Here is a 72,089-nt window from a genome sequence, read left to right as displayed (position 1 = left end):
TTCTGTAGTTGCCTGGGGAGCAGGAACTGTTGCAACGTAAGTTATTGATTATTTTTTCATTGCTTTGAGAACTATTCGGCTTTAAAGACACCACTGACTAACTAGAACAGAACAGTTGCCTTGCCCGGCCTGATCAAGCTGAAAGTAGTTCGACAAGGCCTGCCGGTTTGATCAGTTGGATCCTCGACTTCCCTGAGCCATAATATTGCTAAGTCTACTTCTGCAAATACGTGGCAATCACTGTATCTCGCAAGTTGAAACAACTGAATGTGAAATATCTCGATGAGCCATAACTGATTGAGGGTAACTAGTTTGTTATGATTCGCCTCTTTTTTTACTGTTCTCCGAAGAATGTTTCATTCGCTCGGGCTATTTTTGATGGACCGGATAAGAGGCCGGATGGAATTTTTAAAATCCCAATCATGCGTTCAGTGCCAACCGAATTACAATTGGGATTGGGATATACCTAGATATAGTATTAAGTAGATAATCTAAGTAGTGGGTGGGTTAAGGGTGAATTAAGATATGATTATTTATAACAAAACAGGAATGCCATGTTTTTGTTTTAAATTTTCGAGATGTACCATTGAACATGGAGAAGCTTGGAGAAGTGTGGTGGCCCTTAATTCTGGCCGCCACCACCTGTGCGAGGTCACTGGCAACCTCGATTTACACGGCGGTGGCCGAAATCGTGTCACCACCGTGCCACTCGACCACCTCTGTCTCTCTTCGAGAAGAGAGGCTGTGGCGGATCTGCATGTGCTTGAGTGGGGTCATTTGACCCCACTTAGTTTCAAAATGTTCAAAAAAGATACCACAACTTGCACATATTTTCATAATTCTATTCAATATTTCTAGAATTTTTTAAAATAAGTCCAATTAAAAATAAATTTTTGAACTCGTTCTTTTCTGAATCTCTCTTAAATGCCAAAAAAGAGAGAGTGAAGATTGGGGTCAAAAACAATAATTCAATTCTCTCTTGAAGCTTAATTTATTATTCTCTCTTTCTTCCATTTTTCTCGTCCACACTCTCTTATGCTAGAATCCATAGATTGAAAAACTTATAAACCATATCTTAAATCTTACCGACTACTTCGTAAATTATGTTTATCTTAAATCAAGTTTTATTGTCTTGCCTCTTAATTCGATTTTATCTTCTCCATCAAAGTTTTTACTTCTCTCTCATAAATATTAAAAAGCATCTCATCGTTTATAAAACAGAAACAATTGTATGGTATTCTCAAGTTCCTTCTCCATGGACCTAACATTATATGTGATTGAAGAGATTTTCTCAAACAAATGTGAAAGAGTACATTTCAGAGTCATCGAGAAATATATAAATGAATAATTGCTTAATCACCTTTCTAAAATGTAATTTTACTTCAATTATTCTTTGATTTGTTTAACTGCTACTTTAATTTTTATTATTTTTCATGCGATAATATGTTGAATACATATTATAATAGAAGATGCTTTTACACCCATTAACTTGAGGGTCCTAAATTCGCCCCTGAGAGAGGCAACTCGCACAGGGATTAGGCCTGGCAATTCATGTCGTGTCGTGTTTATACGTGTCGTGTCTAATCGGGTTCGTGTCATCAAAGTCATAACCCGTATACGACACGATTATTAAACGGGTCAGGTTTTGGAAACACGAACACGACCTGTTTATATCCGTGTCAACCTGGACACGACACGTTTAAACCTGTTTATCGAAACGTGTCATTAGAGGTACGTGTTCGTACACGACACGATTATAACCGGTTACCCGACACGTTAACACGATCCGTTTATTCGATTAGTCCGGTTACACGGACACGTTAACACGACCCGTTTATCCGATCAACTCGATTACACGGACACGTTAACACGACCCGTTTATTCGACACGTAAACACGACCCGTTTATTCGACACATTAACACGATTACGACCTGTTTATTCCGAACAGAAATTTCTAAAAAGTTAACCATGCTCATTTCATTCATAGAAATGAATCATAATCTAGGAAGTACAAATATCATGATATGTAAGTCTAGTCTTAAAATAGATCACAATAACTTATAATAGCATCATATCATTAATTCTTCCAAAGTAGGTAGCATTGTTCAGCTGCTCACGGTGAATGAAGTTACCCCAGCTGCTCATCCGGACGAGCTTGTGAAATCTCTGCATTCAGAGTTTGATGAAAGGATGCATCATCCACATAGGGCTGCTGGAATTCTTTCAGGTACGAAACTTGGAACGGTGAGGGAATCAAAGAGATTAAACAACCATTGATCGATGAATCTGGACCACGCACATTCCCGGGTTCACCAACCAGATCAACTACATACTCCCTGTGAAGAAAAACATTTATTAAAAAAACAAAAGAGAACAGCATAAAGTCTCTTCAGAGATAAACTTTTGGCCAACCACAACAAAAGCTACATTCTGTCACCAAACTATCCTGCTCAAGCTAATTGCCTCAACTACTTTAATTAAAAAAAATGTCTCTTTGAACGTATTACTGCTTGAAATTTCTGTGCTTGAGATAAACACGGCAGAACAAAAGGTATCATACTACAGTCTAATTATATATGCCAAGTCAGTAGACAACGAAACAAGAAGAAATGATAAATCTTAAAATGTTTACATCCCAACTAAGTACAAGAAGCCTAGAAATGATTTCCCATCCTCCGATCTCCAGAACTGATCATCTCAAAGCACGGAGCTAAAACAAGCGAAAGGAAGACAACCACTACAACTCTAGCAGAAGTCATCTTGCAAATGGAAAATAAAGCCAACAGAAACTCTTCCTTCTCGGGCATGACAAAGCCCCTCTCAACGAACTCCAAAAACAATTCTTACCCCTATTCAACGAATAGGGACTAAGGTTCCTATGATTGAGAATGGCTCTCTAAACTATGGATAAAGAAGCAATGACTAAAGACCCACACATTACGAAACCTGAAAAACTCTGAACCAATTTCTACAAGCGGGCCGAGCTATCCTAGGGCAACAGTGTTCTACTGCAAAGTGCTGCGGAACAGAGATGTCCGGGAGCAGCACAATTGATTTTGCTTCAAGGGAACGGGTCATATGGGAACTGAAGATCCTCAATGACCAGATAGTGAAGCGTTAATTAAACTTTTGTATACCAACGATGTAACCCATCCATCCCAACATACATTACCCAGATCAGTACAGCGAGAACCAACAGCAAACACAATTCGCTCCTCGGGTTACTCATATATATCAATTTGGAATTAATTACTTAGTACTAAATCAAATCATGTTTGCGAGTTTCTCCTATTATCATAGCCGGATTTCAAATGTGCAAATGTCCCAACTTTTTTCGACATTACGACAGCAGCGAGTCCGGCTAATGAGCAAAATCCATTCAGCTCAAACCCACGATATGAATCACAGAGAGGCATGGAATTGAATCCATCGGAATTGAGTCAAAGCAGCAAAATTTGCAGCAGTAACGAAAGCTCCAGAGATCCATATGGCTAGCAGAGTTCACAGATCAATGTAAACAGAGAAAGGTAAAATTGCTAAGAAAAATCACCTAAGCGGTGAGCACGACGGCGCCACCGGCCTCCTTGATTTTCTTCTCGGCGGTCTTGGACACGAGCTTGGCCTTCACCACAATCGGCTGCTGCTCTGGCAGAACGCCCTTCCCGAGGACCTTGAAGTACCCGAACTGAGTGAAACCAAGAAAAACAGAACGGCGAAGCGGATCGTGGACGCTTGGACGGTGGAGCGGTGGAGGATTCTTCAATTTCTTCTACTAACAATGGAGCCGTGGAAGGCCTGGAGGCGGAACCAAAGGAGGAAGGGCTTACGGGTTAGGAATTTAGGGTTATAACAGGAAGTCAGGAACGGGAAGGCAAGAATGAAAACACGGCAGGAGGAATTTCAAAATTAAGGTTAGTGGAAGGGTATATTGGTAAATTCATTTAGATAAACGGGTTAACGGGTTACACGATTAAGTAACACGATTAAACACGTCTAAATAAACAGGTTTAATCGTGTCTAATTGGATTATGCGGGTTCAACCCGTTAAGACACGTTTATTAACCGTGTCTAAACGGGTTCACCCGTTTAGACCGAATATCAAAAAACCTCAACCCGAACCCGTTTAACTTCGTGTCGTATCCATGTCGTGTTATCGTGTCGTGTCAAATATTGCCGGCCCTAACAGGGATCACGAGCGACCTCGGGGGTAGTGGGAAGCAACCACCGCCCCTTTCCCTCCAACTCTGTCGAACAATCATTTTTTTAACTAAAAAATTTTAAAAATAATAGTTTTGGATAAACAAAATTAAAAAATTATTAAGCTATTGGCATTTTTGTATTTCACTTTCATATCCCAATCCCAAACCATAAAATACACCAAACACTTCGATTAAGATATTGTAAATCCCACATATGTATGACCCTATCTCATCCCATCCCAATCCTTGTCCCAAACTCGACGATCAAACATAGCCTTGCTCATTGCTAAAAGGATTAGGCTGGTCAGACTAGGCTAGTGTCATGGGCGCAAAGTTTGGAGCCTGTGTGAGCGTCCAGGGATCCATGTATTGAGGCTTCCTCGACCTTGCCCTCCCTAGGGGTTGACAAGCTAACAGATAATCCAACGATAAGGAGCACAAAACTCGGAGTATATACTTGTAATATCGCAGCTCATATTGGCCCACGTACAATGAAGGCAACCAGTATACGTTTATAAAAACCCTATTGTTGCACTTGGGGAGGGAGGGACTAGAATGCTAGTTCGTGATGTTCTCCCCCACTCAATCTGCAAACGTCCTCGTTGTGGGGTTGTCCATGCAGCTATCCCAACTCTTCGACGTCGCCTTCAGCCTTCACCATACCCTTGTGGTGTCAGTCCCTCAGTAACTCAGTGTCAACCAAGCGAACTCCCCCACGAATAAGGACACGGTAACACATTAGGCTCCTTGACTATGCACTCCTTCGCTAGGTGTTGTTCGATGTGTCTTCCCAAGCCTGTCAACCAATTAGATCGGTCCAGTGAGACACCCTGCTAAACGAAGACCAAAGGCTCTCGACATCCAAGCTTGGAGTCTCAATGTTCTCCTTCCACAGGAACACACTCCCCCACTTGAGCCAAAGCGTCCCCATGCTTCCTGTTGTATTCCTCGTCAACCCTGTGTTGTCATGGATTCCTCTCACTAAGGCAAACTCTATTACCACTTGTCATGGGCACAAAGTTTGAAGCCCGTGCGAGCATCTAGGAATTCATGTCGAGGCTCCTTGGACCTAGCCCTCCTCAGGGTTAACAAGCTAACATGGATAATTCAACGATAAGCAGCACAACACCCAAAGTACGTACTTGTAATATAGCAGCTCATATTAGCCAACGTACGATGAAGGCAACCGCATGATCATAAGAACCTTATTGTTGCACTTGGGGGAGGACCTGAATGCCAGCCTGTGACACAAGTTTGAAAATAAATGAATTGTGTAGTTCAAAGATCAAATTTTTACAAGCAGTCAAGAAAAAAAAACTTTCACAAGTTGAAGACCAAAATTAAAACTTTCTCTAATAAAAAACTTTATTAAATGCATTGGATGAAGGCGAACTAAAAAAAATGAAAATGATTAAAATAGAAAAGTGTTTAGGGATATATAATGTAAACAATAAAAAAATAAAAAAGAACTATAATAGGAAAGTATTCAAAACTTATAACCGAAAAAAGAAAAAAAAAACGAGACTTCTGCTAATTGGCTTCCATACTCATTGGCTTATTAAAAACTGCAAAAAGTTTCTAGAATTGCGAGAATAAATAGGTAGCGTAAGTTTAACAATCTCACTACTACTTAAATTGTTGTTGTCTATATAAATAAAATAAGGTTGGAGCAAAAGCCCTTTATTCATACGATATGACCTTCCATCTTTAATTTACGACCCGATGGTCAATTATGTCTCCATTAAAAAAAGACACACTTGATCTGATTATATAATTATAAAGAGTTTGCCAATATCAAAGTCCGATAATGATTATATCAATGTATTAAACAAAAGAGACGGAAAAAAAAAAAGAAGAGCCAGCTTAGTAGCGTTAATTATTCAAGCAACAATTTTTTTGTTTTTTAAATTGAAAAGTTCAAGAGGCAATTTATATTGTACTACTTCCCTCCGAACATAATCAAAGTGCCCGTGTTATATGAAATAATTTTCAGTCACGTCGCAGCATCATGTGCTTGTCATACAAGTGGTTCACGTCGAGGAATGGGCGACCGCCGGAGGGAGAACCATAATTTATCATTGGCTCGGTTTTTAATAACAATTTTGAAATTTAAACTTAATTATTATATAATCAGTGAAATTTGACTTCTAAAAGGGGCCGTTTCATTCATTCAAACGTGGACAAAAGACAACAATGATAAAATGATGGCGTGTTGTCTGCGTGGAAATTAATGTATTTCAAATTCCATGTAGCGGATCAGTGGAAATATTTTACACATGCTAGGGTTTTGTTTTTGTTTTAGAGTTAATGACTCAATAAAACATAAACTTTATTCCCCTTTTTAGTTTTGTAACTTTATTTTTTTTGATAAAAATGCATGAACTTTGATTTTTTGTCACGTTAGACATCTTTATCATTGACAAATGTTGTCACATCACATCAGCAAAAATTTAAAAAATAAAAATAAAATAAATACTTTGATCAGAGAAAGGGTGGGGGCACCCGGTCGACCATCGCCTATCGCAAAGGGCATCGGAGATCTCAATGAATGGGGGGTGGCTGGAGTTGAGACCCCACTCGCTAGAATCGGGATAATTCTCAAATTTAGGGTTCTCCCGACTCCAGCGGGTGGGGCCTCGATCCAAGCCACCACCCCCCTATTGGAGCCAGTGGTGACCCCTATCGGAGGTAGTGGTCGGCGTTGGGCAGTGGGCAGCCGGGGGTTCCCACCCTTTTTCCGATTGTACGGACCCGAATGTTGACTCTCGTCGGGGCCCGCATTGCGCGCTTTTGGATCGCGCGGCTTGGTCGGAACGTCCACCTTCCCGCGGGGGCGCGCGTCGGACACGCGTGAGAGAAGGAGTCGCCACTTATCATTTTACGACCCGAAGGTCGAGGGCGGATAAGTTACTCTGGGTCTAGGGGTATGGAACACCTAGTTTGTTGTTAAGGCATTGATCTGTGCGGAACCGGAAAATCCGTGTTCGGGGGTTCATGTTACGTGCGGGCCTATATCCCGCACGCCCTTTCGGTACTCTGGTTTGCTAGGCTTGCATGTTTTATTATTTACCGCGTGAATTAAGCTGCACTCGGCTCGCACATTTTGACACCGGATATTCGATGAACCAAACGATGTCGGTTGAGAAGCCGGGAGAGAAGTAAATCTATATGTCGGGGAATTGGTTCACAATCTTGCGTTACAGTTCATCGAACCATGGAGGTTGAATCCCTGCGTGAACCAGAACCGCGATATCTTGGATTCACTTGTGTCTGGGCAAGCATTAGACCGATTCGATTAATTCGACTCTCGGACCGTTTGCTCACCGACTGGAATTCTTACAGAATAAATGCACCAAATAGAATCCTTACAATGCTCTCAAAAACAATAAATACAAATTGCAAAAGGGTCGAATTCCAGTCGTTTTGCGTTCGGTTATTATTCCACTCTAACTCACCGTGAGTTTAGGGAAAAGACCGAAGAACTGAAATTCAATGAACGCTCTCACAGAATAGGGCGTTGGACCCTGTGAGTGTTGATTAGGGTGTTGGACCCTGTGCTCGATGATTAGGGCGTTGAACCCTAATATTATTCGGCCTAGGGATCAGGCTCGACCCGCATGGCAAACAGGTGCGGAAAGATAACACGCAACATGTTAATAATAGACAAAGTGTTTGTTATTGTCGTGTTTACGTGAATTAACAGATTATTAACCCAGGGGTGTTTTTGCAAGCAAATGCCATATGCTAAACAATCAAACATGTGCCAACGTTTTAGCATTCGGCTTTGTTTTGAGAACTTGACAAAGAGAGTCAAATCTCAGGTGTGTGAATCGCTTTTACAGTTGTTCTGTATTGTGACACTGAATTACCACTGAATTAACCAAACTCGTGTTTTGACTCTAGATTTGGAATCTAGAATTCCTCCTAACCATTATCTAGTGTTTGGTTAGGTCGAGTGAAAGGTTAATCAGCATTTCACAGGTTTTCTGACAAGGATCAACTGTTCTAGTTACCCGAGTCTATGTTAGGATAGCAGAAACTCATCAGTTAGATAAGAAAAGGCTATGCAGATGAACCTGCACCTGAACAGGTAGCCCGTTCTTATCCCGTACTGTAGTGTTTCTATTATGCTAACCCTAAAGATGTCGCGGGGTTGTGAAAAGATGATTTTGCCCTTTATTTGAAAATGGTTTTCAGAAAAAAGGGGAAACATCACAGTGCGGGCCACCTCGGCCTGTAGCCGGTGTCGACCGATTCCCTGGATCATCCAGGGTTGTGCAAGAACCCTGAAAAAGCCAAAGAATCGGTTGATCTGTCCGGAAGTGATCCAGAAAGATCTTCCGTATCTTGACATGAGTTACCTGAAATCAAGTGAAAACTCAAGTTGAGACACAAAAGCCCTTTTTAGACGTCCATGCCACGTCGGACCGCGCGTTTCGGGTTTTGAAATTGATAAGTTTAAAAAGGGCACCAACATCCTTTGACGACTCGTCGACGCGAGTTATCAGTTAATGTCCAATTCGGGTAAACTTTATCAGTATGAAGTGAGTTTAATCGTGTGAGCGTTCCGATTAACCCGTTTGTGGAATTAATGCTTAAGGGTTGTGCCGAATGCATTAATTGTGAAAACGATTCGCGACTCGACGACCAAGACGATTCCATAAGGATCGAGAATAATTTGGTCCAATAACCGAAACTATCCTCATAACCAAATGGACCCGAATGAGTCATCGATACTCGAATCCATGCATGCTTTGTTTAAAAGAGTCTTTACATGATATTTTAATATGGGAATCGTAAAGACATTGAAGTAAAACTTCACATCATCCGATCAACAAATTAAACTTGAGATAAGGAATTCATTCTTGACTCAAGGAAGGCCAAGAAGCCCTCGGCTTCATCTTGTGAAGGGTGGCCGAAGGTTCTCATGGCTCTATCCGAGTCACGAACGATTTCCTAATCGTGGTTTAATTATTTCTCGCATGCTCAAACATCGACCGTGATAAATAGCACCCTTTTTTAACAAAAGCCGGCGTTATCACGATTTGTTTAGCTCATTCAAACATACAAACATTTACAAACGTGTTAATTAAGGAAAAGAATAACATAACACCGGCTTCATGCATGCAATAATGATAAACAAACTCGGAAATTAACTTGAATAGGCTAAGGAGACCGATCTTAACCCGAAAAGAGCAATTTAAATCTCAACCCTCTCCTTTAGAGAATTGGCCGAGACTTAATGTGCCATAATAGGGTCGGGATAGTCTTCTTTATGATGATCCAAGCCCCTTTCCGACATGGTAGCAAGTCCTAAGATAGTGTACGTGTATAATATAACATAAAATTGCATAAAAATTAAATCTTGTGAATGAAACATGCATGAAAACACCATAATACTCCATAGCCATGCAAAAATATAAAAAGTCCTAACTCCTCTAAGTCGAAAGTGTTTTACCTAGCCTCGGAATACGAGGAAAGAGTCGGGGAAGTGTTTGAGAGTCGGGTGACTCGGTGGAACCCTTAAAAGGGTATTCGGGTGCAAGGATGGACGTGCACGGGCACGGTCGAGCACGGTGACGGGAGCTAGTGGGCACGGACAGGCGCTGGTGGTGGGCGCGGGTGTGCGCGGTGACAGGCGCGGGCGTGCGCGGATGACAGGCACGGGCGTGCGCTGGTGACGGGCACGGGCGTGCGCTGGTGACGGGCGCTGGCGTGCGCGGGCGATGGGCGCCGGCGTGCGCTGGTGACGGGCGCCGGCGTGCGCTGGTGACGGGCGCGGGCGTGCGCGGATGACGGGCGCGGCGTGCGCGGGTGACGGGCGCGGGCGTGCGCTGGTGACGGGCGCGGGCGTGCGCGGATGACGGGCGCGGCGTGCGCCGGTGACGGGCGCGGGCGTGCGCGGATGACGGGCGCGGCGTGCGCCGGTGACGGGCCCGGGCGTGCGCGGATGACGGGCGCGGCGTGCGCTGGTGACGGGCGCGGGCGTGCGCTAGTGACAGGCGCGGGCGTGCGCGGGTGATGGGCGCGGCGTGCGCTGGTGACGGGCGCGGGCGTGCTGGATGACGAGCACGGGCGTGCGCGGGTGACGGGCACGGGTGTGCTGGTGAAGGGCGCGGGCGTGCGCTAGATGAGGAGCACGGGAGTGCGCGGGTGGCGGGCACGGGTGTGCTGGTGAAGGGCGCGGGTGGCGCTGGATGACGAGCACGGGCGTGCGCGGGTGACGGGCGCGGGTGTGCTGGTGAAGGGCGCGGGTGGCGCTGGATGACGAGCACGGGCGTGCGCGGGTGACGGGCGCGGGTGTGCTGGTGATGGGCGCGGGTGGCGCTGGATGACGAGCACGGGCGTGCGCGGGTGACGGGCGCGGGTGTGCTGGTGATGGGCGCGGGTGGCGCTGGATGACGAGCACGGGCGTGCGCGGGTGACGGGCGCGGGTGTGCTGGTGATGGGCGCGGGTGGCGCTGGAGACGCTCGGTGACGGACGTTGGTGACGCCCGAGGGTTGCGCTCGGTGACGCTCGGTGACGGGCGCTGGCTGCGCTCGGTGACGCTCGGTGACGGACGCTGGTCACCCGAGAGCTCCAACTAGTCCCGAGATGCGGGATGGGACCTTCAAGAGTCGGGTTGGACCGTTGATGGGTCGGTTTTGAGCTGTTTTCCGTTGAACAGACCCGAATGGCATCAAACAGACCCGGCTGAAATATTGGACAGACCCGACTGGCACAAGTCGGGTCGGACGTCGCCACGGAGGCTCCCGATGGAATTTTGAGGCAAGGTCAGTGGCTCCTGACTCCTAACGGACCCCCGGAGGTGACTGTGGTGGTCGTTTGGTCCCAGAGTTATCGGGTCGACCCGTACAGCCCTGCAAAGATCACGGAAAACAGAGTACGTCTGGAAATTCGGACCCGTCTGGCACCAGTCGGGTCGGACGTCGCCACGGAGGCTCCCGATGGAATTTTGAGGCAAGGTCAGTGGCTCCTGACTCCTAACTGACCCCCGGAGGTGACTGTGGTGGTCGTTTGGTCCCAGAGTTATCGGGTCGACCCGTACAGCCCTGCAAAGATCACGGAAAACAGAGTACGTCTGGAAATTCGGACCCGTCTGGCACCAGTCGGGTCGGACGTCGCCACGGAGGCTCCCGATGGAATATTTGAGCAAGGCCAACGGCTCCCGACTGCTAACTCACCTCTGGAGGTGGCTGTGGTGGTCGTTTTCCGAAAAGAGTCTCGGATCGACCCGATCTGCAAGAAAACCCCACAAACAGTCAGAAATTTCGACCCGACTGGGCAGTCGGGCTGTTTCTTCTTCCTGGGGTTAAACCGACGGGTGTTTCTTGGATTGCTTGACTTCTTGACACCCTAGGGTTGTGTGGGGAGGTGTTTGATGGGTTTTGGTAGCTCAAACCGACTTGGAAAGGCTTGAAACCCGGTTTGACATTTTTTACCCGAGAAGGACCAAATCTGTCCAGATTTTGTTCAAGGCTGGTTCTATGGCTTAGAGGCTTCAAACTTAAAATCTAAGTTCAGAAATGGATAGAGGGGCTCGAAAACATGTGGGATATGAAGTTTGGTAAAGTTTGGATTCAAGCCGGGATGGATTCCGACTTAAGACTTTGCCCGGTTTTGCTTGGTTTTGCTTGCTGGAAATGGCTGAAGCTTGCTGCGGTTTGCTATGGAGTTTGAGAGCTTTTGAAGAGTGAGAAATGCTAGAGAGAGAGTGTTTTTAAGGTCCCTTAAGTTAATGACATTTGGACAATATATAGAAAAGCTTAAATGCAAGATTAGTGAAGAAAAGTGCAATTAGGGCCATGGATTAGTGGAATCCGAATTTCTTAAGGAAATATCAAGCTCAATCCTCATCCATTGCATTAATGGAGAAGAGATAAGAGCATTGATGGCTTGGATGGGAAGTTGGAGTGTTGAATTGAAACACTTAGATATTTTGCAAAAGGAAGACAAATGCAAGTTGTCTTCTTGGCTTGAAGAAGAAGATGACAAGAGACATGGAGGGCAATGGGCATGGGTGAGGCGGCAATGAGTTGGCCGTGGGTCCCACGGGTCGCGAGGTAAGTTCGGGCCAAAGTTCGGGTCTCGATTGGTCGCGCATTCGAAGTTCGTGGTTCGAATTGAACGTCGAATTGTCGATATACGCGAGAAAACGGAGTTAATGAGCCCGAGATTGACATTTTTCATGGAGAAATGTCCCGGATGTGTGCGAGGCTCGGAATCCGGTTTTGCTCATTGCAAGTGACCAGGGCGAAGTTGTCCGCTTCTGACAGCATATCTTGTGTCCGCATCTCACGTTGGTCATTTTGGCGTAAGTTGTCAAACCACGTGAACAATCATCCCTGAAGCCGGTAATGCTAACGTGGGGCCGGAGACGTCCTAGGAGGCCGAGACTGGTTTTCTCAAGATGACTTCTGAGTTGTTTGGGCACTCCGGAGATTACTGTAATCTCTGTTTGTCAAGATTAGACCTCCAAGGACTTGAAGAGTGTATCTGAGACCTCTAAAGCACTGTTTGAGAGATCTAGATGAGTTGTGTGAATTATTCCGACGACTCCACATTGAGCCTTAAGAAGGCTAGCATTGTGTAACGTAAGCATTCGGCGTCAAATTTCCCCAAAGAGGACCTCCGGATATGGATTTCCACTGAAAATGGTCATTTCCGCTCTTCGCAGGTTACTCGGGAAACCGCGAAGGGTTTTGCTGTCTGTTTTGCCCAATTGTGAATGTCTGCTAGAGTTTTCTGGGCAATGCAGTATGAACTTCGTTTGCCGTAATTCCATCAGACCCTTCTCCGGCTATGCTCTTCTGAAGAGGGGTATGCTTGTTTTGCCGTTCGGAAGTCATTTGAAGTGTCTGTGTGACTTCCAAAAGACAATCTGAAGCGTTGTTCCTACTCTGTGTGCTGATGGGGCATGGCCGCGTCTGATATTTGGAATTAACTTTTCTCCAGGAAACCGGCATTTTTGGACTTCCACTGAAAAGTTGTCTGTATACAGAAAGTTGTTCTGTATAGAACAGATGATTTGCAAAATGCCTTTGGGGACACTTTTCATCTATTTGGCACTGGTGTGGATTTTTGGAGTCCAATATTCACTATCTTCCGATGACCGAGCGAACTATCGGAAAATAGTGCCGTCCGTGTAATACACTGAAAACGCCGGTTTTGGACATTGTTGAGTTCTTTGGTCGCTCTGTTCCCCTTTGGTGACCCCTAGAGTCCTTCTGTCATGTCCATGGGCCATTTGCTCAATTTTGCCAACTTGAGGATGAATAGTGATTTCTTGCTCTGCCGAGCCGTTTTCTGTATTCTGCTCAAGTCGTGGCTTGGGTCATTGCTAATATCATTGTTTGGAATGGTGAGCCAAAATGGGGTGCTGACAGCTTGCCCCTCTTTGACTGCTTGCTCGAGTAGAGGATGCAATCAAAGATTTCAAAAGCACCCCAGTTTGATAGCAATGATCAAAATGGAATTTCCTATATGGCCCTCTCCTTTTTGTTTTGGATATGTAGGATGTTGTACCTAATAAGAGGGAATATGGTGAGATGTGCACAATAACATGTAGAGTTCGGAACAAAGCTGAAACAGGCAATTAAAGTCGGGACTGACCCGACGGGGACTGACCCCAATGCAAGAAAAGTAATCGGGACTGACCCGAAGGGGACTGACCCCAATGCAGGAAAAGTAATCGGGACTGACCCGAAGGGGTTTGCAATATGCACGAAAAGTAATCGGGACTGACCCGAAGGGGACTGACCCCAATGCAGGAAAAGTAGTCGGGACTGACCCGAAGGGGACTGCAATATGCACGAAAAGTAATCGGGACTGACCCGAAGGGGACTGACCCCAATGCAGGAAAAGTAGTCGGGATTGACCCGAAGGGGACTGACCCCAATACAGGAAAAGTAATCGGGATTGACCCGAAGGGGACTGACCCCAATGCAAGAAAAGTAATCGGGACTGACCCGAATGCAGGAAAAGTAATCGGGATTGACCCGAAGGGGACTGACCCCAATGCATGGAAAGTAATCGGGACTGACCCGAAGGGGACTGACCCCAATGCAAGAAAGGTAGTCGGGACTGACCCGAAGGGGTTTGCAATATGCACGGGGCGCATACCGAATGAACTGCATGGTTCAAAGGCGCCTACCCGGTGGACTTGCGATGTGCACGAGCGCTTGCTCGGCTGGTTTGCAATATGCACGGGGCGCATACCGAATGAACTGCATAGTTCAAAGGCGCCTACCTGGTGGACTTGCGATGTGCACTGCAATCCTGAGAGGGTGCACGCTAATGAAAGTGCATTGCAGAAATAAATGTGCACTGCGGTCCTGAGAGGGTGCACGCTAATGAAAATGCATTGCGGAAATAAATGTGCACTGCGGTCCTGAGAGGGTGCACGCTAATGAAAGTGCATTGCGGAAATAAATGTGCACTGCGGTCCTGAGAGGGTGCACGCTAATGAAAGTGCATTGCGGAAATAAATGTGCACTGCGGTCCTAAGAGGGTGCACGCTAATGAAAGTGCATTGCGGAAATAAATGTGCACTGCGGTCCTGAGAGGGTGCACGCTAATGAAAGTGCATTGCAGAAATAAATGTGTGAGAAGTAAATGCAAACACTGGGGAGTGGTGTGAGGTGTGGAAGGAATCATTGTGTTCCTTCCCTCGTTGATTTCGTCCATGTTGCAATCGATGTGGTGGCAAAATGCTTCGTTATTTGCCAACTGATTGCGATGCAACTGAGTGCCTGGAGTGCTGCTCTGAAGATTCTCCTCTTGGGTTGAGATTGTCATCCGTCACATGAAGTAGAGATGAATCGATCTTGGGGAGATATCTTCCAAGGAGCGTTGATTTGTCGGAGGCAAGCGTTGATGCTGGGACGAAGTCATTTCACTGAAGCCTTACCTCTGTGGCAGTGATGTGTTTGATCTGCCGAAAGCCGGGCTCGCCGCTAGGCGGTTACCTATTGGGCTGCCGGAAACCGACTTTGCTGCTGAGGAATGATTGTGCTTTGTCGGAGGCCAGCTCTGCTGCTTGGGCGGTCATGCTTTGACCTGCAAGAAGTTCGCCAAAAGTCGGCGTCTTGTATTGCGAGACTCGAGCTCTAAGACAGAGCGCCTACGTATCCCGTGGAACTAGGAATCAGAGTCTGTCGTAGTTCATGCTGTTTGCAGTACCTGTGATCCTGACATTACTAGTAAATCATGTTAGAAATACTAACAAGTAATGGACACAGGTAAGCATGAAAATGTTGTTGCGACACGCAGATCTTCAGTTTTGGGTCACCTAAACAACCCATGAAGATTTTTGCTTTGACAGTATAAGTAGGTCCCGTTCTCGGAGGCCTAGATGCGAGGCCTCCAGGGGCTCCCGTTAGCTATGTATTGGGCATATCGAGACTTCCCCGACGATGCCCTAGCAATTCTATCGTTTGTTCGACGCGCCCGTCGGCTTTGAACCCTTCTCAATAGGGTACAGTAGGGCGCTGCATTTGCAGCCCGCTTGGGGATTTCTATTCAAATTTGGTCAGACTCGGTCTGACCATTTCCAAAGCGTTGTGACTAGACTCTTGGAGAGGAATGTCTGGGATTTTGGCTCTGTGATAGCCTGTTGAAGGGTGGCTGTGACCCATTCGGAGTTATGCAAAGACAAAGTGAAAAGAGAAAGCTTGGGAAGCATGTTGCCCGCAGGCTAAAAGGATACACGGGTTCACGCCTGCAATGAGATGTACCCCCATTTTTCTTCGTCCTTCTGTTGTGTAGGTTGTACTGAACTGCTTGGACGGCATATTCAGTTACCCACTGTGCTTGAGGAAGGTTCCCTCTTGGACGGTTGAGTGGTATTGGAGAGCCGATCGGGGATCGTGTTGGAATAGATAAACTGGCCACTTCCCTTGGGGATCTCTTGTCCACACGATGTGTGAGAGACTAGGGGTAATTTTATTTATCTCTCGTTTTGCTCTCCTTTTGCTACGATCACCCACCTCGGGGCCGCACCTCTCAACCTAAAGGGGAAGAGCTCTCCTTTTGCCACAACCGCCCCAAAGGGTTTTCGGTCGTGCCTCTCTTTTACCCTAGCTTTTGCCTAGGTCGCCCCAAAAAAGGGGTTTTCGACCTAGCGGGCTCGATTCTTTTATCTCTCGAGTTTGCAAGGGCGAAGGGTTCGAAGGATTCAACCTCCAAATGCATTGTTTTCTGTCTCCGTCGAGGAGTTGTGTCTGCTGCTCCCCTTTTGTCGGGGTTTATTGATTTCTCAGAATTGGCGGCGTCGGAGTTTTAAATCTCGGCGGTGCCTTGTTTTGTTCATTGGCAGGTTTTTCCTGCATCTTTTCTCTCTCTCTTCATTGGCGGGTTTTTCCCGCTTCTTTTCGCTCTGTTTTTTTTTTCTTGCAGCTGGGGTTTGTTTTGTGCCCCGTGTCTTTGTTTGAAACTCCTCGACTTTGTATCGCCGAGGCCACTTTGGTGTGCTTGGCCTCGCGGAGACTTGTTGTGTGTTGCTAGCCCTATTTTGTGAGGACCGGCTTTCTTGGAAGTTTGACTCCCGTGCACTCGAAAGTTGAACTTCGTGTCATTTTCCCTTGCACTCTCTTCAGGTGAATTCCCCTATTGTCTAGAAGGAAAATACAAATTTGCCCTAGGGAACCAGTGGTCGGAGTTGTCTTGATGCTTGTTGCGGAGGAGGCCTGGACTTAACGCAAATGACCAGGAGCGTTCCAACGTCACTTGCTGGAGTGACCCACGATGGCGACCTCGGGGCGAACTTCAACCAGGGAGGCCCAGTGTACGTCGCTTGCCGAGGTTGTGTTGGCGCGAACTTCAACCGGGGATGCCCCAGTGTACGTCGCTTGGAAAAGTTGTGCTAGTGCGAACTTCAACCGGGGATGCCCCAGTGTACGTCACTTGGAAATGCTTTTCGTGGGTGGATGATGTCCGAGGTGGTCTCGGTGCAAGCGTTGAACGCGAATGCCCCGGTCTTTTGTCATCGATGTGACTCGTGGTGGGCGGTTTCTGCAACTGTCGCCCCTGGCCGTCTCATGTCGTCAATGTCAACTGAAATCGTTGCGTTGATGGCATAAGGCTCGCTCAGTTGTTTTTGTCTTTAGCTTTGTAGGGGGTATCTCCGTGCCGAGCCCCTTCCCTGTCAAAGTATAAGGGAGAAGGCTCGAGAGGAGTTCTCAGAAAGGCGTGAGCCTGTGCATCATTCTTCGCCTGTGACCGACGTGTCCCTGTAAAAGATGACAAAGAAGATAGTGTGTTAGGCGATTGTGCGGTGGAGTATGCGGTAAGAAATATGGGGTGGACCCATGGGAAAATCCCTTTTGTCTCGCACACGACCCATGGGGTGTCGCGTGTGGATGACATTTGTTTCCGGGAATGTAGTCATCATCACTCTGGAGTGGTTAGACCATGACTGAAGTCACATAAGCATGTTTTCCCTAATTGCGAGTAGGCATGCGCAGCCGTCCTAGGGAAGGCTCGAGAAGCCGAGTCCCACGAGGACAGGTAAGTCGAACAGGTCCAACAGAACCGATAGGGCGTCTTCGAGACTGTCCTAATGCTCCATTGAAGGATTTGTTCATGTGGGAGCCTATTTGTGGGAATGCATTTGAATGAAAGCAACAGAGAGTTTAAAGAAAACTGCGCGTGTTGCCCCAGTGTTTAGTCGGTGATCACAACGGAGGTGGATGAGATCCATTCTTTGATCGGAGGTATGACCGTGCTGGTCTGCGATGGAGAGTTGGGTCATGCTCTGTTTGTGGAGCTGTCACTTTCTGTCTTTGTAGTGGAAAGATTAGACTTGCTCCTTGAAGTATCGCTTGGATGAATTTGTATCCAAGTCGATTTTGGATTTCAGATGAGCCTGAAAGCAGTAAATGCGAGGCGTCAAACCTGAAAGCAGTAAATGCGGGGCCGAAGCCCAAAAGCAGTAAATGCTGGGCCGAGGCCCGAAAGCAGTAAATGCAGAACTGAGGTCCGATGCAGTAAATGCATGCTCGATAGGAAAATGCAAGAGATGTAAGAGCAAAGGTCAATGCTGAGGAATAGCGCAAGGCGCTGCAATGCAGTGACGCCGATTTGCTTGCGGTATTGCTCTATGGAGCAGGGATGGGGACTTAGTGTTGAAATCCCAAGGAGCTGGATGGATGGGAGACGTTTGTTGTCTCAATTGTGGTCGCTTAGTATTCAGGCTGTCTTCTTGTTGAGAATTTCCTGCAATGGGAAAAGAAAACAATGAAGAAGCATGAACCGTTCAGCATTTCAATGCAAGTGTGTAGGGAAGCGAACTGGCCTGGTAGGTGTCGTGCGAGCACACCGAGAGACATGCATTGATACGTTGAGCAGGCATGTATGAGTTGGTGTGAACATGCTTGGACATGTGTGAGGCGCGCTCGATCGCTGGTAGATGCGCTGGGTCACGCGGAGGGACGTGCGTCCGATCACGCAGTGACACTCTCTGTTAGGAAGAAGTTAGTGTTGGTTAACTTCGCCTGGGAAGGTTGATCGGCCCTCGGGCCACAGTTCGTCTTGCTGTGGAGGAAGGGTGAAGGCCGCGAGTGGCCTGCCCGCGAAAATGGGCACGACTCGCCTATCGTGCGGGGTGGGTGGCCGGGCTGGACGGCCTCTGGTCATAGCACGTCTTGCCATGGAGAGGTGAAGACCGCAAGTGGTCTACCCGCGAAGGTCGACACAACTTGTCTATCGCGCGGAAATGCGTTGTAGCCGCAAGACAATAAATATATCAAATGTATGCAATGCGTGGGTTTTGAAAGCTAATGCTGTCGTTCGCATTGATTCAAAGAGTTTAAAATACAATGCAGTTTGGAAAATAAATCCTTAAGTCGATCTTCCATCTCGCTCGGGGCACAAGTGAACATTGCCACGGAAAACACCAATTCCAGGCGAAAGCTTAGTGGAGATATCTATCCTAAGATGGGTGGGGACCTCCATGGGTCCTCTTCTTGGACCTCTCCAAGGTAGCGTTCGCACGTGCCAACTCCTGATCACGTCTCTGTAACTCGGCGCGTGCTTGGGCGAGCTCCATTTGAAGCTGGCGCTGATCGATGAGTTGCTCATCTTTCTCAGCGACCTCCCAACGAAGGCGGTCCCTTTCAGACCTGAGGCTAGTGAGTTCCGCTTGGACGGCGATGCTCGAAGTTGAGGGTGCCCCATATGGTGTGCTATCCTCAAGTTGTGGAGAGTCGGTGGAATCTTCGTGTACGAACTCCGTCGGTAGAAACGGAGGATGTACTCTTCCGTAGCCCGAAAATCCCGTTCATCCTGAGTAGGGTGTTCGGGAAAGTAAGGTAGCTCTGTGACCGCAGTGCGCCATGCGGATAGGACCTGTTGGATATCACTTTGGCAATCTACGGACGTCTGATCCTCCCGCCAAGTGTGTTCGAACCTAGTCCGTGCCATGTCCTCGGGGACTGTCTGTAGGCTACCAAACTGCCTCATTACTCGCAACGGGAAGTAAGTGGTGGACCCCGCATGGCTCAAAAGTGGGATTCCGTTAAAATCATGGCATCTAAGGGCCATGGGTCCGGGTGGCATCCACGCGGCACGCCACTTAAAGCCCTTGGGTGATATTTCACGAAAAATTTTGATCCACTCGGAAACCTTGCGTTCTTCCACGTGCACTAAAGGTAGTAACCGGAAAATGATCGACTCCGAGTGGTTGAAAAACAGAACTGGGGGCACGAGGCCAAAGGGGCTTGCGTGGCTCTGTAGCCAAATTTGCAAAAGGATTGGGGACCCCCTCAACCTTCGATCAGCTGTTCGCGTAACGCGGTCGAGCGACCGAATGGTCTCAGCCACTAGGGCTACCTCGTACCCGCGACCTCCGACCACTTGGAGGATGACGCTAGCCAAAGCTGCGTTGATGCGATCGACTGCGCTAGGGAATAAAAGGGTTCCAAAAATAAGGAGCAAAACTGCATGACATAAGTTTGCTTGAAAAATGTCCCCTCGAACCTCGCGTGCTTGTGATTTGATAAAGCAGAGAAGTTTCGTGGTTACTATCTCAGTGCCTCCGGAGTATGCAAGTTCGGCATGCAGTTGAGATCTGTGCACCCTGAATAGGCGCGAGACTAAGACCAATCGAGTAGTACGGAGGTTAGGCTCCACAATGCCGTGGGAAATAGCAGTCCTACCAATGAGGGTCCGATACTCCTCAATGATAGGCGTAAGCTCTGTACCCTGAATGTTGAAGACCGCATGGGTTGGATCCCATAACGTCACAGCTGCTCCTAGGAAATTCCAATCTACTCGGCGTGTGGAGAGCATGGGCACATCTCCGACGAAGGAAGTGATATAGTTTCGGTCAATTTGACGCAGGCTGGTCCATATGTGACTGATCTGCTCAAGCGGTGGCGTGATTCTGTCGAGGCGTAGAAAGGAAGCCGAATGCGACATCCCTTACCAAGATGTAAAGAAGATCAGCTTAGGACTCATCAATGCGAATGACACCCTAATTTTGAAAACTGTATGATGCGTGAGTGCGAAAAATAAATGCCCACGGCTTAATAAAATTACAAGGTACATGTACACCGCTCTTGAAATGGAAAAGACTCAAGTGGCTCACAGGCCGACTCGATAGACTGTTGCCGGAGTCGGGTAGAAGGCTTGCATGGAAGCATAGCACGATGCATGGTTCAGTGCTACAGGGACCGTGCTACCTAGGGATGGGGGCCCCCGACTCAAGGGTGTCAATTCCTTGAAATCGGGCGGGATTCTTTTCAAGGCCTAAGCGACAGTCGAACCGTGCGCCGTACCCCTACTTCGAACCCCTATCTAACCTGGGTTGCCTAAAATCGGTCGTGGGACGCGACCCATAGGTACCTAGTGCTAGCGTGATATGCAATGCAAGTGCTTTTAAATAAAAGTGCGTAAAGTAGATAAGCGGGAAATGTACTGAAAGCGGTAAATAAACATGCAAGCAAAGCAAACGGGTTGAGCCTGAACCCACTAAGTATGTCCCCAGTGGAGTCGCCAAGCTGTACGGACCCGAATGTTGACTCTCGTCGGGGCCCGCATTGCGCGCTTTTGGATCGCGCGGCTTGGTCGGAACGTCCACCTTCCCGCGGGGGCGCGCGTCGGACACGCGTGAGAGAAGGAGTCGCCACTTATCATTTTACGACCCGAAGGTCGAGGGCGGATAAGTTACCCTGGGTCTAGGGGTATGGAACACCTAGTTTGTTGTTAAAGCATTGATCTGTGCGGAACCGGAAAATCCGTGTTCGGGGGTTCATGTTACGTGCGGGCCTATATCCCGCACGCCCTTTCGGTACTCTGGTTTGCTAGGCTTGCATGTTTTATTATTTACCGCGTGAATTAAGCTGCACTCGGCTCGCACGTTTTGACACCGGATATTCGATGAACCAAACGATGTCGGTTGAGAAGCCGGGAGAGAAGTAAATCTATATGTCGGGGAATTGGTTCACAATCTTGCGTTACAGTTCATCGAACCATGGAGGTTGAATCCCTGCGTGAACCAGAACCGCGATATCTTGGATTCACTTGTGTCTGGGCAAGCATTAGACCGATTCGATTAATTCGACTCTCGGACCGTTCGCTCACCGACTGGAATTCTTATAGAATAAATGCACCAAATAGAATCCTTACAATGCTCTCAAAAACAATAAATACAAATTGCAAAAGGGTCGAATTCCAGTCTTTTTGCGTTCGGTTATTATTCCACTCTAACTCACCGTGAGTTTAGGGAAAAGACCGAAGAACTGAAATTCAATGAACGCTCTCACTGAATAGGGCGTTGGACCCTGTGAGTGTTGATTAGGGTGTTGGACCCTGTGCTCGATGATTAGGGCGTTGAACCCTAATATTATTCGGCCTAGGGATCAGGCTCGACCCGCATGGCAAACAGGTGCGGAAAGATAACACGCAACATGTTAATAATAGACAAAGTGTTTGTTATTGTCGTGTTTACGTGAATTAACAGATTATTAACCCAGGGGTGTTTTTGCAAGCAAATGCCATATGCTAAACAATCAAACATGTGCCAACGTTTTAGCATTCGGCTTTGTTTTGAGAACTTGACAAAGAGAGTCAAATCTCAGGTGTGTGAATCGCTTTTACAGTTGTTCTGTATTGTGACACTGAATTACCACTGAATTAACCAAACTCGTGTTTTGACTCTAGATTTGGAATCTAGAATTCCTCCTAACCATTATCTAGTGTTTGGTTAGGTCGAGTGAAAGGTTAATCAGCATTTCACAGGTTTTCTGACAAGGATCAACTGTTCTAGTTACCCGAGTCTATGTTAGGATAGCAGAAACTCATCAGTTAGATAAGAAAAGGCTATGCAGATGAACCTGCACCTGAACAGGTAGCCCGTTCTTATCCCGTACTGTAGTGTTTCTATTATGCTAACCCTAAAGATGTCGCGGGGTTGTGAAAAGATGATTTTGCCCTTTATTTGAAAATGGTTTTCAGAAAAAAGGGGAAACATCACAGTGCGGGCCACCTCGGCCTGTAGCCGGTGTCGACCGATTCCCTGGATCATCCAGGGTTGTGCAAGAACCCTGAAAAAGCCAAAGAATCGGTTGATCTGTCCGGAAGTGATCCAGAAAGATCTTCCGTATCTTGACATGAGTTACCTGAAATCAAGTGAAAACTCAAGTTGAGACACAAAAGCCCTTTTTAGACGTCCATGCCACGTCGGACCGCGCGTTTCGGGTTTTGAAATTGATAAGTTTAAAAAGGGCACCAACATCCTTTGACGACTCGTCGACGCGAGTTATCAGTTAATGTCCAATTCGGGTAAACTTTATCAGTATGAAGTGAGTTTAATCGTGTGAGCGTCCCGATTAACCCGTTTGTGGAATTAATGCTTAAGGGTTGTGCCGAATGCATTAATTGTGAAAACGATTCGCGACTCGACGACCAAGACGATTCCATAAGGATCGAGAATAATTTGGTCCAATAACCGAAACTATCCTCATAACCAAATGGACCCGAATGAGTCATCGATACTCGAATCCATGCATGCTTTGTTTAAAAGAGTCTTTACATGATATTTTAATATGGGAATCGTAAAGACATTGAAGTAAAACTTCACATCATCCGATCAACAAATTAAACTTGAGATAAGGAATTCATTCTTGACTCAAGGAAGGCCAAGAAGCCCTCGGCTTCATCTTGTGAAGGGTGGCCGAAGGTTCTCATGGCTCTATCCGAGTCACGAACGATTTCCTAATCGTGGTTTAATTATTTCTCGCATGCTCAAACATCGACCGTGATAAATAGCACCCTTTTTTAACAAAAGCCGGCGTTATCACGATTTGTTTAGCTCATTCAAACATACAAACATTCACAAACGTGTTAATTAAGGAAAAGGATAACATAACACCGGCTTCATGCATGCAATAATGATAAACAAACTCGGAAATTAACTTGAATAGGCTAAGGAGACCGATCTTAACCCGAAAAGAGCAATTTAAATCTCAACCCTCTCCTTTAGAGAATTGGCCGAGACTTAATGTGCCATAATAGGGTCGGGATAGTCTTCTTTATGATGATCCAAGCCCCTTTCCGACATGATAGCAAGTCCTAAGATAGTGTACGTGTATAATATAACATAAAATTGCATAAAAATTAAATCTTGTGAATGAAACATGCATGAAAACACCATAATACTCCATAGCCATGCAAAAATATAAAAAGTCCTAACTCCTCTAAGTCGAAAGTGTTTTACCTAGCCTCGAAATACGAGGAAAGAGTCGGGGAAGTGTTTGAGAGTCGGGTGACTCGGTGGAACCCTTAAAAGGGTATTCGGGTGCAAGGATGGACGTGCACGGGCACGGTCGAGCACGGTGACGGGAGCTAGTGGGCACGGACAGGCGCTGGTGGTGGGCGCGGGTGTGCGCGGTGACAGGCGCGGGCGTGCGCGGATGACAGGCACGGGCGTGCGCTGGTGACGGGCGCGGGCGTGCGCTGGTGACGAGCACGGGCGTGCGCTGGTGACGGGCGCAGGCGTGCGCTGGTGACGGGCGCGGCGTGCGCTGGTGACGGGCGCCGGCGTGCGCTGGTGACGGGCGCGGCGTGCGCTGGTGACGGGCGCGGGCGTGCGCTGGTGACGGGCGCGGGTGTGCTGGTGAAGGGCGCGGGCGTGCGCTAGATGAGGAGCACGGGAGTGCGCGGGTGGCGGGCACGGGTGTGCTGGTGAAGGGCGCGGGTGGCGCTGGATGACGAGCACGGGCGTGCGCGGTGACGGGCGCGGGTGTGCTGGTGATGGGCGCGGGTGGCGCTGGATGACGAGCACGGGCGTGCGCGGGTGACGGGCGCGGGTGTGCTGGTGATGGGCGCGGGTGGCGCTGGATGACGAGCACGGGCGTGCGCGGGTGACGGGCGCGGGTGTGCTGGTGATGGGCGCGGGTGGCGCTGGAGACGCTCGGTGACGGACGTTGGTGACGCCCGAGGGTTGCGCTCGGTGACGCTCGGTGACGGGCGCTGGCTGCGCTCGGTGACGCTCGGTGACGGACGCTGGTCACCCGAGAGCTCCAACTAGTCCCGAGATGCGGGATGGGACCTTCAAGAGTCGGGTTGGACCGTTGATGGGTCGGTTTTGAGCTGTTTTCCGTTGAACAGACCCGAATGGCATCAAACAGACCCGGCTGAAATATTGGACAGACCCGACTGGCACAAGTCGGGTCGGACGTCGCCACGGAGGCTCCCGATGGAATTTTGAGGCAAGGTCAGTGGCTCCTGACTCCTAACTGACCCCCGGAGGTGACTGTGGTGGTCGTTTGGTCCCAGAGTTATCGGGTCGACCCGTACAGCCCTGCAAAGATCACGGAAAACAGAGTACGTCTGGAAATTCGGACCCGTCTGGCACCAGTCGGGTCGGACGTCGCCACGGAGGCTCCCGATGGAAGTTTGAGGCAAGGTCAGTGGCTCCTGACTCCTAACTGACCCCCGGAGGTGACTGTGGTGGTGGTTAGGTCCCAGAGTTATCGGGTCGACCCGTACAGCCCTGCAAAGATCACGGAAAACAGAGTACGTCTGGAAATTCGGACCCGTCTGGCACCAGTCGGGTCGGACGTCGCCACGGAGGCTCCCGATGGAATTTTTGAGCAAGGCCAACGGCTCCCGACTGCTAACTCACCTCTGGAGGTGGCTGTGGTGGTCGTTTTCCGAAAAGAGTCTCGGATCGACCCGATCTGCAAGAAAACCCCACAAACAGTCAGAAATTTCGACCCGACTGGGCAGTCGGGCTGTTTCTTCTTCCTGGGGTTAAACCGACGGGTTTTTCTTGGATTGCTTGACTTCTTGACACCCTAGGGTTGTGTGGGGAGGTGTTTGATGGGTTTTGGTAGCTCAAACCGACTTGGAAAGGCTTGAAACCCGGTTTGACATTTTTTACCCGAGAAGGACCAAATCTGTCCAGATTTTGTTCAAGGCTGGTTCTATGGCTTAGAGGCTTCAAACTTAAAATCTAAGTTCAGAAATGGATAGAGGGGCTCGAAAACATGTGGGATATGAAGTTTGGTAAAGTTTGGATTCAAGCCGGGATGGATTCCGACTTAAGACTTTGCCCGGTTTTGCTTGGTTTTGCTTGCTGGAAATGGCTGAAGCTTGCTGCGGTTTGCTATGGAGTTTGAGAGCTTTTGAAGAGTGAGAAATGCTAGAGAGAGAGTGTTTTTAAGGTCCCTTAAGTTAATGACATTTGGACAATATATAGAAAAGCTTAAATGCAAGATTAGTGAAGAAAAGTGCAATTAGGGCCATGGATTAGTGGAATCCGAATTTCTTAAGGAAATATCAAGCTCAATCCTCATCCATTGCATTAATGGAGAAGAGATAAGAGCATTGATGGCTTGGATGGGAAGTTGGAGTGTTGAATTGAAACACTTAGATATTTTGCAAAAGGAAGACAAATGCAAGTTGTCTTCTTGGCTTGAAGAAGAAGATGACAAGAGACATGGAGGGCAATGGGCATGGGTGAGGCGGCAATGAGTTGGCCGTGGGTCCCACGGGTCGCGAGGTAAGTTCGGGCCAAAGTTCGGGTCTCGATTGGTCGCGCATTCGAAGTTCGTGGTTCGAATTGAACGTCGAATTGTCGATATACGCGAGAAAACGGAGTTAATGAGCCCGAGATTGACATTTTTCATGGAGAAATGTCCCGGATGTGTGCGAGGCTCGGAATCCGGTTTTGCTCATTGCAAGTGACCAGGGCGAAGTTGTCCGCTTCTGACAGCATATCTTGTGTCCGCATCTCACGTTGGTCATTTTGGCGTAAGTTGTCAAACCACGTGAACAATCATCCCTTAAGCCGGTAATGCTAACGTGGGGCCGGAGACGTCCTAGGAGGCCGAGACTGGTTTTCTCAAGATGACTTCTGAGTTGCTTGGGCACTCCGGAGATTACTGTAATCTCTGTTTGTCAAGATTAGACCTCCAAGGACTTGAAGAGTGTATCTGAGACCTCTAAAGCACTGTTTGAGAGATCTAGATGAGTTGTGTGAATTATTCCGACGACTCCACATTGAGCCTTAAGAAGGCTAGCATTGTGTAACGTAAGCATTCGGCGTCAAATTTCCCCAAAGAGGACCTCCGGATATGGATTTCCACTGAAAATGGTCATTTCCGCTCTTCGCAGGTTACTCGGGAAACCGCGAAGGGTTTTGCTGTCTGTTTTGCCCAATTGTGAATGTCTGCTAGAGTTTTCTGGGCAATGCAGTATGAACTTCGTTTGCCGTAATTCCATCAGACCCTTCTCCGGCTATGCTCTTCTGAAGAGGGGTATGCTTGTTTTGCCGTTCGGAAGTCATTTGAAGTGTCTGTGTGACTTCCAAAAGACAATCTGAAGCGTTGTTCCTACTCTGTGTGCTGATGGGGCATGGCCGCGTCTGATATTTGGAATTAACTTTTCTCCAGGAAACCGGCATTTTTGGACTTCCACTGAAAAGTTGTCTGTATACAGAAAGTTGTTCTGTATAGAACAGATGATTTGCAAAATGCCTTTGGGGACACTTTTCATCTATTTGGCACTGGTGTGGATTTTTGGAGTCCAATATTCACTATCTTCCGATGACCGAGCGAACTATCGGAAAATAGTGTCGTTTTCTGTATTCTGCTCAAGTCGTGGCTTGGGTCATTGCTAATATCATTGTTTGGAATGGTGAGCCAAAATGGGGTGCTGACACCGATCAAAGACTTTCTCTCTATATTTTTTTTAAAAAAGGAATTTTCTATTCTTTTGTTGACTTGGCATGACACAATTCGTCATGTAGTCACCGTTTTCTTCAACGTCAGCAAAATAGATGAAAAATGGCACAAATGCTTAACGTGATAAGAAAATCAAAATTCGTGTCTTTTCTTGCCAAAATTTAGAAAGGGGGACAAAATTCATATTTTTTAAGTTATTAATAATTTGTTTTATTTTGTTTTGTCATCCAGCCACCAACAGAATAATCGGAAAAATAAATAAATAAAATTTTGTTTCTTCTGATGGCGAGGAAGAAGAATTGAATTGTCCTAACCGATGAGAATGACAGGTGCTCAAAGAGTTCTTTCGATCTTCCCTTTTAGGACTTCGAAAGGGCAAACAACCATTGATTTGTTCGGATGGAGGAAGAAGAAATTTGGAGATAATTGGACGTAGAAGATTTTGAGGGAGAAGTATTATTTCTTTAAATTCCTTGTACCAAACCGGGAAATTCTTTTCACATGAATCGAATGTTAAAAGAATTTATGCTGCATCAAATGAATAAACGTTATCACCTCTTTGTTCGAACTTTATTCCCAATTTTTTTTCTTTTTCCAAATTTTCTATCCTTCCAAACAGAAGTTCAAAATACCGACAAGCATAATAAATAAAACAAAACAAAACAAAACAAAACCTATGTTCACATTATGTTCATGGTCTTCCTCCGAAAGAATATTAAAATTGTAGTCATGTTTGATGTAAAAGAGCAATATGATCATTATACAGTCATAATACAAATTTAATGTACTCGTGATGAAGTGTGAGTATTCTACTTAAAAAAAAAATATATATATATATATATACACGAATTTCAAAACAAATTATATTTTCTCAATTTTAATTCATACTATTTTTTTCACACGTTCTAATAAACTTAATTTTATCATTTTTATTTCATTTTTCCCTCACTAGGTCTGCTCAAACTATTGTCTAGTATTACTATCTATTTCCATTATTACTAGGTAATTTCTACCCACGCTTCATCGCGGGTGCAAATTACATTAGTATGTCTATTTAGAATGTCATGATCACAATAATAGGTGGATAATTTTAAGTGAACAAGTTATATTCATTGAAAATATCTTGTGGTCATTGCTAAGTCAAAATCCAAGCGTAAGTTAATCTCACTCAATAGGATAGTGTATCCTTACATTTCATCGGAAAAAAAGTTAGGACATTTATAGTAGCACAAATAAAAAAAAACTATTTGAATTGGTGACCAATTGATTGATAGTTTTTATACTAAATAAAAAATTACTAAAAGAATATTAATATTTAAATAATAAATATATAAGTTAGCCCACTAATTTTATGTGGACGAACTTTATTGATGGTGAAGAATTCGAAATTCATAAGTGGTCAAGGCCACATTAATAATGTGGATAACCTTGCGTTTCATCGCATTAGAGTTAGCACATTTGTAATTTCGCAAATAAGAAGAGGCCCTTTAAATTTATCATTAATTTAATAGGTTTTTACCGGTTACAAAAGGAAGGTCAAAATTTAGTACAAATTAAATAGGCTTTTTACACTTAACTAAAAAACGTTAAAATAAAAATAGCGGGTCATATACGTTAGAAGAATCACCTCACTCGCAACCAAATAAAGAAAAAACTAGAAAGATAATAAAATTTAATAAAAATAAAAAGGATTTGGTAATTTTAAGCGATGAACTTTACATGCAATATAGGAGCTCGAAATCCATTAAGTGGTCATGTTCAAACTAAACCCGAGAAATATTAATCTCAACCAATAGGTGGTATAACCTTATATTTTCTCGAAAATAAAATTAAGATATTTTTAATATGACAAATAGAAAGAAGTCAGTTAAATTAATGCTAGATTAAAAATTATTTTTTATACTTCAAATTTAAAAAAAAAAGGAGTGACATGAATGGGGAAAAGCACTTCACTCACCAGTCGCCCCCAAAGGTCTCCCAGGGACCTGAAAACACTTCTTGTTTGATTGTATTGGAGAAGATCGTAACGGTGTAACTTTGAGTTTTTCAAGACCCTTTAGTAACAAAAATTTCTGAATATTAACAACCATTTAATTAGGATTTAATTGCAAAAAGAAAAATCATTTTTCTGTTCACCACGTTTCCACTCTCTCCACTCCCCCTCTCCCCCTCTCCCCCTCTCCCCCTCTGTCTCTCTTTCCTGTTTTTAACATTGACCGGCACCTCTCTCCCATTAAAATTTATTTATTAATTAATTTAAAAATATTGAAATTGGTTGTTATTTGATAATCTACAGCTGGTTTATTTATATACTTTCTCTTCCTTAAATTTATATTGTAAACTTAAATTCAGTTATTAGTAATATTAGTGATAGAAACCCCGCGTGTAACGCAAGTATGCCTCCAGAATATTTTAATTTATTATTGTCTTTTGTTATAATCCATTATTGGTAGATTTAGATAGCGTTGTTCGTACTTGCATTAGCTAAAGAAAAGGTGCGGTTCTCTTTGTTTTCAAGCAATTTGCGGGTGTCGAGATGCATACATTGGTTCTCTTCTTTAATTGTTCAGGCATCTATGGATATTTTTTCTCTTTATATGATGGGGCGTTCACACTTCACACAATTAATCTCACAAATTGCGCACACCTGCGATGCATGAAATCGGATAAACTGAATGGTTAAGCCCCGTAAGTGGCCTAAAAATAAAATTGAACTCGAAATCAAATGGATACTGTAACTTATTTTTATCATTAGGCCAACCCATTGAGATAGCATCTATGGATATTATCTGGAAAAAATAGCACCGTACTGCACGATATTTTGACTTTTTTTAACTTGTAGTACAAATTCAAATCATTTCATAATACAACACAAAAAAAAAAAATTTTGCAACTCGCACGACATGCAATTTGTTTTTCCATCGAAAATTGAATGGAATGTCGACATGGTGGCTTTTTTTTGGAGTATTTTTGCACAAAATAAAACTTTGAGGACCTAAAATTAATTAAATAAACCATATTTTTTTTTAAAAAAAGGGAAAGGCTTGATCGGAGGGGATCGATGGCCAATTGGAGAGCCCTCAACCCCCAATTGGGGTCGCCAGCTTGGTCTGAGGAGGCTAGCGACCCAAATTGGAAGAGAGAGGAGGGGAGGTCGGTGGCTTGTGGGGATCCCCCAACCCCCGAATTGGGGTTGATGGCTGACCGGGAGGCCCCGAACCCTTACAATCAATCCTTTCGTTCTTTTTTTTAAAAAAAAAAACATTATGGTTTATTTAATTAAATTTAGATCCCTTAAGTTTTATTTGATGCGAAAATATCCTAAGAAAAGCCAACGCGTCAACATGCCATCCCATTTTGGGCGTCAACATTCCATCCCATTTTGGATGGAAAACATATAGCGTGTTGTGTCGTGCAAATAATTTTTTTTGTATTGTATAAAAAAATAATTTGAATTTATATTATAACGTGAAAAAAAATATAAAAATCGCACTGCACAGTGCATTATCTAAAGTCATGAAGCAGCCTGCTGTTCATTGGCGGGCCCCACTAGAACAGGGCCCCCATGCCCTCAATTCAAAAAGAACGAAAAAGGCATCCTTTCTGTCCTTGCAAACAAAAAGTTTCTGGCTGGAGATGGGAATGGTGGGGCACTCTTTGATCCCTCTTTCTACCAGCAGGAAATCGCCGATAATTCTGTCAGCTTGATTTTGATTAACATTTCGTCGTCAAATAAAACGTGCTGCCCGCGAATCAGGACCACGGGAAAAGCCGTGGGATCAATGAATGTGACTCGTCTCTGAATTGGCCTGATCTCCTGTCTTTGTTGGTCGTTAACCAACAAGGATTATCTGCCCACTTTGCCATCATAAGATATGTTTTCCCGACCGTGAGAAGGGAGGTTATGGCAATTCACCTCAGATTAAGTACTCCAACAGGCATGGATCACAGAAACAATGCATTTGAACTCAATCTGAAGTTCGATAATCCGGAGCTCATATTACCAGGTACAGAAGCTCAAGGTCGAACAAAACTAATAAGAGACCATAGCATTCATTAAAGAATGTTTAAGACAACTCGAAAGTCGAAGAGAAAATCAGACGGCAACAATTTTGACTGGCTGAAACTATGGAATGACCCAAGAAGATGTAAACAGAACTAACAATTCTAACACTGCCATACAATCTAAAGAGTAATGCTGGATTCTGTAGACCTCTGGAGGATTCGAAACAAGTAATGCTGGCTTCCTCGTTTCGCACACGCCGAATGTAGAGAGGCTCACAGGATTCGAAGTAGGACTTTCACGGAGGAAACTGCTTTTTCTCATTAGTCTCTTCAGTGGGAAGAAATTTTGAGGTTGAATGACTTGTTGATCCATGACTTCCAGCTTAACCCACCCTTGCGGGTGATTGCAGCTGCTGATCTTTCGCCGTCGGTCCTCTCGCTCTGCGGCTTCTTGCATAGCAGGAAGTTCCGTGCGCCTTGAGATCCAATCGTGTCCCAGGGACTCAAAGCTGCAATCAGGAACAACAAAACATGCGCGATGAGATAACAGAATCGGGACCGAATGCAATAAAACAAATCCAATTCAAGCAGTTCATAATCCGCTAAAACAATATCTTATCATCGAAACCTTCACAGAATTGGTCGATAATTAACACAAAAAACGGCGTAGCCATTGATGGAACCCTAGAACATTATTCAATATAATCGAGCAAATTTACTTCGTACCGGATCAAACAGGATAGAAACCAAGGCAAAACCTTAGCCGTAGGCCAGGGAACATTCGTTAAAGACTCAATCAGCGAATGAAACGGGGGGAAAACATGGATAATTGCTATGACTTACCATCAGATCCATAATTGGGACAGTAGAGCAGGAAATCGTCGAGGTCGGAACCCAAGACCGGAAGCCTCCCCTCCCGTGCGTAGGACTTAAGAGCCGTGTCGATGACGGCCGCGACGAGTTCCTCCTCATTCACGACGAAGCGGATCGGGCCCGCGCTCCCCATGACGGTGATACTAACAAGGAGCCTGTTGCCCCTGGGGCTCTGGTTCTTCTTCTGCTTGCTGAGCAACATCGTGTCTACCGGAAAAACGAAAAACGGGGCGATCTTTCTAGAATAGAACAAGAAGAAGAAGACGAAGGGATCAGCCGATCCGAGCCGGGCGGAGAGCGGTGGGCGGAAGAAGGGTCTCACGGGTCGACGCCGATACAGCGGTAGTACCAGCCCTCCTTGCAGGATCCGAACGCAAAGACAAGAGTGCTCGCCCTTAGCTGGGGAAGGGAGAGCATCAATCTGCCGCTGCTGCTGCTCGAGATTTCTACCATTCACAACGCCGTTGCGGTGATCGATCGGTTCCGATCCGATCAAGCAGGTTGATTGATTGGAGGGGTGAGAGAGAGCGGAGCCGAGAACCGCCCGAATCAATCGATCGATCCAGCAAGAGAATTGAGAGGAGGTAGAGAGAGAGGAAATGAGAATGGAGTTGGTGGGTGACAATGAGGGGAAGGGGGGATTAATATAAGAGGGGAAGAAGGTAATGGAAGGGCTGTCGAGGAGATCTCTCGATTAGATTAGGGTTTTCAGATTCGGTTTTCTCTTCAGTTGGGGGATTTCCGTGTTTATATCTTCTTTTCATTTCTTTTATTTATTATTACTATTCTGAATTGTATTTTTTAAATAAAATAATAATAAATAAGGTTTAAGTAGTTTGATATTTATTCACTTTGAACAGTCCCATGCTTATGTCTAGTAAATGAAAGGAATTCATGACCGAGAGAGATTTTCTCTTTATTGTGTCAATTCAACTCGAGTTGAATTAATCGAAAATATACATAAAGAAAAAGTAAAATAATAATAAAAAGAGCATGTAGTTTAGTAGAGCACGCCATCACCTGTTGATTTAGAGACCATAGATTCGATAGTGGGATTACATTTGTCCCTTTATTAGTTATTTGAATTTTTTTTATTATATTATACTTTGAATTTCTTTTATAATTCAAAGTAAAAAAAATAAGAATAATGTTCAAAACGGCAATTTGGGTAAATGTGGTCGTAATAATGCCACGGCCGCCTTGACTGCCTGCCTACCTGATTTAGGAAACTGAATCTGGTTCAGTTTGGTGGTAGATATGATGATGATTCTTCCTGATCCCACTCATCAATTTAGATTTAAGAAAACTAATGGGATTTTGTCGTATCAGATTTTGAGATAAGTTTCCAATCAAATAACCTGATTAAATTATTCTCAAAATCCAATAAATCAAAGCTCATGAGGTATACTAGCGCGACCAATTGGTGCTATCCACGGTGGCGTACTTAAAGAAACTGAAAATATAGTATGTATGACCACACAAACAATGAAATATAAGTAATTACGTGAATTTGATAAATTATTTAAAATTCCTCAGATAAAAGAAAGAAAGATTATTTGAAAATTAAGGGAAAAAAAGAAGAAAAAGAAGATGGGGGTATAGATAGAGAAGAAAGGAGGCGGGGAAGGGGAGAGATGGGGAATGGGTGAGAAAATCAGAAAATAGAAAATAAGTAGTTATTTGAGTAAATTACAATCATTTTCCAATAAAATTTTACTTAAAAGAAAATTACAATTATGACATTAATTAATTTAGTTGAATGTTTAATTTATTTTATTAAGGATATTTTTTTGGGTTCATAGATTTATGGGTTCAATCAGAGTTTAATGAGTCCAACCGGGTTTTTAAAAATTAATTAAAAAATTTATAAAAATATATATCTAGTATAATAAAATAAGAAAATGTGGCATTTACTAAAATTTTTATATGATATATAAAATAATTATATTATATAATTTGCATTAAAGTTTATATGGAAGCAAAAAAAAAAGGAGTTGGACTGAATATGAAAATGAAAGATCTATTGTCCTTTTGACTTGCAAAAAGAAACAAATGCAGAATCGAACCGGGTGGGTGCCCGCTTCTCGGTCGAACAAGTTCAACTAGCTGACGCAGCTCGATTTTAAAAGGTATGCGTGAGACTCTTCGATACATCTACTTTTGCTATTGGGGTTATTTCAATTAAGTAAAGGATCGCGTGTTGGACGGGTTCTAACAAATTATTAAAGTTATATAGCTCTTAATTTTTTGAAGAACTTTTGATACATTCCTAAATCGAAAGACCTTTCATTTTAAAATTTTTGACGTTCATTTGCAATTTTTAATATAATATTTAAACTTATAATTTTCTCAAGAATAAAATAATCAAAAAATAAATAAAACTTAAACTAAGTAATATCAAAATGGAGTTTCCACATATTGCGTAGTACTTTTTTTTATAATTTTCATATGTGTTTCATATAGATAATAAGTTGAAGTAATATATGAACAAAAAAATTTAACTGCAACAAATTAATCATATAAAAAAATGTATTGTAAAATATATGTAATATATTTTGTCATGAAAAGAAGTTATCCAATAAAATTAAAGACAACAAAATTGGAATGATAAGAAAAACTAACTTGATTTGTATGACTTATGTTATAGGAAAAAATATATATATATAAATATGCACACGACATGAATAAAATAGTACATGGATAGGAAAGAAGGGGTTGAAGTAAGGCGTATGGAGAAACAAAAGTAGAAAAAAAATTGTAAAAAAAATGAATATTTTCATATTCTATTTATAAGACATGTAATATATTGAATTTCGGAAAACAATTTATATTTAAAAATAAATAAATTCTAGAGTATTTTTAGTTTTTCAAGAAGAATAATTAACTTATATCCCTAAATACAAATAATACAGGCGAATATATATAATTCGTCGAACCCATAAATTCTAGCAACATTTGTTTTACTGAAATTAATAGATATATGAATCTTTTTTATATTCATGAGCTTATTCACCTAAAAATTCATGCAACAATGTGCTGATGATTATCAAATGAAATGATTCAAGCAATTGTGAGCATCTTACCGAGAATTAAAGGTTATCCAGTAAAGCTCTCATATTCCATGCTTTGTTTTTATATATTGATATATTGATGTATATAAATCTTATCGCACGTTATTGTTATTCTAACTAAGAAAACTTTATTGCATACAAAAGCCGCTAAAATCCCTCCTTTTTTTAGGAAAATAAATAATTCACTACTTTATTCAATAAAAATCTCTTCCATTATCTCTTGCACTTTCAACTTTTCACTCTATCTATTTTTAAAAATCAACAAATTCTAAGTTAAAAGATGAAGATAATTTTTTAGAATATGAATTTGATTCTGCTCAAAGATGTTAGCGCACGTGGAAGGACTGATATATATGCTATAATATATTTTTCAGTTACAAGAGAAGTTCGTGAGCCTAATTTAATAAAATAAATCATAAATATTTAATAAAGGAGCTCGAGTAGTCCCATCTAAATATAAAATTTGGGACTTCTTAATCACCAAGATGACGTGTTCCATTACACTATATACTTTAATTTGATTCATACATGATTTCATCATCCAGCTCGTGTGTACAACTATATCTATACTTATATAGGAACTTAGAGGTCTTCTTTCGGTCTTACTTTCTCTTTCCCATATTATTCATATTAAATATACTTCAAATATTAAAGGCCATAAATTTGAGGATAAAATAGTAAAGTTACTCAAAATAATCACTCCGCTAACCCTTTCTTTCACTCACGATCTCTCACTTTTCCTATTTTTTCTCTTTATCTCCCTGTAGGACGTCCATTTCTTCACTAGAAGATGAAGTCGAGCAATATTTTAAATTATTAGTAATAATTCTACTATCGTGAATCAATTCTAATCAAAATTATAGAATATATAGGGGTAGTACAAATATCTATACTTGAATCGGTAGTTAGATATGATTTTATTTTTAATGTTATTTCGCACGTAGTGCATGTATGTCTCTTCTCTAATCTTATTTTATGCCATCTAGTATATTATGAAAGAAAAGTTGAAGTTTATTATCAGAAGCTCCACTTTTCATAAAACGATCATATTAATCTTTTATGGTGGATGCTCATTAGAAAGTTGATTAAGAGAATTATAGATGATCCAAAAGGCTATAGGCGACCCCCTTCGAGGCTATTGCCTTTCCCTTCTCTCTCTTGAAGAGAGAAAAAGAGTTTGGGAAAGTAGGGACGCTAGTCACCACCATCTCAGGTAAAGTCGTGAGACCTTCAATGATCTAATTTGAGGTGGCGGTACCTAAGTGAGTTGGTACAAGCGATTCCACATTTATTCTACTTAAATAATGTCTCGAGTTTGAGTCCATATAAATGCAGAAAATCCATGTTCGAAGAGTTTTATCCCTTAATGGGCCGACTCGGCTTGACTGGATTAATTGGGACCCAATTAAGATTTCATATACGACAGTTCATACTGAAAAAATAAAATAAAATTGAGGCGACGATTGTAAACAATAGCCATCACTGCTGCTCATCTCGCTTCCTCTTTATCTCTCTTGCATGGTTTCTTCACATTTTCTTTTAATTTTTGAAATAATTATTATATTATTGAAATTAAAGAAATATGCAATTATCTTAAACATCTTAAACAATGAAAACTGGTACATCCCTTTATTAGGGAGAGTGTGGTGGTTTTCCTACTTGCATGGGATTCCTACTTGCATGGTATCTACCCCCTTCTTTCTTTCTTCTTTTTTTTTCTTTTTTCTTTTTATTTGTTTTTTTTTAATTTCTTAATATATGTTTAATTATACCAACTCTTTTTTGATGTGCACCACCTCATATCCGGAAGTCAAGAGGATCTGATTAAATCTAAGTATGAGCGAAGTTAGTTCACTAAATGATAAAACACACCCGATTGTGAATTTTAATCAAAGACTTCAATATAAGATTTTGCTTAAAAGAAATGAGTGCCAAATTACCTAACATCAACTTATATTAGTGAATAGTCTATTTCAATTTGTCACTAATTTAAGTAGCTTCTTTTTATTTGTGGCATTATAAATATTGCTATCTTTTCGATGAAAAACAATGTTAGATTAACATACTGACTGAGACTAATTTTTGCTTGAGTATGACTTTGATCACTTGATGGTTTTAACAAATTTCGAACCCCAACTTCAAGTAAATTTCATCCATTTAAAATTAGTAAGTTAAGTCCTATTATATTGTGACCATGATTCTTGGAGAAATGTTTGTTTTTATAGTAACGAAAATTAATAATTGATATAATTTATTGGAAAAATCTAAATCATCTACCTAAGCGGACGAGTAATATGGGTTTCCCTACCCAAAGTGACCCCACCCATTTTCTTTTTATTTATTTAATGTAATTGTACAAATTTTTCCGAGAGTACCGCTTAATACTCAAAAGTTCAATGGATTCGATTAATCTCTAAGTTTGGGCAGGGTCCACTAAGGAATCAAGCTCACTCTCTCCAATCACAAGTACCAAATCACCTAAAACCAATGCACCTAGGTATAAAGCCTAATCCAATTAATTTAGATTCAAGTAGGATCAACCCACTAAGGAATAAAGCTCTTTCCCCAATCACAAGCACCAAATGACCTAAACCAACTTACGTAAGTGAAAAGCTTATTTCAATATATCACCAATATAAGTAATCTCTTTTTATTTATAACCTTAAAAATGTCCTTTTTGTCTGTGACACAACTTTACACTAATCTTTTGACTGAGACTAGTTCTCTCAACTTGGCCATGATGACGAGATAGTTTTCATGAATATCAAACGGTTACTGCAAGTAAAGTTCGTCGACTTAAAACTAGGAGGCTAATTAAGCCCTATTATATTGCAATCATTGTTTTTTTTATTAGAATCACTAAAAATTCAAATTAAATTAGGGGGAAAAATATTTACTTTTATACCTTATGAAATAATTTTTCGTTTTTTTTAAAAACTAGATTATTTAGTATCAACTGAAAGTTCATAATTTTTAGGAAAAATGACACTTGTGGTCCTATATGTTTGTCAGTTTTTGACTTCGAGTCCTAAATGTTTCACTTCGAAAAAACAAGTCCTAAAAGGTTTGGAAAAGTGTCAGTATTGATCATATTCGTCGTCGCCGTTAACAGAAGTGCCAACTAGGCGAACGATGCGTCCAACTGGCCATTAAGTGCTGATGTGGCATGAATGCCCGACTGTACCCGGCCCGACGACCCGAATTTTGAATTTCAACCCGCGTTCGTCTTTATCCTCCTCCTCTCATCTCGTCTTCCTCTGCGTTCGACCTTCCTTTCTCCTTTCCAGTTCCAGAAAAAAGCTCTCATTTCCTGTAATCCTCTTCTTTGATTGAAACTCTCCCCTTTCCTGAGCCTAATCCCCCAATGAAATCAAGCAGCTCAATTGAAAGTGTTCGATTGAAACTTGGCCTTACCAGGAACCCTAAAATCCAAAATCGAGCTCTTTGATTGAAACTCTCCCCTTTCCTGATCTTCGCGTTCGAATTTCAACCAGCGTTCGTCCTTACCCCCCTCCTTTCATCTGTCTGTCTCGTCTTCCTTTGCTTCCTTCCTTTCTCCTCTGTCTCTCTCTATATTCCTCCCACTCTCTCACATTATTCAATGTGTTTTAAGTAATTCGTTTGAATTTGCTACTCTACAGCGATCAAGAATGTCTGGGCGTAAAAAGGGAGGCAAAGGGCTCGGAAAGGGAAGAGCCAAGCATCACCTTATGGTCCTTTGGGACAACATTTTGGGGATCACCAAGCCGAGCATCATCAAGCTGGCCCGTAAGGGCAGCGTGAAGCGTATCAGTGGTCTCATCTACGAGGAGACCCGTGGGGTGCTAAAGATCTTCCTCAAGAACGTCATCAGAGATGCCGTGGCCTACATTGAGCACGCCAACCGCAAGACTATGATCGCCATGGATGTTGTCTCATCTACAAGGAGACCAATACATGGAAGTTTGCTCTTTGATAATTCTTATTTTGGTGAAAGCTGTTGTTTGTGAACTTCTTTGTGTGTTGTACGATGCATCTGTTTTAGCTGATACAGTGTACGAGGCCGAAGCTCCTGTTGTAATATCCCACTGCACAAAATCCCCTCTGAGATGTTCTTAGTTTGATTCTTACATATATGTTCTTTTGATACGATATTGCTCAAAATATAAGTTGATGCTGAGCATTTCGTCATCTCTACTGTCTTTCTTAGTTAAGAGTTCGTGTTCATTAGCCTTTCAACACATCTTAGTACAATTCATTAATTGGCAAACTGGAAAGTGCATAACAAACTTTTTAATTGGACAGGGAACTGTATACACAAATATGGTTCAAAATTCATAAATTTGAAGCAAAACTTTCTTAATGTTTATGTCTTATTTTCCTCTTGAGAAATTTACCAAATTCTACATGTTTCACAGCCATGGGGTCAAAAAACTCAAAGCTAACAAACCGAAAAACAAAACAAATTCTCTTCAGGGTCAAATCAACATTCGAAGCTTGGACTAAATCATTGTATAGGGAAAGCTCGTCGGAAATGGATCAGAAGGCTTCTGGTCGAGGTTGACCGTGTAAGAAAGCTCGGAAAATAACAAGTGATTTCTTGGGCTGCGAAAATGGTGCTTCATGGTGTCAGCACCCCATTTCTGTCCACCGGCTCCAGAAGGGCAAAATCGTCATTTTTTTGGCCATCTGTATGAGGGAAGTATTTTCAACTGATCACTCGAGCATAGAAGATTTTGAAAATGGTACATTTTCCTAGCTCGACGCCAATTTTGCAATTTTTTAGGAAAATACTCTACGGGACATCTTTGAATTACACGTGCATCAATTTCAATTTTCAGAATTCGGGACACAACTCAAGGCCGAAAAAATATTTTATTGCATAACATTGATCCATAAATTGTTTTGAATACAATGCCGGTCCCGGATTATTTTTTCGACATCCAATTGCAAATACGAGAATTTTAATCTTTACGCACGTTAAATTTTGAATTTATAAATCTGAAAAAAAAAAATGTCATAGGCAACAGTCAAAATTTTCTGACCTTTGCCCCTCCTTGCCCCCGCTGCCCCCTCATTTCTTCTTCTTCCTCTTCTTCTCTTTTACCTTCTTCTTTTTCGATTTTTCTTGAAGAGGAAACCCCCCCCCCCCCCCCCCCCCCCCCCCCCCCCCCCCCGCGAAAAAAAAACCCTCAGCTCCTCACTTCTCCTCTAGCTCACGAACAGCTGGTTCCTCTTTTTCCCTCGGCTGCTCTCTCCCACACCTCACGAAACCCTAGCCGCAACTCCCTCATGAGGAAAAACCCCATAGCTCACCCCGTCTCTCGCTCTCTCTCTGGTTTTTTTTTTCGAAAAACCCTCAGCTTCCATATCCCAAAACTCCCGGACAGCTCCCTCACATTCCCCTTAGCTCGCCCTCACACTCCCCCACAGCTCGCCCACACTCTCGCTCAGCTCATCTCTCACCCCCTCTACCTCTCGGTCACGACTAGAACCGAACTCCAAGGACTCCTTGAGCTCACCCTTTTTCCACGAAAAGTCTTCCCTTAGCTGGTGACCACGGGCTCTCGAATCCCTCAGCTCACCCGAGCTCTCTTACCCTTAGCTCACGCCTCCTTTAGTACACGAGCCCTTCCTCTACTCATCCGGCCCTCACTTTTGCTCATGGCTTCTCCATTCCTCTTCTGAGCTGCGAAAGCATTCTCGAGCTACTGTCGCTGTCTCCCGAGCCCCCAAATCTGCAGTAGCTGCCTTTGCCTCCTTGAAGCTAAGTCTATTTCCTCATTGCTTAGTTCGATTTGTCTTTCGATTTTGGTCTCTTTCTCACTGTCCATTTTTTTTCTCCTAGGTGCCGCTGTCCCTCTTGCTTTTGCGGTTGTAGAGTCCATGGACAGCCCGTAACCACTTTTGTTCGAAGGATCGACGAAGCCCCTCGAGTTCCTCCTAACTCTAACTTGGAAGCGGTATAAATCCTGACTTAGTGGCATGAAATCATGTTTAGGGCTTTATTTTTCGAATATTAATGTTTGCTTGGATGGTGATGACATGAAATCAGTGTTTGTGGTTCGCATGGACGAACGAGATCATTTTGAATCCGATTTTACAAACTTTTCAAGTTGTTTCAATTCAGTCCTTACAGCAACTTCCAATATTTTTTCGGTCAGTCCCAACTTCCAAATTCGTTTTAAAACAAGTCCCAAGCCATTTTTAGCATTTTCCAGTCAGTCCCTAAATTTTCCAGAAATTTTTACTAATTCCAGGGAACTTTTCAATCTGTTTCAATTTAGTTTTTGTAACATTTTTCGCTTTCTTCAAATCAGCCCTAAACTTCCAGACCCGTTTCAATCAAGCCCTGAGCCATTTTTAACATTCTCCGTTCAGTCACAGAATTTCCAGATGTTTCAAATCAGTCCAGGAAAATTTGTTTCAGTTTAGTCCCTGTGACATTTTTTCACTTTTTCAGATCATCCCCCTTGATTTTCAGACCCGTTTCAGTCAAGCCCTGAGCCATTTTAATATTTTCTGCTCAGTCACAAAATTTTCAGAAGATTTAAATCAATCCTTGGAACTTTAACCAAATTTTCAAATCAGTCCCTTTTCTTTTGAAATTGTTCAATTCAGTCCTTGGATATTTTTTAAAAGATATCCAACCATTTCTACTTGGATTTCCAACCAACGATATGTATGTTCTTATTTATTATGTTTTTGTCTCGTTCATTATGCGTACATGACAAGACATTACGTGTTCTTTTCATGTTTTCCCGCTTCTATGAGTCGGTGTCGTTTTATCAATTCTGTTAATATTATGTTTGTGTATGCTTGTATGCATTTCTCGTGATCATGGCGGCATCGACTATGTAAAATATGCATGTTCATCATGTTAGATGTGATCATGTGCTCTTGATCCGTGTTTAAACGTGTTTTTTATCGTTTTAATCGAAACCTCACATGAATCAATTTGATCATGTAAACTCGGCCTCAAATCAATCCTTTAATGTCAAGACGGTCGGAAATTAGAGTTTATCGAGTGGTCCACCAATGACCATTCCAATGGCTCGAAACCCTAAACTAATGCATTCGGCAAATTTTAAATTAACTTAAAATTTCACTTATGGGGTAATTGGGACGTTCACGCGATTAATTGATTCACTTGGCCCTAAATACTTTGCATGAATAGGTAATTAATCGGTAACACACGTCGATAAGTTGCAAATATGCGTTGGTGCCTTTATCAAAATTCGCAATTTTACAAAAACCTAAGACACGCGGTCCGATGTGACATGAACGTCTAGGAAGAACTTGCACGTCTTGACTTGAGGTCTCATCTGATTTCAGGTAACTCAGGTCGGGGAGTGGAAGTTCTTTTTAGATCACTTCCGGATAGATTGACCGGTTCTTTGGCTCTTTCAAGGTTCTTGCACAATCCTAGAAGATTCAGGGAATTGGTCGGCGTCGGTCATAGGCCGAGGTGGCCCGCACTGCATAGTCTCTCTTTTTCCAAAACCAATTTTCACTACGAGGGCAAAATGGTTTATTTGCAATTTAGCGATACCCTAGCATGATCTCGGGTAGTTAGTCGGGTATTTTGGTTCAAAATACAAACATCGGATTAATTGCGTATTTGGCTTAAGAAAAAAATGGACAATGGTGGGTTAGGCACTAGGTTCTAGGGTTTTCGAGCAAAATCCATATTCTGTAATAACCTGTAACAATCGAAGTGTCACAATATAGAACAATACTAAAAGCAACCCACAAATACAAGATTTGATTACAGACATCACGTCTGTCAGGTCATCGAAAACAATGCCAAATGCGAAATACCCTCCCGGGACGATCCTTGATCGATTTATATCCATCACCACTCTTGTTTGCTTTAGTGTAGGATTTGAATGCCAAGATACCTGGTTAATAATCGGTTAACTCACGTAAATTCGACAATAACAAAATCCTATTGTTTGCTCATTTGTGCTTACTTGTTACATTTTTGCATTTGTTTGTTATGCGGGTCGAGCCCGATCCTTTAGGACACAATTCACACGGAGTCCAAAGCCCCCTCACCGTCGATCACGGGGTCCAATACCCCCATACACCGAGTGCGCATTGTAATTTAATTTTTAGTCTTTTCCAAACCACACGGTGAGCACGAGTGGAATAATGACCGAACACGAACCGATCGGGATTCAGTTGTTGTAATTTGCATTATTATTTATTTGAGAGAACAATGTAAGGATTTATTATGTACATTTATTCATGTAAGAATCCCGGTCGGATAGTGAATGGTTGGAGTGTTTCTTCGAATTTACGGCGTCAAAACGGACGAGTTAAGTGCAACCCTAAATCATGCGGTAAATAAATAAAATGGCAAGCCTAGCAAGCTAGAGTACCGAAAATGTGTGTGGGATATAAGCCTACACGTAATAGAACCATCGAATTCGGAATTTTCGGTTTCATACAGATCATTGCCTTAGCATACTAGGTGTATCTCATACCCCTAGATCCGGGCAACTCACCGGCCCTCGATCTTCGAGTCGTAAACAGGTAGTGGCGACTCCTTCTAGCGTGCGTCCGTCGCGCGTCCCTGGGAAGTGGACACTCCCAAACCGCGTTACAATAGGCGAGCGCATGCGTGCCCCAATGAGACGAAATTCGGGTGCGCACACATGAGATCCTCCTCTTATGGTTGCAAATGACAGAACATTCCCATAGACTTGAGTCCAACCACCCACCTGAAAATCAACAATCATAGCAAACCTTTTCATTAACCCATTCAAATTATCAAATGAGAAATGTTCGGATTGACTAAGAATAAAACATGAGATTTTCGTAAATTATTTGTCTCTCTTAAGTCTGGGTTCAATGAGATCAAAACTATCGGATATACACAGTTGAGATCAAAACTATCGGATATGCACAGTTCAGTTTTCGGAATATCAAATGTTCTTTGATTTTCTGTAACTTTCTCACTTGCTATCCCTCGAACCAAACCCTGTTGGGTGTAGTGGCATTTAGTCCTAATTCTTCTGCTAACCCGTGAATCGGTGTCTGACTTCCTGTCAGTGAGATGACAGAATCTTGGTCTCCATTGCAATTTGAGGCCATATGTTTATAGGCTGAGGTATTTATGCAGTAAATTGAATGTTTGAACTCACAGATTTTTGGCAAGCATCGATGAACATCCTATTCGTAAGTGAGGAGTAGCTCTTTCACCTGTAAACTAGTAGAGGGATGCCTGCGTTGACGAGCTTGCCCAATATCGTGATTGTCGGTATTTCCATGTCAAGCAACTCATAATCTAGCACACTGCGGACAACAAATGATTCATCATCTAGTAGCTGATGAAAAGATCATAGAGTGATTATTTGGAAGAATAATAGTTTTTACTTGCTGCAAACATCCCATCTCCCGCACGATCAAACTAATAGTTTCCCTGTTCCAACTGTCCTCGAAGTTCAGAGCGTAACTCAGCGGATCGTACCTAAACTCTGGCGAACTGTGTACGATCTTCCTATGGGACCACCCGATCAGGCGACGACACTGGTCGTGGAACTCCGGTAGGTTCTGAGCCTTCCACTTTCAATCGATTTTAGGAAAGGGGAGAGTTTCAATTGAAGAAGAAGATTACCTGAAAATAGAGCTTTTTCTAGAACTGGAAAGGAAAAAAGGAAGGTCGAATGCAGAGGAAGATGAGATGAAAAGAGGGCCATAAGAACGAACGTGGGTTGAAATTCAAAATTCAAGCCATCGGGTCGAGTGCAGTTGGGCATTCGTGCCACGTCAGCACTTAACGGCCATTTGGACGCGCCGTTCGCCTAGCTGGCACTTTCGTTAGCGGCGGTGACGGATAGAACCGATGCTGACACTTTTCCAAACCTTTTAAGACTTATTTTTACGAAGTGAAACATTTATGACTCGATGTCAAAAATTGACAAAATTTAGGACTCTATATTGGTTATTATACATGCTATTATGATAAACTAAACAATTGAAGAAAAAATTTTCGACCCACAACATCGTGGGTGTACTGCACACTAGTTGATTATAAAAGGAAAAATGTTAAATTTGATCCTCAACCTTTAGCTCTTTTTCTATCTTAGTCCTAAACCTTTTCTTTGGCTGGATTTCGTCCTCAATCTTTTTCGTGTGGTATAAGTTCAGTCCTTCCGTCCAAAATTCTGTCCACTTTTCCTGACAGGTATATTCGTCAAATGAGAGTACGCCACGTGCGCGATAGATCAGTGCTATTCTAAACCTGTTGTTATAGAGCAAATCCGATTCTTTTTTTAATAAGATCCGTAAACCGAGCTAAGATATTTTCGGTTCTTTTAGGATTCCAGCCATCGCTTCTATTTCATCGTCTCACGCACCGATAGATGGTTGGAATCCTAAAAGAACCGAAAATATCTCAGTTCGGTTTACGGGTTTGATTAAAAAAAAAATCGGATTTGCTCTATAACAATCAGTTTAGAGTAGCAGTGATTTGTCGCGCACGTGGTGCATTCTCAGTTGACAAATATACAAGTTGGGGAAAATGGACGGAATTTTAGACGAAAAGACTGAACTCATACCATGCGGAAAAGATTGAGGACGAAATCCAGCCAAAGAAAAGGTTTAGGACTAAGATAGAAAAAGAGTTAAAGGTTAAGGATCAAATTTGACCTTTTCCCATTATAAAATGTTGATAGAAATATCTTTTGAAACTTAATGGTTATTTAAAAAATAATAATCATTGCGTCTTTGATAAAAACATGTCTAATTAATGTAACAAATCTACTTATGTTAAATATTAATATACATTATAAATAATGCTAAAAGGAATTAACGAAGTATACGAAATCTATATAATAAATAAATAGACGTAGAACAGTAAATCTCTTAATAATTTAGTATGTCGTATAGAAATTAAATAATAATAATAATAAGTAATAACTATAATTGTGATTAAAGAACGTATATCCAGGAAAATATTAAAAAAGTTGGATTCTGATCACTTATTATTATTTGATAATATATATTACAACTTAATAAATAGGAGTAGAATAGTAAATATCTTTTAAATTTGTATGCTGTATTGAAATTAAATAATACTAATAACAACAATAATAATAGCAATTGTAATTAATATTGAAGAAAATATTTTCAAAAAAATATTAAACAATCACTTATTGCTATTTTGTTAGTAAATAAATATACGATATAATTTTGAGGAAAATAAGAGCTATTTAAAATTATATTAAACTTTACTGTATTAGTTTTCATAATCATTTTTATTCTTATAAAAGTTAAATTAAGTAAATCTCTCAACGAAATAATCGGCTATTTTATTTAAAATTATTCATATTTAGAAAACTTAATATATGAAATATGAGGGAAAATAAGACAACAGTGAACTTACCTTTATATCAATTTTTCAATGGGTACACACTGCCATTTGCTGGTCCACAGAGGAGATAGCTTGGAATAATTCATATTGTTAACATGTCCTTAAATTTGAGAATATATAAGCCAGGATCCTATATTTATTTAATCATAAGTGACAGAGTTTTCGATATAAAGGAAACTGTTCTATTTATATTTTCTTTTTTACAAAAGAGACCTGTACGTCTAAAAGAAAATAGATAATGGAAGATGTCTTAATTTTTTCATATATAACTTTGACCTAATTCGAGAAGACAACTAAGTAATTTTGAACAATTATTTCAGCATTAGCAAAAAATAAAAAGATTTTAACAGCTATATAAATCTTTTATAATTTTTTCGGTGATTAATTTTTTTTATAAATTTATATGTCGAGATAAAGAAAAACAGTTTTTTTTTGGGCTTGAAGAGAACTAACAGACAAAGGCGTTGATAATCTCATTCAACGGATTTTATCTCCAAAAGTGAAATAAGTTACATATTTTCTTGTTAAGTGTTTCCTTATATTTAAAAGTTTAATGAGTCTCGATTAATTCAATCCATTAAGCTCATTAAAAGGTGAAGCTCTTTCAGCGTGAATTTTCTTCATTCACAATACTCGAATCGATAACTTATTTAAGAGAAACAAAGACTGAACTGTTTGAACCAATTCACATAAGTAAATAAAGTTTTATTTTGGCCCCAAATAAGATAGGTTCAAATAATCAAATTTTAATAAAGCTAGGGAGTGTGGATCAGGCTAAGCAATGAAAGGTGAATTCCCTCACGACTACACGATCCAACCTCACGATGGTAAAAAAATTGACATGGGCAGACGTTTTTTAGTGGCAGCTAGGCCTAGATTAAGAATGGACGAAGACCCCCAAGCCAATGTATACGAGATGCCTCTGCACATGCTGCCGAATGTTTGCCACGGTTGGCCAGTCAAGCTAAGTCATGAAGTTTTTGTTATACAAAAAGTCTATTTCGCCATTTACCTTTGACCAGTGGTGAATTTAGAAAGTAAAATTAGTGGGTTCAAATTAATAATATTAGAGCTTTTATAATAAAATTTTCTTTCTCCTTTTTGGCGAAAGAGAATTAGACCATTGGAAAATGGACATGTTTGATTTTGAATTTTTTTTAAATCCTAATTCACTTATCTTCAATTCAACAATATAATTATTATTTTTTCATTTTTCTTCAATTTTTTTAACCATTCAATTCAATTTTTAATACTAAATTCTCTAAAATATTCATTACTTTTTTTTTCATTTTTTTCTCATAATTCAACAACACGATCATTACAACCCAAATAAATATAATTATTAACACAATCATTAACTCCACTCCATTCCCAAACAAATATTTTCGTTCATGGCAGCAGCTAGCTGTTTAGTTTAGCTGTTAGCAATATCGTATGTGTAGGAATCCGTTCCACAAGTTTTGAGAAATTGCTTGCAGCATATGATATGGCATATCCAAACTTCCCCACCCAGCATATATCAGTCTCCATCTATCCAAAAGAACCAAAAGACAAGACAACCAAAGGAAAAGGAAAATAACGCAAAAATATCTGGTTTATTTTTGGAAGCTTGTTTTCAGATATTTAGCACATTGCAGATATATTGGACTTCTAAGGTCATGGTTCATAGTAGTTTTCATCTATTATCTTCGACGGAGCGACCTCACGAAGCGCCCTAAACTTGAACTAACCGAATTGATGATGGCTTCTGCTTCGACATCCTCTAAGGTCTTCCACAGGAATCTGAGTAGGCGGACCGTCCCAGCCCTATTTCCGCCTTTGAAATCCCTTTCTACTCATGCTAGTATCGCTTTTCCTTGTTCTTCAAGGAAGCATGTTCATGTGAAATGTTCAGTTACGATGAAGTACGACAATGAAGCAGTGATAGATGAAGAAATGGATAAGGTAAGGAGGCTCCAGAATGGGTCGGACGTTCGTGGGGTTGCCCTGGAGGGTGAGAAGGGCCGGACGGTGGACCTCACTCCCGCTGCAGTGGAGGCCATAGCGGAGAGCTTTGGGGAGTGGGTGATAAAAGCCATCGAGCGGGATAGGGGATGTCCCGTTGAGGATGTCAGGGTTTCTTTGGGGCGGGATCCAAGAAAGTCGGGGTCCTCCCTGAGCACCGCTGTGTTAGCAGGACTGGGTCGTGCTGGATGTATGGTTTTCGATATGGGACTTGCCACTACGCCAGCATGTTTCATGAGCACGGTGCTGCTGCCATTCTCTTATGATGCTTCCATCATGGTACTGTACGTGTTTAAGCGGCTGACCTCAATTTAGGAATCACCAATATTATATGTAGTTGGATCGATAAATTTCTATTACACGAGCAAAAAGAACTACTAGAGTCATATAAGTAACATGTAACATGTCCATGACCATGTAGAATATACACACACATTATCGAAATAATGTGTCTTATAGCACGCTTTCCTCTTACTTGCAGATGACAGCGTCACACTTGCCCTACACAAGGAATGGCCTCAAGTTCTTCACCAAGAAAGGGGGGTTGACTTCGCCGGAGGTGGAGGAGATCTGCAACATAGCGGCTTGGAAGTATGCGAACCGCTTGACGAAGGTGTCCACGATGCTCACACCTCGTCCGATGCAAGTTGATTTCATGAGTGCCTATGCGAAGCACCTTTGTGGCATCATCAAAGAGAGAGTTAACCACCCCAGACACTATGACACTCCCCTAAGAGGATTTCAGGTTATTTCTTCTCATCATTAATCCATGCGTTTCAATGTTTTGTAATCTCTTGGATGCGTTTTATGTTATCTACAATTGTTTTCACTAAGTACGAATCGCAAAAATGTTCACGTTTCTTATCCAATTTGAATGGCTGATGGTTGCTGCCATTGCCTTAGCCAGAAGAAGCGGTCCAAAATGAACAAGTCATGAGCTGGGTCACTACTTTTGTTAGATAAACCTGCACGCATGCGACGACCAAGACAGGACCAAGCAAATTCAAATAAGCCCCATTTTCCCTAAATAAGACCATCCAAGTGCAACCGTTTTTTCTTATGGTATAGAACCCTTATTAACGAAGCTGGCTGGACGTAGCTTTGGTTAAATCCCAGGACCTCTTAGTTTCAATTAAGAACGTGTACTGTAACATGTTGCACAGCTATTTAAATTGCTAACCCACCGGGATTTTATACAGTGACAATGTGGTACTTCTATTGAAAGGTGGGATGCTTCTAGTCAAATGCGTACTGATTCTCTATATTGAAAATTACAGATTATAGTGAATGCGGGTAACGGGTCAGGGGGGTTCTTCACTTGGGACGTCCTGGACAAGCTCGGGGCAGATACATTTGGTTCTCTCCACCTCAATCCCGATGGCATGTTCCCGAACCATATTCCAAATCCTGAGGACTGGACTGCCATGTCCCTAACCCGAGCTGCTGTCCTAGAGAACTCTGCGGAGCTTGGAATTGTGTTCGACACAGATGTTGATCGGAGTGGAGTGGTCGACAGAAAAGGAAACCCGATAAATGGGGACAGGCTCATAGCGCTGATGTCAGCAATAGTGCTCAAGGAGCACCCAGGGACAATCATCGTGACCGATGCACGCACGAGCATGGCACTGACCCGGTTCATCACTGATAGAGGAGGCCACCATTGCTTGTACAGGGTTGGATATAGGAATGTGATAGATAAGGGAGTTCAGCTCAATAAGGAGGGAATCGAAACTCACCTCATGATGGAGACTTCGGGTCATGGTGCTCTCAGGGAAAACTACTTCCTTGATGATGGTCAGTTCCTTCTTTACTATGCTGAAATTGGTTCAGTTCTCCAAGTTATAATTCCCGTACTTACATAGTCAGCTAATTAAGACCGCAGTGTCATGACAGCATATATGCAATGAGCAGGGGCTTACATGGTAGTGAAAATAATCATCGAATTGGTGAGGATGAAGCTTGCGGGGTCGAAGGATGGCATTGGGAGCCTAATAGAAGATCTTGAAGAGCCATTAGAATCCGTGGAGCTGAGGATGAACATTCTAGGGGAGCCTAGACATGCTAAGGCTAAAGGGACAGAAGCTATCGAAACCTTTAGAAACTACATAGAGGTATGTCCATTGAGTTGTGACGATCTCTCGGGTCTTGTTGTATATCCAACTGATTTCATCCCTATATCGGAGTCCATTATTATCTGAGCAAGAGAAATTTGGAGAGTTGAGAAATGTTGCGTTGTTTCCTTGGCCAGGAAGGGAAGCTTGAAGGGTGGGAATTGGATGCCTGCGGTGACTGCTGGGTGAGTGAAGGTTGCCTTGTGGACTCAAACGACATCCCTGCTGCTATTGATGCTCACATGTACAGGTGCGTTCGACTTTTATTACAAAGGAGGTCAATGGAACTGCAGTGCATGCATTTAGTAGAGGAAATTATGCGGACTACTATAAGAGTCGGATCTATAATATCCTCAATCTAAGTAAAAGATCGTGCTATTATATTTTGAACCTACTCAGTCATTTTTCACGTCACTGTGGAAAAGATACTCATGGAGTTTTACTCATTCAGTGTGAATGAGTAATATCCAATTAGAACACCTGTAAGCGTATAGACATTTTCGATCAAGTGTTACACCGATGGATAATACTGCCCAACATTTGCTCCTTCGTGATAAGGATAACTTGACAGGCCGAAGATAGTTTTAAACTGAGCATTCTGGGCTTCGCAAACAGATGATAATGAATTGATGCATGCAGGGCGAAAGTTTCAGACGGAGTCAATGGGCAGTACGGATGGGTGCATCTGAGGCAGAGCATTCATAATCCGAACATAGCCGTGAACATGCAATCGACTGTGTCCGGTGGATGTCTCTTCATGGCTCAAGCCCTTCGAGATAAGTATGTATGCAACAGTCAGCTTGATTTATTCGTATTAAGCCACTGATCGAAATTAATTAACATATGTTAATTTTCCACTCAGGTTTCTAGTTCCAAGCGGAATGGATAAGACCCTCGACATTGGGCAGATCGTCAAGTACATACAAAGCTAAGTTGTGTCTCCATAATAGAACAACTGAAATGCCCCACACAAAAATTGGGTCCCATGTAATAATAGGCATGCCTGATGTATATATAGACGACAAGATGAATTGTATATCCCATTTTATGTGCACAACATGTATATGCATGTGGATATATACTTACCCTTACAATCACATACAAAAAATGTGTAGGCGTTTCTGCTATACAAAATTGTCACAGTAGGTGATGTACTTTTAATTTGATTAAATTAGTAAAACAACCAATCATGTGCAAATGCATAAATGAAAACAACATTTTTTACTATGGTACTAGATACACTAGAAAAAGAGACCTGTGTGATGCTATGGAGTGATCTTATGATAAACTATTTATATTTTGAATCAAATTATGATTATATAATTTTCAAAATTACTGTGACTTTATTAAGCTTTTTATATATTTTGAATTCACATTATCATTATAATATTCACTAATATTTCCCAGTATCTCTAAATAAATATAAGAACTGGATCATCATATTATTTGAGGATAAAATCACGTTGCATTAGTTACATATTTTTCTTCCAAAAAGATAGAAATTAAGAGTTAAATAATAAAAAGAGTAATATCAATACGTGAACTTAAGGAAAACATGCCATGGAGCATTACCTTAATAATGATGATTCTTGGATAAAATTGAGAATTTGTTTGATAAATGTTTTTTCTTTCCTTTTGTCATATCGAATTTTAACATTTATTTAAGCAACTTGAACTCAATTTATTGAAGAAAACAATTTTTTTGGGTAATTTTGTTGAATGTAAATCATTTTCATTTTCAGAGAGTTGTTCTATTCTTTGTAATTTTGTAAAATCATAATCTCATGTTATATCCTCTTGATGATTATTAGAGTAATAAGAACCAAATGAAAGAACTGTGAAAAAAAAAATTACGTAACCAAGGAAACTAAATAATCATGTGAAGAAAAAGGAGAGAATTAAAATTTTAAATATATTTTTTAAAGAATAACTCATTGAGTGACATGTGGCTAAAGAGACTCGCCATGTTATTGCGGTTAAAAAATATAAAAATGTATATAATCTTGGAATTAATCTGATCACCATATAAGTATTGTAAATAATTTAATCGATGTGTTTGACAAATTTAATGTATATTATGTAACATATTTATTAACAATATCATCAACCAATCATTATAAGTGAAAATATAACATGATTTCTTTAGTAGTCAGTAATTAAAAATGAAAGTTCATCATTACATATGTGTCATATCATTTACGAGCACTAAGTACCCACTATTTGATGAACTTCTTGCCCAAAAAAAGAAGAAAAGAGAAGAAAGCTCCTCGTTGCAAAACCCTCACTTGATGATCGAATCACCTTTTTTCTTTTCCTATTACTTGTAGAATTGTAACCGAGAACTTACTCAATTTAAGACATCAAAGAAAAGTAAAGAATCGGAATTGAAAAGTTTTAATTTCTTTAAGAAAATTCTCAAGAAGGTCTAAGGTGCAATCATTTTGACAGTGGTTGCACCATACATAAAAGTAAATTACTGATATGTAGCAAAATAATTCAATTTTAAGTAAATTACACGTCTTTCAAGTAAGTTACACGTATTTTAGAAAATTAACTAGGATAAATTATTTAGATTATTAGTAAATTACTATATTTGAAGTAAAATGCACAGTTTTCGAAGAATTTTTACTTACGATGCTAATAAATTACAATGATTTTGAGATAACTTTACTTAAACTTTTAGTAAATTAGTTGAGTGCACCATGCCACTACTTTTAGTGATGGCACCTTAGAATCCCTCAAAATTCTTCGTAAAGAGTCTCATCTTTATTTGTGCAAACAAAAGCAAAGAAGTGAGGGCTTTAAAATATTTTTTTTGTTTATCCACTCAATAAATGACAAGTAGCTACAAGAGGAGTTTAGCTTACTCAATTTCAGTTATCAAGGACAAGAAAAGAATCAGAATTGAGAAGTTTTGATTTCTTTAAAAAAATTCTCTTTAAAATGTTTCGTCTTTATTTGTGCAAAAAATGCAAAGTAGAGAGAGTTTTAAAATATTTTTATGTTTTTGCACATAACGAATGACAAGTGGCTAAAGGAGGAGTTACTTTTGTAACTCTCCCTTAGCTTAGAGATATATAGATAAATTCCTACTTATTTGTTTCTAGTATGATTTAAGAATATCTTCAGTGAGATCACGGTGTCCTTAACTTATTAACTAAAATTAATCTCATTTTTAAATTAGGATTGTAATTATTGAAATAAATTAATTTGTAAATTCTAATTGGGTCGGGTATTTCTTAGGTACCGAGGGAAAGGTTCCTTAGTATTTTGATGGAACTATATGGGGCTTGGTAACTTCGTCTATCGGTAATTACCACCGAGGAAATATTTCCTTGGTATATTGATGGAATACCTAAGGACGGTTCTGTACCCAGGGAGAGGAAGATATCCCTCGGTAACTCCTCAGTAAATATAGCTAGGACAGTTTTATTGACGTAATACCAATGAATGCTTTTGCCGGTAATCTCGCCCATTTTTTACAATGATTTATGGTGCGTTTGATTTTAGAGTTAAAGTAAGTTTGATTTTGATTTTGATTTTGATTGTGGAAAAGGACAAATGAGATGGGATTGTAAATTTGACTTGGAAAACATGTATTTTTGTTGTGTAGTGTGTTGAGTTAAAATCAAAATCATGATTCTAAAATCAAACTTACAAATCAAACGGGGCCTTAGTGTTAGTTTGGTCCTAGGCAACAAGCATGGAGTGCTTTTAGCATATTTCAGAATCCTGTGCTGCAATAAGTACAACTGACTTTTTGGAAGTTCTAATTATTGTTGAACTCAATTAATTTGCTTGAGTAGTTTATCATCAAGTCAAGCACATATATATCAGCAAGGAACTTAGTGTTGTAGTAAACCACACTGATGCGAACCCCACGAGACCTGCCGCAAGACCCGACAACAAAGACTGGAAATCGAACCCGGATCGCCAATAGAGATTAAGAGGGATGGAATACTGACCCGATGGTTATAGAAAACCAAGAACTAATATTATAAAGAAATGGAATATTGACCCGATAGTTATAGAAAACCAAGAACCAATATTATAAGTAGTCGAGAATTACAAGCATCCAAGCTTACAATCTCGGAAGGTTGCCAAAGAACAACTTAAAGGAAAATTCTCACCAGCGTAGTATGAAAAGTGCCCCTAATCAGCTATTCAGCCTCCTTTATAGAAGCCTAGCAGAATCTGGAAACTATTAAACTTGGCAACTGGAATATCTTTAGTTTCTTAAAACCGGAATTAATAGAGGAAACTAAATAAAGGCCCCTCTAGAATATTTGGCAGTCTTTTTATTCCTTCTTTAGCATCTTTTGGCTTTCCTTATGCGTCTACTCTAATCTTGGATGGGCTATTGACCATCTCAAGACAAGTTAATTGGGTAAGGCCCTTTATGGACCCAATCGAATTAGTTTCCTCTTGGCCCAAAAAACCCGCAAACGAGCTCTCCACAGCTTGCTGGATTTGTCTTGCCTTCGCTCGTGTGATTGGTCCACTCGGAACATGCAAGCCTCCAAGATCTTGTGCATCAGCTCCCTCTTCACGAATCCAACTTCCGAGCTCGTGTGCTTCAGCCTCATCATCGTGCCTACGATCCTCATCACGAAGTTCTTCCGACCTAAGCTCGTCGGTTTAACCCAGAGTCGTATCATTCCCCCTCTCTTAAAAAGGATTCGTCCTCGAATCTGAACCTGCATCAAAGGGAGAAAGATCAGAAACATTAAAAGTCGAACTTACTTGATACTCACTTGGAAGATCAATCTTATAAGCATTGTCATTGATCTTATCTAGAACTTGAAATGGTCCATCTCCACGTGGATTCAACTTGGAATTCCTCAGACTCGGAAATCTCTCCTTCCTTAAGTGAACCCAAACCCAATCTCCAGGTTGAAAAGTGACCCGCTTCCTTTCTTTGTTGGCTCGGGTTGCTGCTTGTTCATTCTTCTTCAAAATGTTTTGCCGAGTCTCTTCATGAATCTGCTTCACCAACTCTGCCTTTTTCTTTTCATCAAGATTTGAAAGCTCATTTACAGGTAAAGGAATCAAGTCCAATGGAGTTAATGGATTAAAACCATAAACAACCTCAAATGGTGAAAACTTTGTAGAAGAATGCACAGTCCTATTATATGCAATTCAACGAATGAAATGTAATCTTCCAAGCTTTCAAATTCTTTCCAATTACAGCGCGCAACAAAGTGCCCGAGGTTCAATTGACAACCTCGGTTTGTCCATCTGTTTGTGGGTGACAGGTAGTAGAAAACAACAAAGTTGTTCTCAACTTAGCCCACAGAACTCTCCAAAAATGACTCAGAAATTTTGCATCCTTATCACTCACAATCGTCTTAGGGAATCCATGTAAACGCACCACTTCCTTAAAGAAAAGATTTGCCACATGAGTAGCATCATCAGTTTTATGACAAGGGATAAAGTGTACTATTTTTGAAAATCTGTCAACAACTACAAAGATAGAATCTTGACTATTCTTAGATTTAGGCAGACCCAAAACAAAATCCATGGAGACATCAATCCAAGGGTGACTCGGAACTGGTAATGGCATGTAAAGTCCATGTGGATGAATTTTCGATTTAGCCTTCTTACACGTGGTGCACCTAGAACAAATTCTCTCGACATCTCTTTTCATGTGAGGCCAAAAGAAGTGCTCCTTCAGAATGTCCAAGGTCTTAGCAACTCCAAAGTATCCCATCAACCCTCCCCCATGAGACTCTCTAACAAGTAATTCACGCATGGAACTCTTTGGAATACATAGCCTATTTTCATGAAACAAATATCCCTCATGCCTATGAAACTTATCAAACACTCCCTTTTCACACGCAGCAAACGTAGCAGCAAAATCAGGGTCATGCTCATACAACTCCTTAAAATGCTCGAACCCAAGAAACTTAGCTCCAAGAGTTGAAACAAGGGCATACCTGCGAGATAAGGTATCGGCTACCATATTCTCCTTACCTTGCTTGTATTGGATCACATATGGGAACATCTCAATGAACTCAATCCAACGTGCATGTCTGCGATTCAACTTACCTTGGCCTTTCAAGTGCTTCAGTGATTCATGGTCCGTGTAAATGATGAACTCCTTAGACCACAAGTAGTGCTGCCACGTCTCCAGTGCTCTCACCAGCGCATATAACTCCTTGTCGTAGGTAGAGTAGTTCAAAACAACCCCTTTAAGCTTCTCACTGAAATAGGCAATGGGCCTCTGGTCTTGCATAAGTACAGCACATACACCAATTCCAGAAGCATCACATTCGATTTCAAAGGTTTAGAGAAATCTGGTATAAGTAGCAATGGAGCTGAACTTAGCTTTTTTTTTAATGTATTGAAAGCCTTCTCTTACTCTTCTCCCCACTTGAACCCAACATCATTCTTGATGATTTATGTCAAAGAAGCAGTAATGGTACTGAAGTTCGACACGAACCTTCGATAGAATCCCGCTAGGCCATGGAAACTCCTCACTTCAGCGATAGTGGTAGGTGTAGGCCAATCCTTGATTGCCTTTACCTTCTCTTCATCAACCTCTACGCCTCTGGAACTAACAACGAAACCAAGAAAAACAACTCTATCCAAGCAAAAGCTATACTTCTTGAGATTAGCATACAACTTCTCAAGTCTTAATGACTCAAGGACACATCTCAAATGTTCAACATGGTCATGCAAACTCTTGCTATATATCAGAATGTCATCAAAATAGACAACCACAAATTTCACAATGTAAGCACGCAAAGCATGATTCATAAGACGCATAAAAGTGCTGGGTGCATTAGTTAAACCAAATGGCATTACCATCCACTCATACAATCCATGCTTGGTTTAAAAAGCTGTTTTCCATTCATCACCTTCTTTCATTCGAATCTGGTGGTACCCACTCTTCAAATCAATCTTAGAAAATATAATGGAACCGTGCAATTCATCCAACATGTCATCTAATCGAGGAATGGGATGTCAATATTTTACCGTGATCTTGTTCACAGCTCGATAATCGACACACATCCTCCAAGTCCCGTCTTTCGTTGGAACGAGTAGAACAGGGATAGCGCATGGGCTCATACTTTCTCGAACATGTCCTTTGGCCACTAGCTCCTCAACTTGCCTCTGAAGTTCTTTAGCCTCTTCCGGACTACTTCGATAGGCTGGTCGGTTTGGAATAGGAGCTCCTGGAATAAGATCAATCTGATGCTCAATCCCTCTTATTAGTGGTAGTCCCGGCGGCATTTCTTCAGGAAAGACATCTTCGAATTCCTGCAAGAGAGAAATAGCAACACTAGGCAAAGTAGAGTTAAGGTCAGAAATAGAAAGATAGACCTCCTTGTATAAGAACAAGATCATCGGTCTATTAGCCTTATAAGCACCCTTAAGCTCTCTTTCTTTTGCATAAAAACTCAATTTCCTCTCATTTTTTTTTCTGAACTCTCCATCTTTTCACTCTTTTTTTTTTCACATTCTCTCCACTTTCTTTTCTCTCAAGATCACTCTCTTTCTCTTTTTGTTTTTCAGCCACTTTCTCATTCTTCTCACTAAGAGACCTTTTAATTCGAATCTGATCCTCAAACACTTGAGTCGGTGTCAAGGGTGCAAGTGTTACTTTCTTCCCGTCCTTTACAAATGAATATCGGTTCCTATACCCATCATGTATCACTCTCTTGTCGAACTGCCATGGTCTCCCAAGCAACATATGGCTAGCACTCATTGGTACAACATCACAAAGAACCTCATCCCGGTACTTTCCAATACAGAAAGACACAAGAACCTATTTATTTACCTTCACTTCACCGCATTCATTCAGCCACTGGAGTTTGTACGGCTTGGGATGTTTTTGGGTATGCAAACCGAGCTTGTCTACCATCAACTTGTTGGCCACATTCACGCAACTTCCTCCGTCAATAATCAACCCACAGACACGATCCTTCACATGGCAACGAGTGTAGAAGATATTCTCCCTTTGCACCTCATCACCATCCTCTCTAACTTGAACATGTATGGCTCGCATGATAACCAAGGCTTGACCTTCAACCGCATGCTCGACATCACTAGCATCTTCGAGTGGATGCATTAAATCACTATCTTCTTCTTCTTTAGTCTCGATATCCCCACTCTCCATCATAATCATGGTCCGCTTGTTCGGACATTGGGAAGCAATGTGACCCGAGCCCAAACAACGAAAATATTTGATATCACGATTTCTTTGAGGTTCAGAAGAAGTTTTACCCTTATCCTTGCTGTTGGCTTGGGTCTTGTAGGTGTCTCCCTTTGGCTTACAATCAGTCTTCTCGTCCGGTTTTGTAGAAGAACCCTACTTCGATCTCCAAGACGCTGAACCAGAAGCTTCTACCTTTGAAGATGTTCGACCCCCTCTCTTGAGTTGCCTCTCAACCTTCATGGCCATGTGTACCACGTCGTCAATCTCCACGTAATGTTGCAGCTCAACTACATTGGCAATCTCCCGATTAAGGCCACAGATGAATTGAACCATGGTTGCTTCTCGGTCCTCCTCAACATTAGCACGTATCATGGCTATTTCCATCTCCTTGTAATAATCCTCCATCGACTTGGAACCTTGCTTCAAACTTTGCAACTTCAAGTGCAAGTCCCGATAATAATAGGCAGGAACAAACCTTCTTCTCATTACTGCTTTCATTTCCTTCCAAGTATCAATACGAGGCTCACGATTCCTGCGTCTACTCACAGTTAATTGGTCCCATCAAACAATGGCATAATCAGTGAAAGCAACTACAGCCAATTTAACTTTCTTTTCCTCTGAATAATTATGACAATCAAACACAAGCTCAACCTTCCTCTCCCATTCGATGTAAACATTGTGATCGTTTTTTACCTTGGAATGGAGGTATGATCAGCTTAATCGAACTTGTATTATAGTCTACGGCATCTCTTCTCCGGTGCTCCCTACAAACGAAATACCTTGGTCTGACTCCTCTTCATCTACCTCTCCCCCAAGTGGCATCGGAGGCCACTTCCTCTTCTTCATCATATGCCTCTTCATCAAAAGTATCAACGGATGGTTGTCGGTGGGGCCTCCTAATTCGTGGCACCGGCGCAGGTTGTAGCCGTTCCAACCGTTCGTCTTGCCTATCCAACCTTTCTCGGAATTCACCGAAAACCATGTTCATGCGCTCAAACTGTTGTTGCATGGCTCGTAACGTCATGTTAAGATCAGGGCCTCTGTCGTCTCCACTATTTTCCTGTGACATGATAAAATATGCAATTATAGGATCCTCACGCGCTCCCTCACGTGTTTACACTCAGCAAGATGCCACTCAAAACACTCGTGTTTTCACTCAAAATAGGCTTTTATCCTCTGATGTTCTCACACACTCTTGCCTTTTTCCTCTCTTAATTTCCTCTTCAAAGTTCTAGGGCAACTAATCAATCCGATCGCAAGGCGGAAAACGAGTTCAACCCGAACAACTTATAATATTAGATCCCGAAAAAAAAAACTATATTTTGATTCAAAGAAAATGATATGACACAATCTGACCCAACGACGTAGTTTATAGATTGATAGAAGATACTGAGTACGGAAGAGGATCAAAATATATGTGAAGGAATGAGACCAAACGCACAAAGATAGGATGGACACAAATACGATCAGAGAAAAAAAAAACAGAATGAGAGCAACTATGACAGGTCAACTTAGGCCAAGACGATTAGAACACAAAGACAACAAATTGTGCAATAAATTTTTCGCCCATGAAGACAGCAAATGGTGCTATGAACAACACCCAATGATACCTCCTTTTTTTTCACACTTTTTCTTTCTTCTTTCTTCTTTTTTTTTTCTTTGTTTTTTTGACGATTTAGATAGCTAAGAACAGATCAGACAAGATTAATAGCAAGGATAGAAATGGAAGCTATATCTAAAGATTCTAGAATAAAGAATAAGAAAAGAACAAGGATAGATGAAACCTCGATTTGGAGCTTAGGCTCTGATACCAAATGATGCGAACCCCACGAGACCTGCCGCAAGACCCGGCAATAAAGACTGGAAATCGAACCCGGATTGCCAATAGAGATTAAGAGGGATGGAATATTGAATCGATGGTTATAGAAAACCAAGAACCAATATTATAAAGAAATGGAATATTGACCCGATGGTTATAGAAAATCAAGAACCAATATTATAAGTAGCCGAGAATTACAAGTATCTAAGCTTACAATCTCGGAAGGTTGCCGAAGAACAACTTAGAGGAAAATTCTCACCAGCATAGTCTGAAAAGTGCCCCTAATCAGCTATTCAGCCTCCTTTATATAAGCCTAGGAGAATCTGTAAACTAATAAATTTGGCAACTGTAATATCTTTAGTTTCCTAAAACTGGAATTAATAGAGGAAACTAAATAAAGGCCCCTCTAGAATATTTGGCAGTCTTTTTATTCCTTCTTCAGCATCTCTTGGCTTTCCTTATGCGTCTACTCTAATCTTAGATGGGCTATTGACCATCTCAAGACAAGTTAATTGGGTAAGGCCCTTTATGGACCCAATCGAATTAGTCTCCTCTTGGCCCAAAAAACCCGCAAACGAGCTCTCCACAGCTTGCTGGATTTGTTTTGCCTTCGCTTGTGTGATTGGTCCACTCGGAACATGCAAGCCTCCAAGATCTTGTGCATCAGCTCCCTCTTCACGAATCCAACTTCCGAGCTCGTGTGCTTCAGCCTCATCATCGTGCCTACGATCCTCATCACGAAGTCCTTCCGACCTAAGCTCGTCGGTTTGACCCAGAGTCGTATCACACACCATTTCTGATAGAAAATTCTCTTGAAAACGGATGGATGCAGTCAAACTTTTGATGGAACTGAGATAGTGTTCTGCTGAAAAAATTATAGGAAATTCAAACATCCAACGGATCTTGCAATTTTTTCTTCAATTTTTAAAGGATTTTCAACGAAATATTAAAACTAACTATTCAAATTATGCCATAAATTCAATTTTTTAAAAAATTAGATTCTAGAGATTACAAACTGGGGCAACCTGAGTGAGAAACGATTCAGGCCCAGTGCTCCAATCGGGTCGGCCCTTGCATCCGCGTGCAAAATTATAATTTCGTGAGGCATGGTACGAATTTTGTGACTATTTATTGTAAATAGATTTTTGATGGAATATTATAACTAACTTTTAAAATCATGTCGAAAATTTTACAATTCTTTTTTTTACCTAAAAAATTAATTTTGAAACTGTATGAGGGCCAGCTTGAGTGAGAAACCGATTCAAACCCTGTGCGCCAACCGGACCAGCCATGCATCGGGGCACAAAACTATAATTTTGTGAGACATGAGGGATGTTTCTATATTTCCTAGATTTCCACTATGATAATAGTCCATTTCTTTTCTTCTTTTTCTTTTCTCTCTCTGTTTTTTTTTTTATTTTTCCTTCTTCTAACAAAAGAGATCTACTCATCTAATATGATAAAATAAAAAATTTAATAACTAATAAAAGAGCACAAACAGTCTCATAATAAGAATCAAACTTGTAATATTTTTTATCAATTTTCTTTTCTCAATCATATTTAATTGCTATTATTTGCAGTTGCCCCAAGGGGCCAAATCAGCCAAGGTGCCAAGGTTTTTCTAGAATAAATGGCTTTCCTACTATTTTGAAAATATAATTTACAAATCGATTCAATTTTTGGAGATAATTTCTGAGAATAAAACCGATACCTCCACATGATCTAGCATAATCCGGATGTTTATGAAGCTAGGCAGTTGTCCCATGACAATATCTTATGAAGACACATATCCAACTAATATAAAAGTACTAAAATACAATTGTCGAAAAATATTTTAGAATAATTTATAAATTCTTACAATAGAGAATAGAAGAAATGATTTTTATAAGCACATATAATCTATTGAAGAAAAATCATATTTTTAATCGCTAAAATCAACATAAACATAGTTTTGAAACAATTTACTAAACACTATTTTTACTTAAAACTCAATAAAATAGCACTTATTTAACTTTCACTGTGAATGAAGCCTAAATATTATGTTAACGCGAGCTTCACCTCAAAATGTCACAAAGAGGGAATAATCTATTGAGGATATTAATTCTACGTGTAAAAGATAAATCAAAATCTATTAGTTTATATGAGATTTTGATACCAATTCTTATGAATTTGAGTTTTTAAGTGAAAATATATCCAAATCTATATGAGCCTAGTAGAATTTCAATATGATATTAGAATTTAGGTTACGCGTATGCGCGCTCGAGCATGGTGTACACCCACACCAGGCCAGACCCAAATTAGCGTGGAGAGCTCGAATCAAGGCACAGTTGAGCTGGAATTAGCGTGGAGGTGCTGGAGCTGCTTGGGGGAGTAGGAGCCGTGCTGCAACAGCTTTGCTCGGAGAGGACGGTCCCAGAGATAGATTCACAGAGAGCATCCGGAAAGGAGAGAACTTGAACAGATCGAAGGGGAGTATTTGCCAGAGATCGAATGGGAGCGATCGCAAGCCTTGATGCACCTTCGATCAGACAATTAACGACTAAAGTAGCTCCACTTAGGGTGGAGGAGCTCACTTAGAGCACATCAAACGGTCGAGAGCGACACTAGAGCTGGAGCTGGTCGATGGCAGGGGAGTAGCGGGAGAAAAATCTGCAGCGGGAGCTGGAGCTAGTCCTCAGAGTAGCTTTGTGGAGGACCGTGTTGCCAAAAGAGATGCCAAGGAGATGCCATAGTAGCTTCACCAGAGATTTAGTTGGGGAGACGATGGAAGAAGATGAAGTTTCGGGAAAGACGATGGGGAGGGAATGTGTGCCTATTCTGTGGTACTCTGTTTGGGGGGATTTTATTATTCTTTTAGTCTTTCCTGTTTTTTATTTTATTTGTGACAAAATTGTGACGGATCTTCCTGACGGTAAGAGTTCATCACAAGTCCGCCACAAAACTAGTTGTTATGCGTAAGCTTGTCAGAAATCCGTTACAACTATTCTCGGATTTGTAAATATGCAGTTGTGACGGACACTTGTGTCACTATTCCGTCAAAATTGTATAAAAAATTCTTGCATATTCATCCATCAGGAATTCATTAGTAATCCATCACAAGTTGTGACAGAAGTTTTTCGTCACAACTGCCCCATTTTCTTGTAGTGCTCTCAAAATATATTTTGATAGGTTATGTTTCATTTTTGTAATTAAAATAATATTTTTTATAAATTTCAAAAATATCGGTGGGCATTTTTATAAGAATTTGATTGGCAAGAGTATAAGAAACAAAACATTTAAAATATTAAGGAAAAATTGAACAAAAAAAGAGTTAGGATAAAAGAACAACTTTAAAAGGTTGAAGAGCAAAGTTAAAATCTTCTCTAATAAAAAGTATGATAAAAGAACGAAAATAAAAAAAGTAATTAAAGATGTTGGATAAAAACGAACCAAGAAAAATGAAAAGGACTAAAACAGAAAATAATCAAAGGCATAGTATTTAGACGATAAAAAAAATTGAAAAAGAAATAAAATAGAAAAACATTCAAACCTAAAGGATCAAATATATAATTTTTTCCAATTTAATTTTCTTCATTTCCAACTATTTTAGAAAGGGTTAAGAAGGGCAAAACTCTTATCAAGCTAGCAGAGCTTTGGACTTGGTTGAATTTGCATAAAGCTGTTACTTATTATCTATTTAATGAATAGTATATTAATTATTAAAATAAGATATAATAGTCACTTGGCTATGTGAATTTAGTTAGCACAGTTATGGAAATGGTCTCCTCTTAATTTTGTAATATGAATTTCTATATTTTTCCCCTCTTTTTTTGGTGAAAATGTTTTGTTGCTCAGAATATATATACATATATATAGTATATATAAGTATTTATGTACGATTTAGTAAATTTTCTAAGATTCTTTAAACATTTTTAAATACCGATTTAGAGCACTTTATACCATCGAGACATTCAGCAATGTAATGACTTTGCTACTTTTTTTGGTTGAATAACTTTGGTATTTGCTATTGCTATTTGCTATTATGCTTCAACCTCTTGGCACTTATCTTTATTTAGAGTAGGTATTCCTCTAGCTGGTTGCCTTTCATTTCTCATAAACGGCCCTCATGGCCTTTATATCCCTTTTAACTAAAATCATCATTGCCTTGCTAGGGGCAACGGCTTCAATCACTGGAAGGCTTCAGTTAGAGGACTCCGAGAACCCATAGGAAGGTAGCTCTTAGCGATGGTGGGAGATCCACTTGCTATCGTATGATGCGAGAGATGCTGAGTTTGTTTCTAAAGTGACCTTGGTAGATAGAGCATTTTCGCACGCCTTTGAAACTCGACGCCAAATCAACAATCATGGTTGCAAGTATGCACTACAGGAAATCACGAATGTAGAGACAAAAAATTACGTCTTTACACGATATATATATGTAGAAATTTCCATCTCAAAAAGCCCCATTGTAAAATCAACATCAATTTTGTGATACAACATTGACGCAACAATATATCTTCTTTCTGACAAACCCGTGCATGAAGACAAGATTTCTAACCTCATAATAATTCTTCAGACAGTTATGATCTTTGGGAAGTAATGACAACAACTTAATGACTTCATCAATTGCATCTTTTGGCCAATTCCAGTCAGTCTTTATACTCATCATTTGTGTAGCAACGGATGTAAGAGATAGAGATGTGCATGCGCAGAATAATGACTTGCTGTAATGATTTAATAGATCTTAAAACTTTGAAGCATTTAGATTGGCCTCCTCTTCACTGGAAATACCATGTTCGAAGACGTTCTCCTGACAATCATAATACTAAAATGGATCCCTGAGCTCTTTTGTTGCCACGTCACATACCATATCATTATATTTATACCTACTCAGCGGATCCTCCAAACTGTGGTCTGCTATATTAACAACATGCTTAACTTCCCCATGATTTGTCCACTACCAATAATTAGGTTTGAACCCAAACTTCATTAAAGGCATCTTCACATCATTGGCAAGCAATAACAGACATCTTCTTGCGCATTGTACTCACGGACATCTAATAACTCCATCTCTCTAGAAATCTGGTAGCTTTTGTGCATGCTCTATGAGTTCATCAACCCCATCAATGTACTCGAGTCTAAAATCCCATGGGTAATATAAGTCATTATAAATCCATGATCTATGTGGAAAACAAAAATTTTAAAAACATTAAAAATATCTTCTAAATATGAGTCAATGCACAAATTTAAGAACACATTAAATCTCTCAAAAAGTAGTAACAACATAAATCTAGCATATCTAGCCATTTACTAGACACTACAGGAATTCGCTCTTATAGAGACGGTAATTGAGACAAAAAACTCTGTCTCTACATGATAAAGAGACAAACTTTTTCATCTTAGAGGTTCGGTCTCAAAAAGTCTCATTGCAAAATAGTAAGACGAAAATTTCTGTCTCATCCCCGATTATGGAAATTTGAGACGAAATTTTCCATCTCAACTTGATAGATGGAATAGAGCGTCTCAAATTCCATCTCACAATTGAGACAAAAAGAGAGACGGAGCTTTTCGTCACTCCATTAGAGAGGAAAAATTCGATCTCTCTCTGTCATAATCCTTGAGACCTAAATCTGTTGAAAAATGTAAAAAGGAAAAAAAAATATTGGGTCTACACAAGGGATGCAATGCACTCCGTCTTTTTAATTGTATGGGCTTTGCACTCACGAGGACTGGAACCAAGGTCTTCACTCTGACGCCCATGCATGTTACCACCTAGACTGCTCTTATTTATTGTTGCCCTTTAACCTTTCATTATAATTATTATACATCTGCAAATTTTCATTTTAAAGCTAATATTTATTTTTGTATTGCTTATTCATTAAAAACCTTCAACTAATTTTATACCTCCACTCTTATTGTAGTTTATACCTTTTTTTTTCCTAATACTATTTATCTCTGGTTTATAATTTATTTATTATTTTATCTGCAAAACTTTTAATGTTCAATTAATATTCATCACCTTTATTTTGATGATTTTTGAAACTTTGATATAGACTTTTCTTATAATTTATATTCGTATACCTAGCTATTCATGATCTCATTTACACTCAACATTAAAACTAATAGGAACAACTAGTAACTTATTTGATGCATTTAATATGTGAGTGATTATAGTTTTTAAAAATTTTGTAAGTAAGAAACCCTAAAATCTTTCGTGTTTTAGAGAATGAGAGAACGAAGATTTGGAATGAGAAAAGGATATATATATATATATATATAAGACATAATTATTCAAATTTATAAGTAGTATTTAGATCCATAGAGATGAAAATTTGAGACAGAAAGTTTCATCTCATGTGGATAGAGACGAGAATTTGAGACAGGTATTTTCATCCCATATATTTTGAGAAGAAATTTTTTGTCTCGCATTCCGTCTTAGGCTAGAGATGGAAAAGGAGACGGTATTGTTCGTCTTGCTTGAGTGAGATACGGAATGTGAGATGGAAAATTCTGTCTCATCTAATTAAAAGATGAAGTTTTCTGTCTCCGGATCCGTCTAAAAAAAGAGACGGAGTTTTATGTCTTCCTTTCTGTCTTTGATAATAGATGGAATTTTCCGTCTCAATTTGGAAACTTCCGTCTCAAAATTTAGATAGATGTTTCGTCTCAGAATTCCATTTCTGTAGCAGGGAATTCGTGTGATGAGATTTCAAGCATATATATCGTTTGAACCTCAAACGAGAGATTGTTGGGGTGGATGATGCTTGAGTATCTCTAGATATTTGTTAATCCTTCAATTTTGAGAACTTTGGGCCTCTCATCACTTGGGATTGATGAAATATGAAACCCTATAGAAGTTCGGGCTTACAGAAAAATAGAGGAAGAAGTTTTTGGATGGTAAAGTTGGGTGAAAAAAGAGGAAGGACGATGCAGTTTCCTAAATATTTGGACGTTTAAAGATGGATTATTAAGACAGAAAAGTCCATCTCAAAATTTAAAGACAGAAAACGAAATGGAATAAGTGTCTTAACCGGATGATGAGATGGAAAATCTGTCTCGCAGTTGTTCTCCAACAAGATATGGACTCTGAGATGGACAAAATCATCTCATCTCAAGCAAGAGATGAAATTTGCCGTCTCCAGGTTCCGTCTCATTTGCTATGGAGAGACAGAAGCTGCCGTCTACTAGTCCATCTAACTTTGGGAGACGAATTTAAGATGGAAATTTCTGTCTTTTTTTAGTAGAAAAAAAAATTATAGGCCATTGCCCTCTCAAATTTTCGTATGTACGGGACCTAATTCCTATAGTCATGATTGAGCACAGAAAATCATCAAAAAATATTTTCAAGTCAGATTTATCATACCATTAGAGTTACTGTCCACGATCTCATGGCGTTGCCACATTGCTAATTCACGGTCATGGAACTGTCTGTATCATATGACCATGTCATCTTGACTTTTCAAATATCCGATTTTGACGGATAGAGGTATATTAAGGAAAACAAATAATATATGAGTCCCAATTTTGCAAGGTTTTGAAACCTTATAGGACTTTTTTCACCACAATTGAAAGGTTTGGGCAGATTTATAATTTGCCGAAAATATTGATTTTTTTTAACAATTATCCAAAAAAATGAAAAAATGAGAAAAGAACACGTCTTATACCGATTATCTCGATGAAAGGGATCGACATTAGTTATTATTAATAGTAATAACTAGACAACTGATGGTGCAACGTACATATGTATTTTCATCTGTTCCCCAAAAAAAAAGCATATACTTTCATCTAAGAGAAAGTTCACAGCAAGCATATATGGGATAAAAATAACACAATTTATATGTTCTTTCAAATATCACACATTAAGAAGATGGACACCGATGTCTTTGGTGACCTTAGCTGCAATGTCCATATCGTCGTGAGGGTCTTTGATGTCTTCATTTCACTTCTCATATGACCCATTTCACCAAGCAGCCTTGTTCTCTTGGAATTGCCAGTGCAGAAAATTGAAAGGCCTTGAAATCTTGTTGGACATCTCTTTCAACTATAATGAATCAAAGTAACTTGCTCTCGTCATCTATTCGACCCTCTCCTTGGCCATCAGTGACTTTCCACCTTGTACAAGGTTTAACAAATAACATTTCAAGAGTTATCATGTCGGATAGATAAAAATATACATTACAAGAGTTCCATGTGGAAACTAGACATAATATTAATGAAGTTAGATAAGCATGCCCTTTTGCTTTTCGATAATGAAGTTAGATAAGCATGCCCTTTTGCTCAGATGATTCATGATGAATGGTTTAATTATGTGTGCCAAACTATTTCACCAAGCAACCTTGTTCTCTTGGAATTGTCTATACAGAAGACTAAAAGGCCTTGAAATCTTGCAAGACATCTCTTTCAACTATAATGAATCAGAGCAACTTGCTCTCGTCATCTATTCGACCATCTCCTTGGCCATTAGTTACTTTCCACCTTGTACAGGGTTTAACAAATAACATTTCAAAAGTTATCATATCGGACAAATAAAAATATACATTACAAGAGTTCTATGTGGAAACTAGACATAATATTAAATGTATTGAATCGTTGGGCCTAGGATTTATGCTTATCGATAATGAAGTTAGAAAAGCATACCCATGCTCATCGATAACAAAGTTAGATAAGCATGCCCTTTTGCTCATATGGTTCATGATGAAGGGTTTAATTATATGTCCCAAACTATTTCACCAAGCAACCTTGTTCTCTTGGAATTACCTGTACAGAAGACTGAAAGGCCTTGAAATCTTGTAGGACATCTCTTTCAACTATAATGAATCAGAGCAACTTGCTCTCGTCATCTATTCAACCCTCTCCTTGGCCATCAGTTGCTTTCGACCTTGTACAGGGTTTAACAAACAACATTTCAAGAGTTCTCACATCTGACAGATAGAAATATACATTAGAAGAGTTCCATATGGAAACTAGACATAATATTAAATATATTGAAGCGCTAGGCCGAGGATGCATGCTTATCGATAATGAAGTTAGATAAGCATGCCCATGCTTATCGATAACGAAGTTAGATAGGCATGCACTTTTACTCAGATGGCTCATGATGAATGGTTTAATTATATGTCCCAAACCATTTCACCAAGCATCCTTGTTCTCTTGGAATTGCCTGTACAGAAGACTGAAAGGCCTTGAAATCTTGCAGGACATCTCTTTCAACTATAATGAATTAGAGCAACTTGCTCTCGTCATCATTTCGACCCTCTCCTTGGTCATTAGTGACTTTCTACCTTGTACAGGGTTTAACAAACCACAGTTCAAGAGTTATCATATTGGACAGATAATTATACATTACAATAGTTCCATGTGGAAACTAGACTTTATATTAAATATATTGAAGCTCTAGGCCAAGGATGCATGCTTATTGATAAAGAAGTTAGATAAGCATGCCCTTTTACTCAGATGGTTCATGATGAATGGTTTAATTATATGTCCCAAACTATTGAAATGGTGACAAGAGAATTTGGCGGTTAGATGCTATTTTATACCATACCTAAAGTGTAGCTCCAGAGCTTGAGAGCACCATAAGCATGCCATTTGCCTTCATGAAGCTCTATGCTTTGAATAAAGTCGAGTGATATATTCGGCAGATGGTAAACTTGGGTCCTAAATAGTTTTAAGAAATTTTCAGCCGATGCTGGGATCTCCATTGCTGTCTCCAATTTCCCGCTAAGATCCATTATATGTAGCTCTAACTGGAGATGCTTGATTTTGAAATAATGAAGAGGATGGAGAAAGTATGCGCCCTTTCTGATCATTAAATAGATGATAAAGTCATTCATGAGCCAAAGATTGATGGTGATAGATTTAGGTCAGCTATAGCTCTGTGATTTGGATTTATCCACTATGATATTTCATAAGCAATTATTATGAAGCTATAGATTTTGCTACGTAATCCTAATGCCCCAAAGGTACCTACAACAAGTTACAGCGATGGCATCTCTATAATACATAATTTATAAACTTACAAATCTATAAGCTTCCCCCCTTCCCTTTCCGAGGGGGGTGGCCATCTATAAGCTGAAAATACATAATTCTATATAAATTTATAAATCTACCTATAATCTATAAATCTATTATTATAATGGTTGCGGACTTAGAAAATCTGCGATTCATCACGTGCGATCCACATGAGTTGTAAATTGATATCATACTTGGGTATTTATATGGAGCAAGAGATATATTTGTTACATAATTCTAAGAGATCTTCGATATATCCTCGATATTTTGACGATAGATAAATCGGGAAGGCAATCTTCCATATGCTTAGCCATCAAGTAACAAAAGCCATTACTCGGGATATAGGAGCCGGGTTGCTCATGAGCCTTAGCGGGCCTTCATGGCTATCGAACCTTAGATTTGACAATCCGGTCCCTAATGTCAGCATCCCATTCTAATCCACCGGCTCTAGGGGAACAAAATCGTCATTTTATCATCCATCGGTATGAAGTATTTTTGGCTAATTGCTCGAGCATTCACGACTTTTGAAAATTGGGCATTTTCCGAATTTAATGCCAATTTTACAGTTTTTCAAAAAAATGCTCTATGGGATGTTTCCGGACTTTACGGGCGTCAAGTTCGATTTTCAAAATTCGGAACAACATTCAAGACCAGAAAAATAATTCCTTGCATAATGTCGATCATTGAATTTTTTAGAACACAACGGTATTTTCAAATTATTTTTCAGATATCCATTTGAAAGACGAGAAATTCGAAAAATTATGGTTGACGTGCGTCAGAGGTTCAATATTGATTTTATCAAGATTCGGCCTCCATTGATACAAATTGAAATTCACATAGAGTCGATTATTTTTCGAATTTCTCAATTTCAAAGTTCTCATTATGAAAATATTGACAAATCCCGAAAAATCGAATTTCACGAAAGACATTTATACAAGTAGTATATTAAAAAAAAGAAGAAAAGAAAAGAAAGAGAAAAAAAAAAGAAAAGGAGAAAAGGGGGTGTCAGATGGGTCGGTTAACTCCGACCCATCCCATGCTTGCCCCCATTTTGGTGTTTTTTTTTTTTTTTTGATGACGGTGGCTTTGCAGTTTTCCTTTTTTTTGCATTATATTCTGCTCCTCTGCAGTGGGCTGTTCTGCTCATGCCCATCATCTGCTATGCTTCCTCCTCCACGCTATCTCGGGACCGGGCTTTCCCTTCAGCAGCTTCTCTCACGCAACAACGCCATGATTATCTTTTTTTTCTTTTTTTTTTCTTTTTTCTTCCTAACAAGGGGGTTTTGACAGAGAGGAGAGGACACTAGGA

At 40.9% G+C, this 72,089-nt stretch overlaps 4 protein-coding genes across 5 annotated transcripts in view; 3 read left to right on the top strand and 1 right to left on the bottom strand.

The window, feature by feature from the left end:
- The window catches only part of LOC116201029 (protein BCCIP homolog), a 3,207-nt gene extending 3,133 nt beyond the window's left edge, over positions 1 to 74 (top strand). The window contains exon 10 of the mRNA XM_031532094.1: positions 1 to 74. This exon is cut by the window's left edge and continues 228 nt beyond it. The gene's annotated coding sequence lies outside the window, so the exon portion shown is untranslated.
- A 31,272-nt stretch (positions 75 to 31,346) lies between these two features.
- LOC116201391 (uncharacterized protein At4g22758) lies at positions 31,347 to 32,994 on the bottom strand. Its single transcript, XM_031532615.1, has 2 exons — positions 32,236 to 32,994; positions 31,347 to 31,901 (listed from the first exon to the last, which is right to left on the bottom strand). The coding sequence occupies exons 1-2, from the start codon at positions 32,465 to 32,467 to the stop codon at positions 31,723 to 31,725; spliced, it is 411 nt and encodes a 136-aa protein (XP_031388475.1). The 5' UTR covers positions 32,468 to 32,994; the 3' UTR covers positions 31,347 to 31,722.
- A 5,992-nt stretch (positions 32,995 to 38,986) lies between these two features.
- On the top strand, positions 38,987 to 39,325 carry LOC116200492 (histone H4-like). The gene has a single exon (XM_031531341.1). It carries the CDS (start codon positions 38,987 to 38,989, stop codon positions 39,323 to 39,325), a length of 339 nt encoding a protein of 112 aa, XP_031387201.1.
- Positions 39,326 to 48,359: 9,034 nt separating this feature from the next.
- On the top strand, positions 48,360 to 51,937 carry LOC116198932 (phosphomannomutase/phosphoglucomutase). 2 transcript variants are annotated; one of them, XM_031529206.1, is made up of 7 exons: positions 48,360 to 48,942; positions 49,181 to 49,444; positions 49,977 to 50,493; positions 50,611 to 50,810; positions 50,948 to 51,060; positions 51,450 to 51,590; positions 51,673 to 51,937. In XM_031529206.1, the coding sequence occupies exons 1-7, from the start codon at positions 48,433 to 48,435 to the stop codon at positions 51,740 to 51,742; spliced, it is 1,815 nt and encodes a 604-aa protein (XP_031385066.1). In that variant the 5' UTR covers positions 48,360 to 48,432; the 3' UTR covers positions 51,743 to 51,937. The 2 variants fall into 2 exon arrangements, with proteins under 2 accessions (XP_031385066.1, XP_031385065.1); XM_031529205.1 differs by having other exon boundaries at positions 48,362 to 48,978.
- The last annotated feature ends 20,152 nt before the right edge of the window (positions 51,938 to 72,089 follow it).

This window comes from Punica granatum, chromosome 3 (assembly GCF_007655135.1).
Source record: "Punica granatum isolate Tunisia-2019 chromosome 3, ASM765513v2, whole genome shotgun sequence".
Lineage (NCBI taxonomy): Eukaryota > Viridiplantae > Streptophyta > Magnoliopsida > Myrtales > Lythraceae > Punica > Punica granatum.
Note: the sequence above shows the minus strand (reverse complement) of the source record. Positions and strands in the feature narration are given on the sequence as shown.

What these genes read in the sequence shown, in the direction of transcription:
- LOC116200492 (XM_031531341.1), top strand. Translation starts at nt 38,987, where the DNA reads ATGTCTGGGCGTAAAAAGGGAGGCAAAGGGCTCGGAAAGGGAAGAGCC.
- LOC116198932 (XM_031529205.1), top strand. Translation starts at nt 48,433, where the DNA reads ATGATGGCTTCTGCTTCGACATCCTCTAAGGTCTTCCACAGGAATCTG. An exon ending in CTCCCCTAAGAGGATTTCAG is followed by an intron (nt 49,445 to 49,976) that starts GTTATTTCTTCT and finishes TGAAAATTACAG; the next exon opens with ATTATAGTGAATGCGGGTAA. An exon ending in CCTTTAGAAACTACATAGAG is followed by an intron (nt 50,811 to 50,947) that starts GTATGTCCATTG and finishes TTCCTTGGCCAG; the next exon opens with GAAGGGAAGCTTGAAGGGTG.
- LOC116201391 (XM_031532615.1), bottom strand. Translation starts at nt 32,467, where the DNA reads ATGTTGCTCAGCAAGCAGAAGAAGAACCAGAGCCCCAGGGGCAACAGG. An exon ending in TCCCAATTATGGATCTGATG is followed by an intron (nt 31,902 to 32,235) that starts GTAAGTCATAGC and finishes TCCTGATTGCAG; the next exon opens with CTTTGAGTCCCTGGGACACG.